This window comes from Pristiophorus japonicus, chromosome 8 (genome assembly GCF_044704955.1).
Source record: "Pristiophorus japonicus isolate sPriJap1 chromosome 8, sPriJap1.hap1, whole genome shotgun sequence".
NCBI lineage: Eukaryota > Metazoa > Chordata > Chondrichthyes > Pristiophoridae > Pristiophorus > Pristiophorus japonicus.
In genome coordinates this window covers 3,276,173-3,347,201 of record NC_091984.1, presented here as the reverse complement: position 1 = coordinate 3,347,201, position 71,029 = coordinate 3,276,173, and the positions used below count along the sequence as shown (strand labels likewise).

Here is a 71,029-nt window from a genome sequence, read left to right as displayed (position 1 = left end):
CCATTATCCCAGGGTCTGTGTCCCTATAAACCCCATTATCCCAGGGTCTGACACTATATACTCCATTATCCCAGGGTCTGACACTATATACTCCATTATCCCAGGGTCCGTGTCACTATATACCCCATTATCCCAGGGTCTGTGTCCCTGTAAACCCCATTATCCCAGGGTCTGACACTATATACCCCATTATCCCAGGGTCCGTGTCACTATATACCCCATTATCCCAGGGTCCGTGTCCCTGTAAACCCCATTATCCCAGGGTCTGACACTATATACTCCATTATCCCAGGGTCTGACACTATATACTCCATTATCCCAGGGTCCGTGTCACTATATACCCCATTATCCCAGGGTCTGTGTCCCTATAAACCCCATTATCCCAGGGTCCATGTCACTATATACCCCATTATCCCAGGGTCCGTGTCACTGTCAAATGCTTCAGTATTTGTCCCTTGTGATTAATGTTGGTGTAAAGCCTTCAACACACTGAAATCACAGCTCAGCTGTGGGCCCCAGTGACCTGGACCCTCCTTCAATTGCTTTATATTGGGTTTGTGTGACATTTAAGTTTCCAGAGGGCAACGGCCAGGTCCCAAAATAAAATTGAAGTGTCCTTTCTTTCACCTGTGATTGAAGTGTCCTTTCTTTCACCTGTGATTGAAGGAAGAATAAATGAACACGCTTCATCAAATTCAGTTTGTCAACCCTGGTGTTAAACTGTGTTTTGAACTTGCTGTGTGTGAAAAATTAATAAACATTCTTCCCCAACCTGTCATCGGAAAGGCCCTTAAACAATAATGTAGAATGTTAGAATAACACAACTTCTCTCCCAACTACTTTTGACCATGTTCTTGTGTGGGACTGCTCCTAAAATGAACCATTGCCTTGACCATGGCCCGTTTATTGTATATCAAAAGAAGCCTCTATTCAAGATGGCGTAGGACTTGGGAGCAACATTTCATAACCGTGCCTCACGGCACCAACCAGTGGCCAGAGTCTGCAGCTACATTGTGACAGCAGGCACAGCAACATTTAATGTTAAATGTTGACAAATAAAGAAAGAACTTGCATTCGTATAGCACCTTTTACGACATCAGGCTGTCCCAAAGCGCTTTACTGCCAATGAAGTACTTTTGAAGCGTAGTCACTGTTGTATTGGAGGGAACGCAGCCACCAGTTTGCACACAGCAAGATCCCACACACAGCACTGTGGTAATGACCAGATTTATTTTAATTATGTTAGTTGAGGGATAGATATTAGTCCAGGACACCAGGGGGAACTCCCCCTGCTCTTCAAACTAGTGCCTTGGGATCTTTTACATTGAGAGAGCAGACGGGACCTCAGTTTAACATCTCATCCGAAAGATGGCACTTCTGACAGTGCAGCACTCCCTCAGTACTGCCCCTCCGACAGTGTAGCACTTCCTCAGTACTGCCCCTCCGACAGTGTAGCACTCCCTCAGTACTGCCCCTCCGACAGTGCAGCACTCCCTCAGTACTGCCCCTCCGACAGTGCAGCACTCCCTCAGTACTGCCCCTCCGACAGTGCAGCACTCCCTCAGTACTGCCCCTCCGACAGTGCAGCACTCCCTCAGTACTGCCCCTCCGACAGTGCAGCACTCCCTCAGTACTGCCCCTCCGACAGTGCAGCACTCCCTCAGTACTGCCCCTCCGACAGTGCAGCACTCCCTCAGTACTGCCCCTCCGACAGTGCAGCACTCCCTCAGTACTGCCCCTCCGACAGTGTAGCACTCCCTCAGTACTGCCCCTCCGACAGTGCAGCACTCCCTCAGTACTGCCCCTCCGACAGTGCAGCACTCCCTCAGTACTGCCCCTCCGACAGTGTAGCACTCCCTCAGTACTGCCCCTCCGACAGTGTAGCACTCCCTCAGTACTGCCCCTCCGACAGTGTAGCACTCCCTCAGTACTGCCCCTCCGACAGTGTAGCACTCCCTCAGTACTGCCCCTCCGACAGTATAGCACTCCCTCAGTACTGCCCCTCCGACAGTGTAGCACTCCCTCAGTACTGCCCCTCCGACAGTGTAGCACTTCCTCAGTACTGCCCCTCCGACAGTGCGGCGCTCCCTCCGACAGTGCATCACTCTGTTACAACGTAAAATGTTGACAGAAACGTGAGCATAAATTGTGACAACAGGAAGTGCAAGTCTTGTTAATAATTATGTCCATATTGTTGCACTAGGAGATGAACCTGGGTCAGCGCTGCTCAGACACCAGAGGTATTGTGTTTGAAGATGTTCGAGTTCCGAAGGAGAATGTCCTCGTTGGCGAGGGAGCTGGCTTCAAAATTGCCATGGGCGCCTTTGATAAAACCCGCCCACCGGTGAGTGGCGTTTACTGCTGATTGATGTTTTGGGGAGGGGCGACCGTTTAGTGCTTTAACCAAAACTCTGTCTGTTGAGTCAGAGATACAGTTGGAGCAAACTGCCCTTTTCTGACGAGCAGCAGGAATATCGGCCTAATTCTGAAGCAATATGATTAGCAGTTTGTCCATTTTAAATGCAGAAAAATATTTTGGATGATTTGCCCACCTACCCTTGGGGAGAACTCCCCTGCTCTTCTTTGAAATAGTGGCTGAAGTATCTATTACGTCCACCTGAGAACAGATGAGACTTCAGATTAACCACTCATCCAAAAGACAGCACCTCCGACCGTGCGGCGCTCCCTCAGTACCACCCCTCCGACAGTGCGGCGCTCCCTCAGTGCTGCCCCTCCGACCGTGTGGCGCTCCCTCGGTGCTGCCCCTCCGACAGTGCGGCACTCCTTCGGTGCTGCCCCTCCGACAGTGCGGCACTCCCTCGGTGCCGCCCCTTCGACAGTGCAGCATTCCCTCAGTACTGCCCCTCCAACAGTGCAGCATTCCCTCAGTACTGCCCCTCCAACAGTGCAGCATTCCCTCAGTACCGCCCCTTCGACAGTGCAGCATTCCCTCAGTACTGCCCCTCCGACAGTGCAGCACTCCCTCAGTACTGCCCCTCCGACAGTGCAGCACTCCCTCAGTACTGCCCCTCCGACAGTGCAGCACTCCCTCAGTACTGCCCCTCCGACAATGCAGCACTCCCTCAGTACTGCCCCTCCGACAGTGCAGCACACCCTCAGTACTGCCCCTCCGACAGTGCAGCACTCCCTCAGTACCGCCCCTCCGACAGTGCAGTGCTACTGTAGTGAAAGAGGAGGTAGTGGAGACACTTGATGGGATAAAAAATGATAAAGAGGAGATATTAGAAAGGCTGGCTGTAATTAAAGTAGATAAATCACTGGACCAAATGCGATGCATGCTCGGATGCTGAGGGAATTGGGAGCGGAAATTGCGGAGGTACTGATCATAATATTCCAATCCTCCATAGATAGGGGGCGGTGCCAGAGCACTGGAGAATTGCAAGTGTCACACCCTGGTTCAAAAAAGGGTGCAAGGATAAATCCAGCAACTACAGGCCCCACGGTCGTTGGGAAGATTTGAGAAACAGTAATTAGAGACAAAATTAACAGTCACTTGGACACGTGTGGATTAATTAAGGAAAGCCAGCACGGATTTGTTAATGGCAAATCGTGTTTAACCAACTTGATCGAGTTTTTTGCTGAGGTAACAGAGAGGGTTGATGAGGGAAATGTGGTTATCGTGGTGTACATGGATTTCCAAAAGGTGCTCGATAAAGTGCCACACAATAGGCTTGCAGCAAAGTGGAAGGCCATGGAATAAAAGGGACAGTGGCAGCATGGATACAGGATTGTCTCAGTGACAGGGAACAGAGAGAGTGGTGAGCGGTTGTTTCTGGGCCTGGAGGAAGGTATACAGTGGTGTTCCCCAGGGGTCGGGACTGGGACCACGGCTTTTCTTGGGTGTATATTAATGACTTGGACTTGGGTGTACAGGGCACAATTTGCAGATGACACAAAACTTGGAAGTCTGGTGAACAGTGAGGAGGTTAGTGATAGACTTCAAGAGAACATAGACAGGCTGGTGGGATGGGCAGACATGTGGCAGATGAAGTTTAACGCAGAAAATTTGGTTTGAACGTGTTCCTGAACTCTGCCTCTGAGTAACGCGAGTGTAATTGCAGGTTGCAGCTGGGGCCGTGGGTTTAGGCCAGCGAGCTGTGGATGAGGCTACCAAGTATGCTTTGGAAAGGAAAACATTTGGAAAGTTACTTGCAGAGGTAAGGTCAAGGATCACAGCAATCCCTCCATGGCCTCCCCCCTCCCTATCTCTGTAATCTCCTCCAGCCCCACAACACCCCCCCCCCCCCCCACCTGTCCCTCCCCAAGATCTCTGCACTCCTCTAATTCTGCCCTCTCGAACATCCCTGATTTTTATCACTCAACCATCGGTGGCCGTGCCTTCAGCTGCCTGGGCCCCAAGCTCTGGAACTCCCTCCCTAAACCTCTCCGCCTCTCTACCTCTCTCTCCTGCTCCTTTAAGACGCTCCTTAAGACCGACTTCTTTGACCAAGCTTTTGTCCTAAAATCGCCTTGTGTGACTCCGTGTCACATTTTGTCCGATAACCCTCCCGTGAAGCGCCTTGGGATGTTTTTACTGCGTTAACGGCGCTATATAAATGCAAATTGTCATAATTAACGCCACAGCAGCCAATGAACATCTACCCTTGCTCAGTACTGGGATGTCCCATAAAGTCCTGGAGGCAGGAATGATGCCTGTAACTAATCGCTTGCCGTAATTATAACCCCAAACCCGCGACGCCGTTGTCGGTTTCTGTGACCATGGCGGGGGAGAGCCGCACCTGTCTCAGCCGTGCCCTGTTTCTCTCTCTCTCTCTCTCTCTCTCTCTCTCTGCGTGCAGCACCAAGCGGTTTCCTTCCTGCTGGCGGAGATGGCCATGAAGGTGGAACTGGCGCGCCTGGGTTACCAGCGAGCAGCCTGGGAGGTGGACCAGGGGCGGAGGAACACGTACTACGCCTCCATCGCCAAGGCCTTTGCGGGCGACATCGCCAATCAGGTCGCCAGCGATGCCGTCCAGGTCTTCGGGGGCAATGGCTTCAACTGTGACTATCCCGTGGAGAAACTGATGAGGGACGCAAAAATCTACCAGGCAAGTCCGACTGAAGTCGCACACATACTTCCGACCAATGTGTGCCCTCTGCTTGCTTTCTCTCGGGTGCACAGCCCCTGTAACGCGCTGCACGGCCCACTCGTGCTTCCGTACACGCGCGGTTTGTCGCCCCTGCGCCGGGACCTTCAGACCCACTGCACAGACGCGTGGCTTAACGGGAACATCGCTTCAAAGACTGTTGAAGTACAAAAGAAATACCTTGCATTTCTGCCGTATCTTTCACACACCTCGGGACGTCCCAAAGCGCTTTACAGCCAATGAAGTCCTTTTTTTTTTTTGAAGTGTAGTCCCTGTTGTAATGTGGGAAACGCGGCAGTCAATTTTGTGCACAGCAAGCTCCCACAAACAGCAATGTGATAATAACCGGATAATTTGTGTTTTGCTTTCCTGATGTTGGTTGAAGGATAAATATTGGCCAGCTCACCGGGGAGAATTCCCCCGCTCCTCGGTGGCAACACTCTCGCCACTGAGTCGGAAGGTTGTGGGTTCAAGTCCCACTCCAGAGGCTTGAGCATAAAATCCAGGCCAACAGTCCCAATGCAGTACTGAGGGAGCGCCGCACTGTCAGAGGGGCAGTACTGAGGGAGCGCCGCACTGTCGGAGGGACGGTACTGAGGGAGCGCCGCACTGTCGGGGGGGCAGTACTGAGGGAGCGCCGCACTGTCGGAGGGGCAGTACTGAGGGAGCGCCGCACTGTCGGAGGGGCAGTACTGAGGGAGCGCCGCACTATCGGAGGGGCAGTACTGAGGGAGCGCCGCACTGTCGGAGGGGCAGGACTGAGGGAGCGCCGCACTGTCGGAGGGGCAGTACTGAGGGAGCGCCGCACTGTCAGAGGGACAGTTCTGAGGGAGCGCCGCACTGTCGGAGGGGCAGTACTGAGGGAGTGCCGCACTGTCGGAGGGACAGTACTGAGGGAGTGCTGCACTGTCGGAGGGGCAGTACTGAGGGAGTGCTGCACTGTCGGAGGGACAGTTCTGAGGGAGTGCTGCACTGTCGGAGGGACAGTTCTGAGGGAGTGCCGCACTGTCGGAGGGACAGTGCTGAGGGAGTGCCGCACTGTCGGAGGGGCAGCACCGCATTATCGGATGTTCCTTCTTTTGCATGAGATGTTAAACCGAGACCCCAGCTTCTGTCACAGCTGAACGTAAAAGATCCCACGGTGATCCTGAGGTAGTGAAAGGCACTCTATAAATGCAAGTTCTTTCCTCCTTAAACTACAATAGCTATGTTGATACGAACTATGAACAAGGTTATCCTTAAAATCTAACCCTGAGCATTTTAGGAATGTTTAATGGAAAGATTAGATCCCGTTTATAAATATGGGTCGTACATCCTTCTGTCATAATGACAAAAGTGCAGGATTGTGTTGACAAATTGTATGCTAATTGCTTCACACCAACATTCCCCGAGGAGTGTGGGTGTGGGGCCGTGCTTCTGTCAGGAGGTCCCGCACAGCGTGCTCACCAGCTGGGAGGGAGAGGGACCGTGCACAGAAACAAAATTAGACTGAGCGTTGCCTCGCACATTGTTGCATCCTTGAAATATGCAAAACATCATTGACTCATAAAATGATACACACAGCAGGAGGCCATTCGGCCCATCGTTCCTGTGCCGGCTCGGTGACAGAGCGATCCAATCAGTCCCACAGCCCGGCACATCTTTTCCCTTCGAGTATTTATCCAACTCCCATTTGAAAGTTACTATTGAATCTGCTCCCACCGCCCTTTCAGGCAGCGCGTTCCCGATCACAACAACTCGCTGCGTAAATTTACAAAAAAGAATGTTTCCTCAGTGTCAGCTGTGGCTCAGTGGGCAGCACTCTCGTTTCTGAGGTCAGAAGGTCTTGGGTTCAAGTCCCAAGTAGCACAAATATCTCAGCTGACACCCCAGTGCAGTGCTGAGGGAGCGCTGCACTGTCGGAGGTGTCGTCTTTCGGATGAGACGTTAAACCGAGGCCCCATCTGCCCTCTCAAGAGCCGGGTAGTTGTCCCCGGGGTCCTGGACCAATATTTATCCCTCAGTCAACATAACAAAAAACAGACTATCTAGCCATTATCGCATTGCTGTGTGTGGGAGCTTGCTGTGCGCAAATTAGCTGCCGCGTTTCCTACATTGCAACAGTGACTACACTCCAAAAATACTTCATTGGCTGTAAAGCGCTTTGGGACGTCCGGTGGTCATGAAAGGCGCTATAGAAATGTAAATCTTTCTTCCTTTTTCCCCTCTGGTTCTATTTCCAATCACCTTCAATCTGTGTCCGTCTGGTTACCGACCCTCCTGCCCCTGGAAACAGTGTCTCCTTCGTTACTCTATCCAAACCATTCATGATTTTGAACGCCTCTATTGAATAAATCTTCTCTGCTCTAAGGAGAACAATCCCAGTTTCTCCAGTCTCTCCACATAATTGATGTCCCTCATCTGGTAAATCCCCTTTGCCCCCTCTCCAGGGCCGTGACACCCTTCCTAAAGTGCGGTGCCCAGAATTGGACACACTACTCCAGCTGGGACCGAACCAGTGTATTATCTCGCTGCTGTTTGTGGGAGCTTGCTGTGCGCAGATTGGCCAGTCGTGTTTCCCTACATTACAGCAGGTGACTACACCTCAAAGACTTCTTCATTGGCTGGAGAGCATTTTGAGGTTGTGTACAGCGATGCAGAATTGCAAGTTTCCCTCTCTCTCTCTCTCTCTCTCTCTGCTCCTTTTAAGCAGTGATTCTCCAGTGTTGCAGTTTGAGCTGTGATCGGGATTGTGGGGCTATCTCGCGCACCATTCTATGCTGACAGTTCCTTTGTCGTCCGCCTGCCCGCTGTCGGGCTCTTGTCCCGATTGAATGCTTCAGTGACTGAACACTGATGTGCGTGTCTCCCTCACCAAAGTCCCAGCAACTTAGAGATAAATGAGTATGCAGTGATTCAGTGAGCACGAGAATGGTATTGTTACGCCAGAGCAGTTATTAATCACATAACCAGACAGCATGTAATAATGGAGCCTGAAATACATGATAGAAATTGTTCTTCACCTCTGCTGGTTTCAGTTTCGTTTTATTTCAATGCAAGTTCTTTTTTAAAAACTCTGCTGCCCGTGTCCTAACTCGTAGCAAGTCCCGCTCACCCCCTGTGCTCGCTGAACCTACACTGGCTCCCGGTCCGGCAACAACTCGATTTTTAAAATTCTCATCCTCGTTTACAAATCCCTCCATGGGCCTCGCCCCCCCTCTCCCCATCTCTGTAACCTTCTCCAGCCCTACAAACCTCCGAGATATCTACGCTCCTCCAATTCTGCCCTCTTGCGCATCCCTGATTTCCCATTGGCGGCTGCCTGGTCGCTCAGCTCTGGAACGCCCTCCCTGAACCTCTCCGCCTCTCCATCTCTCTCTCCTCCTTTATGATGCTCCTTAAAACCGACCTCTTTGGCCAAGCTTTTGGTCACCTGTCCTAATATCTCCTTACGTAGCTCGGTATCAAATTTTGTTTGTTAATCGCTCCCGTAAAGCACTTTGGGACGTTTTACTACGTTAAAGGTATTACATAAATACAAGCTGATTTGGATGAAAGCGACTCCTTTTCTCTTTAGTATTCAAGCGAACATATGAAAAAGTAGCAGGAGTCGGCCATATGGCCCCTCGAGCCTGCTCCGCCATTTAATAAGATCATGGCTGATCTGATCGTGGACTCAGCTCCACTTCCCTGCTCTCTCCCCATAATCCCTTATTCCCTTATCGGTTAAGAAACTGTCCATTTCTGTCTTAAATTTATTCATTGTCCCAGCTTCCACAGCTCTCTGAGACAGAGAATTCCACAGATTTACAACCCTCTGAGAGAAGAAATTTCTCCTCATCTCAGTTTTAAATGGGCGGCCCCTTATTCTAAGACCATGCCCTCTAGTTCTAGTCTCCCCCATCAGTGGAAACATCCTCACTGCATCCACCTTGTCAAGCCCCCTCATAATCTTATATGTTTCGATAAGATCACCTCTCATTCTTCTGAATTCCAATGAGTAGAGACCCAACCTACTCAACCTTTCCTCATAAGTTAACCCCTTCATCTCCGGAATCAACCTAGTGAACCTTGGTGCGTTGCTATTTCTTCAGTAAGTTATACAGGTTACGATTAATTACTTGCGGAGCAAGTTTTGTTGGTCATTATTGTTACTGTTGTTTGGACAAAGTGCGTTAACTTGCTGCAATTTCTGGTCATTTTATTTTAAATTTCTTTTCCAGATCTATGAAGGCACGGCTCAGATCCAAAGAATGATCATTGCACGGGAACTCATCGAGAAATACAAGCAGTGAGGTTTCCGTGTGTGTTCGCGGTCCGAAGGCAGGGCCTGTAATCTCATTTTACATATCGTTAAATGCTTATCAATGCAATGCCGATTCCCTCCCCTCCCCTCCCCCGCCCCACGCCCACACTCTGCTTTCCGTGCAATGGGGAAAGGGGCTAAAGCGGTAAACCCATTGCACGCCTGATTGACATTTACTTTTCACGAGAACAAAACCTTTTTTGGTACCGACAAACATTATCTGCAAGTGCCTCAGTTTGGACGGTGTACCGAGATAGGGCACTCGGAGGGTTTTCTGGAACCGGGTGAAGTTTGGGGGTGGGCTGCAATCAAATGCAATAAAAGACGAATAAATAATTACTTTGAAAAATAAACTAACTTCAGCAAAATGTGTGGTTGGAGTTTTAATTTCTCTCTCGCTGCTTTTTTCTGCCATTCTCCCCTGCCTGGCTCCCTGTCCAATGGGGAAACGGGCTCACCGTCGCCACCTGGTGCCTTGGCTGTGTGCGAGCATCAACTTTACAGAGAATTACATTACATCGTATTTACAGCCCAGGAACAGGCCATTGGGCCCACCGCTCCGTGCCAGGGTTTATGCCCCACCGCTCCGTGCCGGGGTTTATGCCCCACCGCTCCGTGCCGGGGTTTATGCCCCACCGCTCCGTGCCGGGGTTTATGCCCCACCGCTCCGTGCCGGGGTTTATGTCCCACCGCTCCGTGCCGGGGTTTTTGTCCCACCGCTCCGTGCCGGGGTTTATGTCCCACCGCTCCGTGCCGGGGTTTATGCCCCACCGCTCCGTGCCGGGGTTTATGCTCCACACCAGCCCCCTCCCACCCCTCTCCATCTCACCCTATCCCCATATCCTTCTATTCCTTTCTCCCCCATGTGTTTATCCAGCTTCCCCTTAAATACATCGATACTATTCGCCTCAACCCCTCCCTGTGGCAGCGAGTTCCACATTCTCACCGCTCTCTGGGTAAAGAGGTTTCTCCTGAATTCCCCATTGGGTTTATTAGCGACTATCTTATATTGATGGCCCCCTGGTTCTCGTATCTCCCACAAGTGGAAACATTTTCTCTACATCTACGCTATCGAACCCCTTCATAATCTTAAAGTAAATACCTTCACTTTTCTGGAGAAAAGAACTCCAGGCTGTTCAGTTCTTCCTGGTAAGTATATCCTCTCAGTTCTGGTATCATCCTTGTGAATGTTTTTGTATCTTCTCCAGTGCCTCTCTATCCTTTATACAATAAGGAGACTAGCTTACTGAGATGAGGAAATTGTCGTATGAGGAACAATTAAGTAGAATGGGCCTATATTCTGGAGTTTAGAAGAATGATGGGTGATCTTATTGAAATGTACAACATTCTTAGAGTACTTGACAGGGTAGATGCAGGGAGGATGTTTTCCCGGGGCTGGGGAGTCTAGAACCAGGGGTCACCGTCTCAGAATAAGGGGTCGGCCATTTAGGACTGAGATGAGGAGAACTTTCTTCACTCAGACATAGAAAGTAGGTGCAGGAGTAGGCCATTCGGCCCTTCGAGCCTGCACCACCATTCAGTAAGATCATGGCTGATCATTCCCTCAGTTACCCCTTTCCTGCTTTCTAAAGATGCTGGTGAATCTTTGGAATTCTCTGCTCCAGAGGGCTATGGATGCTGACTGAGTATATTCAAGACTGACATCGAAAGATTTTTGGGATCTCGGGGGATCAAGGTGGGGAAAGTGGAGTTGAGGTAGAAGATCAGCCATGATTGTACTGAATGGCGGTGCAGGCTCGAGGGGCCGAATGGCCTACTCCTGCTCCCATTTCTTATGTTCTTATGCAACTCTCGGCTATTCATTCTCCGCCCCCTTCATTTTGGTCAGTCTTCTAAAGAGGCTCATTCATCTGCCACCTTGTACTCAAACTGTTAAACCATTGTTTCCCTTACCGAAAATACAGCACTGCTGTTTCCCCATTTAAATATCCCGTCCTGGTTAGACCACACCCGGAGCACTGTGAGCAGTTCTGGACAACACATCTTGGGAAGGATATATTGGCCTTGGAGGGAGCGCAGCGTAGATATACCAGGATGATATCCAAGGATTACATTACGAGAGATTACACAAATTAGGGTTATATTCCTTATAATTTAGGTTGAGGGGTGATTTGATCGAAGTTTCAGGGTATTAAGGAGAACAGATAGAGAGTAACTATTCCCGCTAGTTGGCGATTCTAGGACTAGGGGGCGATAGTCTCAACAATTAGAGCCAGACCTTTCCTGAGTGAAATTGGGGAATATTTCTACACACAAAGGGTGAGAGAAATTTGGAACTCTTCTGGAAATGGCAATTGATGCTAGATCCATTGTCGATTTTAAATCGGAGATTGATAGATTTTTGTTAGAACATAATAGGAGCAGGAGTCGGCCATTTGGCCCCTCGAGCCTGCTCCACCATTCAATAAGATCATGGCTGATCTGAACATGGACTCAGCTCCACTTCCCTGCCCGCTCCCCATAACCCCTTATCCCCTTATCGTTTAAGAAACTGTCTATTTCTGTTTTAAATTTATTCAATGTCCCAGCTTCCACAGCTCTCTGAGGCAGCGAATTCCACAGATTTACAACCCTCTGAGAGAAGAAATTTCTCCTCATCTGTGTTTTAAATGGGCGGCCCCTTATTCTAAGATCGTGCCCTCTAGTTCTAGTCTCCCCCACCAGTGGAAACATCCTCTCTGCATCCACCTTGTCAAGCCCCCTCATAATCTTATACGTTTCGATAAGATCACCTCTCATTCTTCTGAATTCCAATGAGTAGAGGCCCAACCTCCTCAACCTTTCCTCATAAGTCAACCCCTTCATCTCCGTAATCAACCTAGTGAACCTTCTCTGAACTGCCTCCAAAGCAAGTATATCCTTTCGTAAATATAGAAACCAAAACTGCACGCAGTATTCCAGGTGTGGCCTTACCAATACCCTGTATAACTGTAGCAAGACTTCCCTGCTTTTGCAATAAATGCCAAGATTCCATTGGCCTTCCTGATCACGTGCTGTACCTGCATACTAACCTTTTGTGTTTCATGCACAAGTACCCCCAGGTCCCGCTGTACTGCAGCACTTTGCAATCTTTCTCCATTTAAATAATAACTTGCTCTTTGGCAGAAAAAATAAAAGTGCATGACCTCACACTTTCCAACATTATACTCCATCTGCCAAATCTTTGCCCACTCACTTAGCCTGTCTATGTCCTTTTGCAGATTTTTTGTGTCTTCCTCACACATTGCTTTTCCTCCCATCTTTGTATCGTCAGTAAACTTGGTTACATTACACTCAGTCCTTTCTTCCAAGTCATTAATATAGATTGTAAGTAGTTGGTGACCCAGCACTGATCCCTGCGGCACCCCACTCTTAACTGATTGCCAACCCGAGAATGAACCATTTATCCCGGCTTTCTGTTTGTCAGCCAATCCTCTATCCATGCTAATATATTACCCCCAACCTCGTGAACTTTTATCTTGTGCAGTAACCTTTTATGTGGCACCTTGGGGGGGGGAAAAAATTCAGTGATGAGCGAAAAGAGCAGGGAGAGTGGATCTAACTGGATCGGTCTTCAAAAGAGCCAGCGCAGACTCAATGGGACGAATGGTTGTGCTATTCTATGATTCCATGGAGGCCACAGATCACTCATAATCTCATTGAATGGAGAAACCGGCTCGAGGGGCTGAATGGCCTCTTTCTGTTCCTATGTTCCTACTTCGTTCCCTGCTTACTGCAACTCTCGGCAACCTTCTGTATGGGCAGACTATTCCACCAACATCCTGGGGGTCAGCATTGACCAGAAACTTCACTGGACCAGCCACATAAATCATCATCATAGGTGGTCCCTCGAACGAGAATAACTTGCTTCCACATAAATACTGTGGCTACAAGAGCAGGTCAGAGGCTGGGTATTCTGCGGTGAGTGTCTCACCTCCTGACTCCCCAAAGCCTTTCCACCATCTACAAGGCACAAGTCAGGGGTGTGATGGAACACTCTCCACTTGCCTGGATGAGTGCAGCTCCAGCAACACTCGAGAAGCTCGACATCATCCAGGACAAAGCAACCGCTTGATCGACACCCCATCCACCACCTTCAACACTCACTCCCTCCACCACCTTCAACATTCACTCCCTCCACCACCGGCGCACCGTGGCTGCAGTGTGTACCATCTACAAGATGCACTGCAGCAACTCGCCAAGGCTTCTTCGGCAGCACCTCCCAAACCCCCGACCTCTACCACCTAGAAGGACAAGGGCAGCAGGCGCATGGGAACACCACCACCTCCACGTTCCCCTCCCAGTCACACACACATCCCGACTGGGAAATATATCGGCCGTTCCTTCATCGTCGCTGGGTCACAATCCTGGAACTCCCTCCCTAACAGCACTGTGGGAGCACCTTCACCACACGGACTGCAGCGGTTCAAGAAGGCGGCTCACCACCACCTTCTCAAGGGGCAATTGATGCTGCTGCCCCACCACGAAGCCCAGCCCCCTCCTCACTAACCCTGAGAATTATTTACATAATGCAAACGGGTGCAGGTAGTCGAACTGTTCCTTCACCCTGTCTGGGTCAACAACTTGATGCATTAACCAACCAAACCATTAGGGGGCATAGCTTTACTCTCAGATTGCCATGAGCCATTGATCCACTAGAAGTGCACAAGTCATGTAAGTAGTTAACTTCAGCAAAAAAGCCATTAAATAAAAAGCAAACCAAGCATTAGGATTTATTTCTTGAGGGATTAAATTGAAAAGTAGGTGAGTTATGCTAAACTTGTATAGAACCTTGATTAGACCACACAGAGTACTGCGCGCAGTTCTGGTCGCCATATTATAAAAAGGATATAGAACCACTGGAGAAGTTGCAGAGAAGATTTTACAAGGATGATATCGGAAATGCGAGGGTATACATATCAGGAAAGGATGAACAGCCTGGGTCCCATTTCTCTTAAATTCAAGATATTCCAGACAGAGATCGATAGATTTTTGGATATTAAGGGAATCCAGGGATATGAGGATTGGCGGGAAAGTGGAGCTGAGTCCATGATTAGATCAGCCATGATTTTATTAAATGGCGGAGCAGGCTCGAGGGGCCAAATGGCCGGCTCCTGCTCCTATTTCTTGAGTCTTTTAACACTGGAGAGAACAGGAATGGTCAATTTGCAAGCTTTACTGAGATAGTTAACACTCAAAGCAGATACTTATTGTGTCCCAGGCAGATTTTCCACACGACATCTGAACTGCCCGTTAAAGTGATGGAAGAGGTGCAGGAAAGGGTGTCTCAGTATGAAATATAAATAGGCTTACTGGTTTTCACTGAAAACTGGAATGTGCAAAACATCACAAATTCCGATGCGGTCAAAAGAGAATTTTAACTTAATCAGTCCCCATTAAACATGTGTCCTGATTAAAGGGAACAGCAGCCCCTTTGTATTTTTTTTATTTAATTCGTTCACTGGATGTGGCGTCGCTGGCAAGGCCGGCATTTATTGCCCATCCCTAATTGCCCCTTGAGAAGGTGGTGGTGAGCCGCCTTCTTGAACCGCTGCAGTCCGTGTGGTGAGGGTCTCCCACAGTGCTGTTAGGGAGGGAGTTCCAGGATTGTGACCCAGCGACGATGAAGGAACGGCCGATATATTTCCAAGTCAGGATGGTGTGTGACTGGGAGGGGAACGTGGAGGTGGTGGTGTTCCCATGCGCCTGCTGCCCTTGTCCTTCTAGGTGGTAGAGGTCACGGGTTTGGGAGGTGCTGCCGAAGAAGCCTTGGCGAGTTGCTGCAGTGCATCTTGTAGATGGTACACACTGCAGCCAGGGGGCGCCGGTGGTGGAGGGGGTGAGTGTTGAAGGTGGTGGATGGGGTGTCGATCAAGTGGCTGCTTTGTCCTGGATGGTGTCGAGCTTCTTGAGTGTCCCCACTTCTGACCTTATGATGGAGGGAAGGTCATTGATGAAGCAGCTGAAGATGGTTGGGCCGAGGACACTGCCCTGAGGAACTCCTGCAGTGATGTCCTGGGGCTGTGATGATTGGCCTCCAACAACCAGAACCATCTTCCTTTGTGCTGGGTATATGACTCCAGCCAGTGGAGAGTTTTCCCCCTGATTCCCATTGACTTCAGTTTTACTCGGGCACCTTGATGCCACACTCTGTCAAATGCTGCGCTGATGTCAAGGGCAGTCACTCTCACCTCACCTCTGGAATTCAGCTCTTTTGTCCATGTTTGGACCGAGGCTGTAATGAGGTCTGGAGCCGAGTGGTCCTGGCGGTACCCAAGCTGGGCATCAGTGAGCAGGTTATTGGTGAGTAGATGCCGCTTGATAGCACTGTCGACAACACCGTCCTTACTTTGCTGATGATTGAGAGTAGATTGATGGGAGGAGTGCAGATATTTCAGGGCTTGTGGGGCTGAAAGAGATTACATAAATAGGATAGGATGAGAGCATGGAGGGATTTGAAAACAAGGATCAGAATTTTGAAATCGAGGCATTGCTTAACTGGGAGCCAATGTAGGTGAGCGGGACTGGGTGTGAGTTAGGACACAGGGCAGTGAGCACAGGGGGTGATGGGTGAGCGGGACTGGGTGTGAGTTAGGACACAGGTCAGTGAGCACAGGGGGTGATGGGTGAGCGGGACTGGGTGTGAGTTAGGACACGGGGCAGTGAGCACAGGGGGTGATGGGTGAGTGGGACTGGGTGTGAGTTGGGACACGGAGCAGTGAGCACAGGGGGTGATGGGTCAATGGGACTGGGTACGAGTTAGGACACAGGTCAGTGAGCACAGGGGGTGATGGGTGAGCGGGACTGGGTGTGAGTTAGGACACGGGTCAGTGAGCACAGGGGGTGATGGGTGAGTGGGACTGGGTGTGAGTTAGGACACAGGTCAGTGAGCACAGGGGGTGATGGGTGAGCGGGACTGGGTGTGAGTTAGGACACAGGTCAGTGAGCACAGGGAGTGATGGGTGAGTGGGACTTGGTGCAGGATAGGACACGGGCAGCCGAGTTTTGGACGACCTCAAGTTTACGTAGGGTAGAATGTGGGAGGCCGGACAGGAGTGTGTTGGAATAGTCAAGTCTAGAGGTAACAAAGGTATGGCTGAGTGTTTCAGCAAAAGATGAGCTGAGGCAGGGGCGGAGACGGGCGATGTCACTCGGGTGGAAATAGGCCGTCTTAGTTATGCTACGGATATGTGGTCGAAAGCTTATTTCTGGGTCAAATATGACACCAAGGTTGCGAACAGTCTGGCTCAGCCTCAGACAGAAGTTGGGGAGAGGGATGGAGTCAGTGGCTCGGTAACGCAGTTTGTGGTGGGGACTGAAAACAATGGCTTCGGTCTTCCCAATATTTAATTGGAGAAAATTTCTTCTCATCCAGAACTGGATGTCGGACAAGCAGTCTGACAATTTAGAGACTGTGGAGAGGTCGAGAGAAATGGGGGTGAGGTAGAGCTGGGTGTCATCAGCGTACATGTGGAAACTGACTCCGTGTTTCCAGATGATGTCACCAACGGGCAACATGTAGATGAGAAATAGGAGGGGGCCAAGGACAGATCCTTGGGGGGACACCAGAGGTAACGATGCGGGGGCGGGAAGAGAAGCCATTGCAGGTGATTCTCTGGTTACGATTAGATAGATAAGAATGGAACCAGGCGAGTGCAGTCCCACCCAGCTGGACGGTGGTGCAGAGATGTTGGAGGAGGATGGAGTGGTCGACCATGTCAAAGGCAGCAGACATGTCCAGGAGGGATAGTTTACCTTTGTCACAGTCACACAGGATGTCATTTGTGACTTTGATGAGAGCCGTTTCAGTACTGTGGCAGGGGCGGAAACCGGATTGGATAGCCCCTTTAACGTAGTAAAACCTCCCAAGATGCTTCATAGGCAATGTTGCCTCTGATTTTTGGGACTGTGTGCAGCCCATTCACAGTTGTGCCACGTGCACAAAACTTCACATTGTAAAAGCCGTTCCCTGGCTGCGCGGGACCTTATAGCGAATAAAGCATTGACACTGAGCCACATAGGGAAATATTAGGATAGGTGACCCAAAGCTTGGTCAAAGAGGTGGGTTTTAAGGAGCATTCCTGAGGTTTGTAGGAGGGTCTGAAAGGAGGAAATAGAGAGGTAGAGAAGCGGCGAGGTTTAGGGAGGGAGTTCCAGAACTTAGGGCCCAGGCAGCCAAAAGAAAAAAGGAAGACTTGCATTTCTATAGCACCCTTCATGACCTTAGGATGTCCCTTGTGCTTGCTAGCCAATAAAGTACTTTAGAAGTGTAGTCACTGTTGTAATGTAGGAAGGCATGGCCACCAATGGTGGAGCGATTGAAATTGGGCAGAATTAGAGGAGTGCAGAGATCTTGGAGGGCTGGAGGAGATTTTTTTTAATTCATTCTCAGGATGTGGACGTTGCTTGCAAGGACCGCATTTATTGCCCATCCCTAATTTCCCTTTGAGAATTCCCTTAAAGAGCAAGAGGATAACTAAGTAAAGAGTAAGGCGGAGGATGTGGGTGAGGTACTTAACGAATACATTGCGGCTGTCTTCACAGAAGAAGAGGACAATGCTGACATTGAAGTTAAGGAGGAAGTGAGTGAAATATTGGATGGGATAAACATAGTAAGAGAGGCAATATTAATGGGTTTAGCATCTTTGAAAGTAGATAAATCACCAGAATCGGATGAAATATATCCGAGGTTATTGAAAGAAGCAAGGGAGGAAATTGCAGAGGCTCTGACCATCATTTTCCAATCCTCCCTGGGCACAGGAGTTGTGCCAGAGGTTTGGAGAACTGCTAATGTAGCACCATTGTTTAAAAAGGGAGGAAGGAATAAACCTCAGTGGTGGGCAAATTACTGCAATCAATTCTGAGGGACAGTATAAACCTTCATTTAGAAAGACACGGATTGATCAAGGACAGTCAGCATAGATTTGTTAAGGGACAGTCGTGTCTGACTAACTCGATTGATTTTTTGAGGAGGTAACCAGGAGGGTCGATGAGGGCAGTACATTTGATGTAGTCTGTATGGATCTTAGCAAGGCTCTTGACAAGGTCCCACAGGGCAGGCTGATAAAAAGTAAAAGCCCATGGGATCCAGGGCAAAGTGGCAAATTGGATCCAAAATTGGCTCAGTGGCAGGAAGCAAAGGTTGCTGGGTGTTTTTGCGACTGGAAGGATGTTTCCAGTGGGGTTCCGCAGGGCTCAGTGCTGGGTCCCTTGCTTTTTGTGGTATATATAAGTCAATGACTTAAATGTAAAGACATTGCAGATTATACAAAAATTGGTCATGTGGTTGACAGTGAGAAGGAAAGCTGCAGACTGCAGGAAAATATCGATGAACTGATCAGGTGGGTAGATACATGGCAAATGGAATTCAATCCGGAGAAGTGTGAGGTGATGCATTTGGGGAGGGGCAACAAGGCAAGGGAATACACAATAGTCTGATAGTCTGCATCCCAGAGTGCTCAAGGAAGTGGCCCTAGAAATAGTGGATGCATTGGTGATCATTTTCTAACAGTCTATCGACTCTGGATCAGTTCCCATGGACTGGAGGGTAGCTAATGTAACACCACTTTTTAAAAAAGGAGGGAGAGAAAACGGGTAATTATAGACCGGTTAGCCTGACATCGGTAGTGGGTAAAATGTTGGAATCAATTATTAAAGATGAAATAGCAGCGCATTTGGAAAGCAGTGATAGGATCGGACAAGTCAGCATGGATTTATGAAAGGGAAATCATGCTTGATGAATCTTCTGGAATTTTTTGAGGATGTAAATAACAGAGTGGACAAGGGAGAACCAGTGGATGTGGTGTATTTGGACTTTCAGAAGGCTTTTGACAAGGTCCCACACAGGAGATTGGTGTGCAAAATTAAAGCACATGGTATTGGGGGTAATGTACTGACGTGGATAGAGAACTGGTTGGCAGACAGGAAGCAGAGAGTTGGGATAAACGGGTCCTTTTCAGAATGGCAGGCAGTGACTAGTGGAGTGCCGCAGGGCTCAGTGCTGGGACCCCAGCTCTTTACAATATACATTAACAATTTGGATGAAGGAATAGAGTGTATTATCTCCAAGTTTGCAGATGACACTAAACTGGGTGGCAGTGTGAGCTGTGAGGAGGACGCTAAGAGGCTGCAGGGTGACTTGGACAGGTTAGGTGAGTGGGCAAATGCATGGCAGATGCAGTATAATGTGGATAAATGTGAGGTTATCCATTTTGGGGGCAAAAACACGAAGGCAGAATATTATCTGAATGGCGGCAGACTAGGAAAAGGGGAGGTGCAAAGAGACCTGGGTGTCATGGTTCATCAGTCACTGAAAGTTGGCATGCAGGTACAGCAGGCGGTGAAGAAGGCAAAAGGTATGTTGGCCTTCATAGCTAGAGGATTTGAATATAGAAGCAAGGAGGTCTTACTGCAGTTGTACAGGGCCTTAGTGAGGCCTCACCTGGAATATTGTGTTCAGTTTTGGTCTCCTAGTCTGAGGAAGGACGTTCTTGCTATTGAGGGAGTGCAGCGAAGGTTCACCAGACTGATTCCAGGGATGGCTGGGCTGTCATCTGAGGAGAGACTGGATCAACTGGGCCTTTATTCACTGGCGTTTAGAAGGATGAGAGGGGATCTCATAGAAACGTATAAGATTCTGACTGGACTGGACAGGTTAGATGCGGGAAGAATGTTCCCGATGTTGGGGAAGTCCAGAACCAGGGGACACAGTCTTAGGATAAGGGGTGGGCCATTTAGGACCGAGATGAGGATAAACTTCTTCACTCAGACAGTTGTTAACCTGTGGAATTCCCTGCCGCAGAGAGTTGTTGATGCCAGTTCACTGGATATATTCAAGAGGGAGTTAGATATGGCTCTTACGGTTAAGGGGATCAAGGGGCATGGAGAGAAAGCAGGAAAGGGGTACTGAAGGAATGATCAGCCATGATCTTATTGAATGGCGGTGCAGGCTCAAAGGGCCGAATGGCCTACTCCTGCACCTATTTTCTATGTTTATAATAAATGGCAGGATACTGAGTGGTGTGGAGGAACAGAAGGGACCTTGGAGTGCATGTCCACAGATCCTTAAAGGTAGCAGGACAGGTAGATAAGGTGGTTAAAAAGGCATACGGGATACTTTCCTTTATTAGCTGAGGCATAGAATATAAGAGCAGGGAGGTTATGCTAGAACTGTATACAACACTTGTTATGCCACAGCTGGAATACTGCATGCAGTTCTTGTCATGTATGTAGACCCATGTATACTAACTGTATAGTCACATAAGGTGTGCCACCAGAGGGCACTGCGGTGGGAGACCTGAGGGTCACCTGATAGGTGTATCGGGCCCAGTATAAAAGGCTGCCCACCGTGCTTGTGCCTCACTCTGGAGTTACAATAAATGGGATTAAGGTCACAACAGCTCAAGTACAATACTAGACCTCGTGGAGTCATTCATAAGAGTATTAAAGACATAACAACTGGTCACTGGAGAGGGTGCAGAGGAGATTTACCAGGGTGTTGCCTGGACTGGAGAATTTTGGCTATGAGGAAAGATTGGATAGGCTGGGGTTGTTTTCTTTGGAACAGAGGAGGTTGAGGGGAGGTTTAATTGAGGTGTATTAAATTATGAGGGGCTTAGATAGAGAGGATAGGAAGGACCTGTTTCCCTTGGCAGAGGGGTCAACAACCAGGCGGCATAGATTTAAAGTAATTAGGGGAAGGATTAGACATTTCATTTCACCCAGAGGATGGTGGGGGTCTGGAACTCACGGCCTGAAAGGGTGGTAGAGGCAGAAACCCTCACCACATTTAAAAAGTACCTGGATGTGCACCTGAAGTGCTGTAACCTACAGGGCTACGGACCCAGAGCTGGAAAGTGGGATTAGGATGAACAACTCTTTTTTGACTGACATGGACACGATGGGCCGAATGGCCTCCTTCTGTGCCGTAACTTTCTATGATGGTAAGCCACTGCCTTGAGAACTGAGGGGCTCACTCGGCCATTTCAGAGGGCTGTTAAGAGTCAACCACATCGCTGTGGGTCAGGAGTCATGTATAAGTGCAGATGAGTTACATGGTCACTATTAGTGATACGAGCTTTTTTAAAATTCCAGATTTATTTATCTGAATTTAAATTCCCCAGCTGCCATGGTGGGAATTGAACTCTTGTCTCCGGGTCATCTGCCAGAGATAGGGAGGGTGCGAGACCATGGAGGGATTTGAAAACAAGATTGCCGGACCGGGGGCCAATGTAGGTCAGTGAGCAGAGAGGGTGATGGGCGAGCGGGACTTTGTGTGAGTTAGGACATGGTCAGCGAGCACAGGGGGTGATGGGTGAGTGGGACTGGGTGCGAGTTAGGACACGGGGCAGTGAGCACAGGGGGTGATGGGTGAGTGGGACTGGGTGTGAGTTAGGACACGGGGCAGTGCGCACAGGGGTTGATGGGTCAGCGGGACTGGGTGAGAGTTAGGACACGGTCAGCAAGCACAGGGGGTGATGGGTGAGCGGGACTGGGTGTAAGTTAGGACACGGGGCAGCGAGCACGGGGTGATAGGTGAGCGGGACTGGGTGTGAGTTAGGACACGGTCAGTGAGCATAGGGGGTGATGGGTGAGCGGGACTGGGTGTGAGTTAGGTCACGGGGCAGTGAGCACAGGGGGTGATGGGTCAATGGGACTGGGTGTGAGTTAGGACACGGCCAGTGAGCACAGGGGGTGATAGGTGAGCGGGACTGGGTGCGCGTTAGGACACATCTGTCTTTTTTCTTTCTCTCTTTTCTTGATAAATCTCTCTCTGGCATTTCCCCTGATGTTGCCAGCTGTGCTCTGCATTATTATTTTTGCAGCAGCTTGACACGACCTGGCCAGGCTGGGTGCAGAGGGTCGATGTTATCTGGCCAGGCTGGGTGCAGAGGGTCGATGTTACCTGGCCAGGCTGGGTGCAGGAGGTAGATGTTACCTGGCCAGGCTGGGTGCAGGAGGTAGATGTTACCTGGCCAGGCTGGGTGCAGGAGGTAGATGTTACCTGGCCAGGCTGGGTGCAGAGGGTCGATGTTACCTGGCCAGGCTGGGTGCAGAGGGTCGATGTTACCTGGCCAGGCTGGATGCAGGAGGTCGATGTTACCTGGCCAGGCTGGGTGCAGAGGGTCGATGTTACCTGGCCAGGCTGGGTGCTGGAGGTCGATGTTACCTGGCCAGGCTGGGTGCAGGAGGTCGATGTTACCTGGCCAGGCTGGGTGCAGGAGGTAGATGTTACCTGGCCAGGCTGGGTGCAGGAGGTAGATGTTACCTGGCCAGGCTGGGTGCAGAGGGTCGATGTTACCTGGCCAGGCTGGGAGCAGAGGGTCGATGTTACCTGGCCAGGCTGGGAGCAGAGGGTCGATGTTACCTGGCCAGGCTGGGTGCAGGAGGTTGATGTTACCTGGCCAGGCTGGGAGCAGAGGGTCGATGTTACCTGGCCAGGCTGGGTGCAGAGGGTCGATGTTACCTGGCCAGGCTGGGTGCAGGAGGTCGATGTTACCTGGCCAGGCTGGGAGCAGAGGGTCGATGTTACCTGGCCAGGCTGGGTGCAGGAGGTCGATGTTACCTGGCCAGGCTGGGAGCAGAGGGTCGATGTTACCTGGCCAGGCTGGGAGCAGAGGGTCGATGTTACCTGGCCAGGCTGGGTGCAGGAGGTTGATGTTACCTGGCCAGGCTGGGAGCAGAGGGTCGATGTTACCTGGCCAGGCTGGGTGCAGGAGGTTGATGTTACCTGGCCAGGCTGGGTGCAGAGGGTCGATGTTACCTGGCCAGGCTGGGTGCTGGAGGTCGATGTTACCTGGCCAGGCTGGGTGCAGAGGGTCGATGTTACCTGGCCAGGCTGGGTGCAGGAGGTCGATGTTACCTGGCCAGGCTGGGTGCAGGAGGTCGATGTTACCTGGCCAGGCTGGGTGCAGGAGGTAGATGTTACCTGGCCAGGCTGGGTGCAGGAGGTCGATGTTACCTGGCCAGGCTGGGAGCAGAGGGTCGATGTTACCTGGCCAGGCTGGGTGCAGGAGGTCGATGTTACCTGGCCAGGCTGGGTGCAGGAGGTCGATGTTACCTGGCCAGGCTGGGTGCAGAGGGTCGATGTTACCTGGCCAGGCTGGGTGCAGGAGGTAGATGTTACCTGGCCAGGCTGGGTGCAGGAGGTCGATGTTACCTGGCCAGGCTGGGTGCAGAGGGTCGATGTTACCTGGCCAGGCTGGGTGCAGGAGGTCGATGTTACCTGGCCAGGATGGGTGCAGGAGGTAGATGTTACCTGGCCAGGCTGGGTGCAGGAGGTAGATGTTACCTGGCCAGGCTGGGTGCAGGAGGTAGATGTTACCTGGCCAGGCTGGGTGCAGGAGGTCGATGTTACCTGGCCAGGGTGGGTGCAGAGGGTCGATGTTACCTGGCCAGGGTGGGTGCAGGAGGTAGATGTTACCTGGCCAGGCTGGGTGCAGAGGGTCGATGTTACCTGGCCAGGGTGGGTGCAGGAGGTAGATGTTACCTGGCCAGGCTGGGTGCAGGAGGTCGATGTTACCTGGCCAGGCTGGGTGCAGAGGGTCGATGTTACCTGGCCAGGCTGGGTGCAGGAGGTCGATGTTACCTGGCCAGGCTGGGTGCAGAGGGTCGATGTTACCTGGCCAGGCTGGGTGCAGGAGGTAGATGTTACCTGGCCAGGGTGGGTGCAGGAGGTAGATGTTACCTGGCCAGGCTGGGTGCAGAGGGTCGATGTTACCTGGCCAGGCTGGGTGCAGAGGGTCGATGTTACCTGGCCAGGGTGGGTGCAGGAGGTAGATGTTACCTGGCCAGGCTGGGTGCAGAGGGTCGATGTTACCTGGCCAGGCTGGGTGCAGAGGGTCGATGTTACCTGGCCAGGGTGGGTGCAGGAGGTAGATGTTACCTGGCCAGGCTGGGTGCAGAGGGTCGATGTTACCTGGCCAGGCTGGGTGCAGGAGGTCGATGTTACCTGGCCAGGGTGGGTGCAGGAGGTCGATGTTACCTGGCCAGGGTGGGTGCAGGAGGTCGATGTTACCTGGCCAGGCTGGGAGCTGGAGGTAGATGTTACCTGGCCAGGCTGGGTGCAGAGGGTCGATGTTACCTGGCCAGGCTGGGTGCAGGAGGTAGATGTTACCTGGCCAGGCTGGGTGCAGAGGGTCGATGTTACCTGGCCAGGCTGGGTGCAGGAGGTCGACGTTACCTGGCCAGGCTGGGTGCAGAGGGTAGATGTTACCTGGCCAGGCTGGGTGCAGAGGGTAGATGTTACCTGGCCAGGCTGGGTGCAGGAGGTCGATGTTACCTGGCCAGGCTGGGTGCAGGAGGTCGATGTTACCTGGCCAGGCTGGGTGCAGAGGGTAGATGTTACCTGGCCAGGCTGGGTGCAGAGGGTAGATGTTACCTGGCCAGGCTGGGAGCTGGAGGTAGATGTTACCTGGCCAGGCTGGGTGCAGAGGGTAGATGTTACCTGGCCAGGCTGGGTGCAGAGGGTAGATGTTACCTGGCCAGGCTGGGTGCAGGAGGTCGACGTTACCTGGCCAGGCTGGGTGCAGAGGGTAGATGTTACCTGGCCAGGCTGGGTGCAGAGGGTAGATGTTACCTGGCCAGGCTGGGTGCAGGAGGTCGATGTTACCTGGCCAGGCTGGGTGCAGGAGGTCGATGTTACCTGGCCAGGCTGGGTGCAGAGGGTAGATGTTACCTGGCCAGGCTGGGTGCAGGAGCAGGGATTGCAGACACAGCCAGTCGCCTTGCAGTGCCCTCGCTCCCCCACTGGGGGCGGTGCTGGCGTTGCGCAAAGTAATTCAGGCAGCGGGCTGGCCCGGGCGGGGTCCTCGCTGCGGGGCAAGTGGCGGCGCAGGCCGGCTGTGGGCGGGCCAGGGTCCTCCGTGCGGGGCAAGTGGCGGCCGGAGCGGAGCGGGAGCGGGAGCGGAGCGGAGAGGGAGAGCCGGGATGGTAATGGGCGCTCGCTGGGCGGGGGGCACGGGGCCTGGGGCCTGACTGACCCCGGAGAGAGGGGAGAGGGGAGAGGGGGAGTGGGGAGGGGATTGATGGGATAGGGGGATAATGGGGGGGTTAGGAGAGGGGGGATAATTCATGGGGAATGTGGGGAGAAGATGGGGAAAGAGGCGGGGGAGGGGGAGCAGAGGATGGGGTGAAGGGGAGGAGGGGAGGAGAGGATGGGGTGAAGGGGAGGAGAGGATGGGGTGAAGGGGAGGAGGGGATGGGGTGAAGGGGAGGAGGGGATGGGGAGGAGGGGATGGGGTGAAGGGGAGGAGAGGATGGGGTGAAGGGGAGGAGAGGATGGGGTGAAGGGGAGGAGAGGATGGGGTGAAGGGGAGGAGGGGATGGGGTGAAGGGGAGGAGAGGATGGGGTGAAGGGGAGGAGGGGATGGGGTGAAGGGGATGGGGTGAAGGGGATGGGGTGAAGGGGAGGAGGGGATGGGGTGAAGGGGAGGAGAGGATGGGGTGAAGGGGGAGGAGGGGATGGGGTGAAGGGGAGGAGGGGATGGGGTGAAGGGGTGGAGAGGATGGGGTGAAGGGGAGGAGGGGATGGGGTGAAGGGGAGGAGGGGATGGGGTGAAGGGGAGGAGGGGATGGGGTGAAGGGGAGGAGAGGATGGGGTGAAGGGGAGGAGGGGATGGGGTGAAGGGGAGGAGGGGATGGGGTGAAGGGGAGGAGGGGATGGGGTGAAGGGGATGGGGTGAAGGGGAGGAGGGGATGGGGAAGGGGAGGAGGGGATGGGGGTGAAGGGGAGGAGGGGATGGGGTGACGGGGAGGAGGGGATGGGGTGAAGGGGAGGAGGGGATGGGGTGAAGGGGAGGAGGGGATGGGGTGAAGGGGAGGAGGGGATGGGGTGAAGGGGATGGGGTGAAGGGGAGGGGGATGGGGTGAAGGGGAGGAGGGGATGGGGTGAAGGGGAGGAGGGGATGGGGTGAAGGGGATGGGGTGAAGGGGAGGAGGAGGGGTGTGACGGGGATGTGGGGAGGAGGGGATGTGGGGAGGCTGCAGACAAGGGAGGAGAGGAGGGGAGTTGGGAGGTTGCGGTGTTTTCTGGTTTTGACCCCGGGGTTAGCTTGTGTTTCACTATTTGTTTTGCAGGGGACGCCAGTGAAAGATGTGGTTATCAAACCTGACGCCCTCACAGTTCTGTTACTGGACAAGCATTCCGATTACATCGCTTCGTATGGATCAAAGAAGGATGATTATGTAGGTACCCTCTTCCCCCACTTTCTCTCCCCTCCCCCTGGGGGCAGTGGGCTCTCTTCCCCCACTCTCTCCCCCTGAAGCAGTGGGCTCTCTTCCCCCACTCTCTCCCCCTGGGGGCAGTGGGCTCTCTTCCCCCACTCTCTCCCCCTGAAGCAGTGGGCTCTCTTCCCCCACTCTCTCCCCCTGGGGGCAGTGGGCTCTCTCCCCCCACTCTCTTCCCCCTGGGGCAGTGGCCTCTCTCCCCCGGGGCAGTGGACCCCACTCCCCCACTCTCTCCTCCCGGGGCAGTGGGCTCTCTTCCCCCACTCTCTCCCCTGGGGCAGTGGGCTCTCTTCCCCCACTCTCTCCCCCGGGGCAGTGGACCCCACTTGTGTTCAGCCCCTCGAGCCTGTTCTGCCGTTCAGTGTGATTGATCATGGCTGATCTGTAGCTGGGCTCCATTTACCCACCTTGGCTCCATATCCCTTGATGCCCTGGCTGAACAAAAACTTAGCCATCTCAGTTTTGACATTTTCAATTGACTCTCTCCCCCTCCCCCGGCAGCTTTTTGGAGGTGGGGGGGGGGGGTGAGTTCCATGTTTACACCACACTTTACTTGAAGATGTGCTTCCTGACATCATCTGAATGGGCTTGCTGTAATTTTGAAGTTATTTTGATCCTGAAATGAGCTTCCGGCCACACATACACGGCATAACTAAGACCGACTATTTCCACCTCTAACATCGCCCATCTCCACCCCTGCCTCAGCTCATCTGCTGAAACCCTCATCCGTGCCTTTGTTACCTCTAGACTTGACTATTCCAACACACTCCTGGCTGGCCTCCCACATTCTACCCGACGTAAACTTGAGCTCATCCAAAACTCGGCAGCCCGTGTCCTAACTCGCACCCAGTCCCGCTCACTCATCACCCGCTGTGCTCGCTGACCGTGTCCTAACTCGCACCCAGTCCCGCTCACCCATCACCCCCTGTGCTCACTGACCCGTGTCCTAACTCGCACCCAGTCCCGCTCACCCATCACCCCCTGTGCTCACTGCCCTGTGTCCTAACTCGCACCCAGTCCCGCTCACTCATCACCTCCTGTGCTCACCGCCCTGTGTCCTAACTCACACCCAGTCCCACTCACCCATCACCCCCTGTGCTCACTGCCCTGTGTCCTAACTCACACCCAGTCCCGCTCACCCATCACCCCCTGTGCTCGCTGACCGTGTCCTAACTCGCACCCAGTCCCGCTCACCCATCACCCGCTGTGCTCGCTGACCGTGTCCTAACTCGCACCCAGTCCCGCTCACCCATCACCCGCTGTGCTCACTGCCCCGTGTCCTAACTCGCACCCAGTCCCGCTCACTCATCACCCGCTGTGCTCGCTGACCGTGTCCTAACTCGCACCCAGTCCCTCACCCATCACCCCCTGTGCTCACTGACCCGTGTCCTAACTCGCACCCAGTCCCGCTCACCCATCACCCCCTGTGCTCACTGCCCCGTGTCCTAACTCACACCCAGTCTCACTCACCCATCACCCCCTGTGCTCACTGCCCCGTGTCCTAACTCACACCCAGTCCCGCTCACCCATCACCCCCTGTGCTCGCTGACCGTGTCCTAACTCACACCCAGTCCCACTCACCCATCACCCCCTGTGCTCGCTGACCGTGTCCTAACTCACACCCAGTCCCGCTCACCCATCACCCCCTGTGCTCACTGCCCCGTGTCCTAACTCACACCCAGTCCCATCACCCATCACCCCCTGTGCTCACTGCCCCGTGTCCTAACTCACACCCAGTCCCACTCACCCATCACCCCCTGTGCTCACTGCCCCATGTCCTAACTCACACCCAGTCCCGCTCACCCATCACCCCCTGTGCTCGCTGACCGTGTCCTAACTCACACCCAGTCCCACTCACCCATCACCCCCTGTGCTCGCTGACCGTGTCCTAACTCACACCCAGTCCCACTCCCCCATCACCCCCTGTGCTCGCTGACCGTGTCCTAACTCACACCCAGTCCCGCTCACTCATCACCCGCTGTGCTCACTGACTTACATCGGCTTCCAGTTAAGCACCGCCTCGATTTCAAAATTTTCATCCTTGTTTTCAAATCCCTCCATGGCCCTCGCCCCTCCCTATCTCTGTAATCTCCTCCAGCCCCACAACCCCCCCCGAGATCGCTGCACTCCTCTAATTCTGCCCTCCTGAGCATCCCTGATTATAATCGCTTTACAATTGGTGGCCGTGCCCTCTGCTTCCTGGGCCCCAAGCCCTACCTAAACCTCTCCTCCTCTCTACCTCTCTTTCCTGCTTTAAGACGCTCCTTAAAACCGACCTCTTTGATCAGGCTTTTGCTCATTTGCGCTAATTCCTTGTGTGCCGCGGTGTCAGTTTTTTGTCTTAACGCTCCTGTGAAGCGCCTTGGGACGTTTTACTACGTTAAAGGCGCTATATGAATGTAAGTTGTTGCTGTTGAATCATAAACCCCTCGATTAGATCAGCCATTGATCTTTTGTTCTTGGGCGGAAGTCGGCAACTTGATGAGTGAATCGTGCATTCCACTTACGGTGAATTGACCAGTAAATAAATATCTGTTAAATGATGCTTTGCAGGAGTCTGTTGCAAAATTCAAGGAGGTCACAATGTGCTAGATAATCAGCATATAATTGGTGAATATAATCCAGCAATGTTGTCATTATTACAGAAGGGTGTATGCCCCATATTTATGAATAGGATGTAACCTTTTCTTTCAACATTACTACAATGCACGTGGTTAGATTTTGAGGATATCCACATCCACAGGTCACATCAATGTAGTTATTGTACTTCTTGTATTTATATAGCGCCTTTCGCTACCTCAGTACAAAAACGCTTTATAGCCAATGAAGTACTTGTGTAGTGTAGTCACTGTTGTGATGTGGGAAACGCGGCAGCCAATTTGCACACAGCAAGCTCCCACAAACAGCAATAAGATAATAGCCCAGATAATCTGTTTCAGTGATGTTAATTGAGGGATAAATATTGGCCCCAGGACGCCGGGCAGAACACTCCGGGGAAGTCAGACGGCACCTCGGGTTAACGTCTGAAAGATAGCACCTTTGACAGAGCAGCGCTTCCTCAGTACTGCCCCTCCGACAGTGCAGCACTCCCTCAGTACTGCCCCTCCCACAGTGCAGCACTCCCTCAGTACTGCCCCTCCGACAGTGCAGCACTCCCTCAGTACTGCCCCTCCCACAGTGCAGCACTCCCTCAGTACTGCCCCCTCCGACAGTGCGGCGCTCCCTCAGTACTGCCCCCTCCGACAGTGCGGCGCTCCCTCAGTACTGCCCCTCCGACAGTGCGGCGCTCCCTCAGTACTGCCCCCTCCGACAGTGCGGCGCTCCCTCAGTACTGCCCCCTCCGACAGTGCGGCGCTCCCTCAGTACTGCCCCCTCCGACAGTGCGGCGCTCCCTCAGTACTGCCCTAATGTGTCAGCCTGGATCAAGTCTCTTCAGTATGTTGAAACAACTTTTGGCTTCTGACTCACTGTCGAGAACACTGGCTGATAAAGGGTTGCATCACCATTCCAAGAAAATCATTTGTATAAATTAGCTGTAGTGAGGCCACACCTGGAGTACTGCGAACAGTTTTGGTCTCCGTATTTAAGGAAGGATATACTTGCATTGGAGGCTGTTCAGAGAAGGTTCACTTGATTGATTCCGGAGATGAGGGGGTTGACCTATGAAGATAGGTTGAGGAGATTGGGCCTGTACACATTGTAGTTCAAAAAAATGAGAGGTGATCTTATCGAAACATATAAGGAGGCTTGACAAGGTGGATGCAGAGAGGATATTTCCACTCATGGGGAAACTAAAACTAGGGGGCATAGTCTCAATAAGGGGCTGCCCATTTAAAACTGAGATGAGGAGGAATTTCTTCTCTCAGAGGGTTGTAAATCTGTGGAATTCTCTGCCCCAGAGAGCTGTGGAGGCTGGGTCATTGAATATATTTAAGGCAGAGATGGACAGATTTTTGCGCGATTAAGGGAGTGAAGGGTTATGGAGAGCGGGCAGGGAAGTGGAGCTGAGTCCATGGTCAGATCAGCCACGATCTTATTAAATGGCGGAGTGGGCTCGAGGGGCCGTATGGCCTACTGCTCCTATTTCTGATGTTTGTCAGTTAATAGCATGCAATTGAGCACATCTTGCACTTTACCTCTGCTGGCTGTCAAAATTCAGGTTGTTTTTTTTGGTTCTGAATTATTCAGGTTGCTCTTGGCACTTTGCGAGCTAGACCATGTTCCAGTATCCCTTGTGACTATTCGTTGAACTTGGTTCTGAGTCACAAATAAGGTGTCAAACTTTATTTGCTAACAGCTTGCATTTATAAGAAGTGTATAAAGTGCTTTACAGCCAATTAAGTATTTTTGTAGTGTATGTATCAATGAAATGTAGGAAAGCAGGCCCTCTAACGGGCTATCAAGACGGAGGTTAAAGTGGTAGGTTTTAAGCATTCCTGTGAAGCCACCGGGGACATTTTACTATGTTAAAGGCGCTATATAAATGCAAATTGTTGACTAGTTTTCTTTCAGTGGCAAACACGTGGGTTACAAGTTCCATCAGCTGTCTCTCATGTACTTTCTCTGCAGAAAATATCACGTTACTGATTACTGTGGTTTGGACATCTTGAGATGAATTGTGATCCGGGCCATTGGTTTAGTGAATGAAGAAACCAGATTCTGTTTGTGTTACATTGGATTCCAGGATTAATACCAGAGTTTTAGGGATCCCATTGCATGAATGGGTTTCATTTACACAGAACAAAAATGGAACGGCCTTACTTATAACCCACTCCCTCCACCACCTAGAACATCAAGGGCAGCAGGCGCATGGGACCACCACCACCTCCACGTTCCCCTCCCAGTCACACACCACCCTGACTTGGAAATATATCGGCCGTTCCTTCATCGTTGCTGGGTCACAATCCTGGAACTCCCTCCCTAACAGCACTGTGGGAGCACCTTCACCACATGGACTGCAGCGGTTCAAGAAGGCGGCTCACCACCACCTTCTCAAGGGGCAATTAGGGATGGGCAATAAATGCCGGCCTTGCCAGCGATGCCCACATCCCAGGAACGGATTAAACAAAAAAAATATACAAAGGGGCTGCTGTTCCCTTTAATCAGGCCACTTGTTTAATGGGGACTGATTAAGTCAAAATTCTCTTTTGACCGCATCGGAATTTGTGATGTTTTGCACATTCAAGTTTTCAGTGAAAACCAGTAAGCCTATTTATATTTCATACTGAGACACCCTTTCCTGCACCTCTTCCATCACTTTAACGGGCAGTTCAGATGACGTGTGAAACACATTAAGTATCTGTTTTGAGTGTTAACTGTCTCTCAGTAAAGCTTGCAAATTGTCCATTAATGTCCTCTCCGGTGTTGCTGTTAGGAGTACTGCATGTCCGAGTATTTGCGGATGAGTGGAATCTACTGGGGCTTGACGGTTATGGACCTTATGAGGCAACTACATCGCATGAACAAAGAGGAAATTCTACAGTTCGTCAAGTCGTGTCAGCATGACTGTGGGGGAGTCGGAGCCAGTATAGGCCATGACCCTCACCTGCTCTATACCCTTAGCGCTGTACAGGTACGTCTGAATACTCAGAGAAATGTAACCTCTCACCCAATTTGCATCCCATCTTACTTGGTTGCAGCATTGTGGGCTATAGTGATCAATTCAGCCCGTCACCCAGTTGACTACTGTTACTGCAGTATCGCTGAAATCTTGCTTTCCTTGTGATCTTTGTTGTGTTGCTGTAGGGATCGAATTTAATTGCAAAGGATTTGTAGTTTTTTTTCTTCAATGAAACTATATATATAATATGTGATTCTTTCTCGTGTCATTCACTTACATACACTTGCCTTTATTGGCCGAGGCATAGAATACAAGAACAGGGAGGTTATGCTTAAATTGTATAATACTCTGGTTAGGCCACAACTGGAATGCTGCGTGCAGTTCTGGTCGCCGTATTATAGGAAGGACGTGATTGCACTAGAGAGGGTGCCGAGGAGATTTACGAGGATGCTGACTGGAATGGAGAATCTTAGCTATGAGGACAGATTGGATAGGCTGGGTTTGTTCTCCTTGGAACAGAGGAGACTGAGAGGAGACCTCATTTGAAGTGAATAACATTCTGAGGGGCCTGAAACATAGAAACATAGAAAATAGGTGCAGGAGTAGGCCATTCGGCCCTTCTAGCCTGCACCGCCATTCAATGAGTTCATGGCTGAACATAGTGGATAGTAAGGGTCTATTTCCCTTGATGGGAATTATGAAAGGGAATACTTTTAAGGTGGTTGGTGGAAGATTCAGAGGGGATTTGAGGAGAAGCTTCTTCATGTGGGGATCTGAAACTCACTGCCTGGAAGGGTGGTAGAGGCAGAAACCCTCATCACTTTTAAAAGATGCTTGGATGGGCACTTGAAGTGCCGTTCCCTGCAGGGTTATGGACCTAGAGCTAGTAAGTGGAATTAGACTGGAGAACCTCTTGTTGGCTGGTGCAGATATAATGGTAAGTACTGAAAGGAATCGAATACGGCCAGGGTGATCTCCTGGATTAGTTTCGATCGCCTGGATGGGTTGGAGAGGAATTTTCCCCGATTTTTTTCGCCCCCAATTGGCCTGGGTTTTTATCTGGTTTTTGCCTCTCCCAGGAGATCACATGGCTCCGGTTGGGGTGGTATGCAGAATGTTTCAGTGTAAGGGGTGTCGCAGTTGTGTGAGGCGGACTGGTTGGGCCGGGTGCTCTTTACCTTTCCGCCATTGTTCATAGGTTTATATGTAACCTTCAGGGCTGCTGACCGAGGGCCGTGCGGCTCTTTGTCGGCCGGCGCGGACTCGATGGGCCGGAATGGCCTCCTTCTGCCCTGTAAATTTCTATGGTTCTATAAACAAGCAATTCAGCCCAACTGGTCCATTCTGGTGTTTGTGCTATAAATGAGCCTCCTCACACCCATCTTCATCTCACCCCATCAGTATATCCCTCTATTTATAGAAACATAGAAAATAAGTGCAGGAGTAGGCCATTCGGCCCTTCGAGCCTGCACCACCATTCAATAAGATCATGGCCGATCATGCAACTTCAGTACCCCATTCCTGCTTTCTCTCCATACCCCTTGATCCCTTTAGCCGTAAGGGCCATATCTAACTCCCTTTTGAATATATTCAACGAACTGGCCTCAACAACTTTCTGTGGCAGAGAATTCCACAGGTTCACAATTCTCTGAGTGAAGAAGTTTCTCCTCATCTCTGTCCTAAATGGCCTACCCCTTATCCTTAGACTGTGACCCCTGGTTCTGGACTTCCCCAACATCGGGACCATTCTTCCTGCATCTAACCTGTCCAGTCCCGTCAGAAGTTTCTATGTTTCTATGAGATCCCCTCTCATTCTTCTAAACTCCAGTGAATACAGGCCCAGTCGATCCGGTCTTTCTTCATATGTCAGTCCCACCGTCCCGGGAATCAGTCTGGTGAACCTTCGCTGCACTCCCTCAATAGCAAGAATGTCCTTCCTCAGATTAGGAGACCAAAACTGTACACAATATTCAAGGTGTGGCCTCACCAAGTTCCCGTACAACTGTAGTAACACCTCCCTGCTCCTATACTCAAATCCTTTCGCTATGAAGGCCAACATGCCATTTGCCGCCTTCACCACCTGCTGTACCTGCATGCCAACCTTCAATGACTGATGTACCATGACACCCAGGTCTCGTTGCACCTCCCCTTTTCCTATTCTGTCACCATTCAGATACTATTCTGCCTTCCTGTTTTTGCCACCAAAGTGGATAACCTCACATTTATCCACATTATACTGCATCTGCCACACATTTGCCCACTCACCTAACCTGTCCAAGTCACACTGCAACCTCTCAGCGTCCTCCTCACAGCTCACACTGCCACCCAGCTTAGTGCCATCTGCAAACTTGGAGATATTACATTCAATTCCTTCGTCTAAATCATTAATGAATGTTGTAAATAGCTGGGGTCCCAGCACTGAGCCCTGCGGCACCCCACTAGTCACTGCCTGCCATTCTGAAAAGGACCCGTTTATCCCGACTCTCTGCTTCCTGTCTGCCAACCAGTTCTCTATCCACGTCAGTACACTACCACCAATACCATGTGCTTTAATTTTGCACACCAATCTCTTGTGTGGGACCTTGTCAAAAGCCTTTTGAAAGTCCAAATACACCACATCCATTTGGTTCTCCCTTGTCCACTCTGCTAGTTACATCCTCAAAAAATTCCAGAAGATTTGTCAAGCATGATTTCCCTTTCATAAATCCATGCTGACTTGGACCGATCCTGTCACTGCTTTCCAAATGTGTTTCTTCTCCCTCATGTGTTTATCTAGGCTCCCCTTAAATGCATCGATACTATTCATCTCAACCATTTCCTGTGGTGGCGAGTTCCACATTCTCTGACTGAAGCAGTTTCTGCTGAATTCCCTATTGAATTTATTGATGATTATCCTAGTTTTGGGATTTCATCTTCTCTACGTCTACCCTATCATAAACTTAAAGACTTTTTAAAGTGTAAATGTCACACTTATGTAGTGCTGTTCTGTCACGCCTGTCGGTATCACATTTAAACTAACTTGTATCTGTTCTATATACTTGGCTGCCATCATATCCTCCCAGCTCTGACTAAAGGAAGGTGGTGTTCTTCGCTGTCACCCACGCAAGTCTGTAACCGTCCCGTCCTTGCTGATGCTCACCCCGAGCTCCCTTCCCGCTGGCATGGGCCAGCATTCCCCTCTCCTGCTGTCACATTCCTACCCTGCCACCACCACCCCACAAACACACGCAAACGAGAAAAGCTATTAGTAGCAAGTAGCTTTAAGTTATTTCAAGTACTTGCTGTGGGGAGGCAAGATGTCTTTAAATGGCAGAACTGTCGATGCTGACAAATTTGACTTGCGATCAAAGCGTCCTAAAATCAGCGGAGCAATGGTTCCGTGCACCGGGCCGAGTTTAAATGTTGCCGGTGTGCTGTGGTGCCTTGCCTCCTCGTAAACTAGGTTGGGTTGGGGGGGGGGGGAGGTTGAACTAGATTGATCCCTAGGATGAGAGTGCTGTCCTATGAGGAGAGATTGAGTAGAATGGGTCCATTACACTCTGGAGTTTAGAAGAATGAGGTGATCTCATTGAAATATATAAGATTCTGAGGGGGATTGACAGGGTAGATGCAGGGAGGATGTTTCCCCCGGGCTGGGGAGTCTAGAACCAGGGGGTCACAGTCTCAGGATAAGGGGTCGGCCATTTAGGACGGAGATGAGGAGAAATGTCTTCACTCGGAGGGTGGTGAATCTTTGGAATTCTCTGCCCCAGAGGGCTGTGGAGGCTGGGTCTCTGAGTATATTCAAGGCTGAGATCCATAGATTTTTGAACTCCAAGGCAAACGAGGGATACGGGGATCGGGCAGGAAAGTGGAGTTGAGGCTGATGATCAGCCATGCTCCCAGTTCTTATGTTCTTATGTTTTTAAGTAGGCCCAGTAGGAGCACTCTTGCTTTTGGTCCCAAAGCTGATAACTGGAGCGCATAAGTATAAGATAATCACGAATAAATCCAATGGGGAATTCAGGAGAAACTTCTTTACCCAGAGAGGGGTGAGAATGTGGAACTCGCTGCCACAGGGAGGGGTTGAGGTGAATAGTATCGATGCATTTAAGGGGAAGCTGGATAAACACATGAGGGAGAAAGGAATAGAAGGATATGGGGATAGGGTGAGATGGAGAGGGGTGGGAGGGGGCTGGTGTGGAGCATAAACCCCGGCACGGAGCGGTGGGGCATAAACCCCGGCACGGAGCGGTGGGGCATAAACCCCGGCACGGAGCGGTGGGGCATAAACCCCGGCACGGAGCGGTGGGGCATAAACCCCGGCACGGAGCGCTGGGCCCAATGGCCTGTTCCTGGGCTGTACACTCTCTGTAATTTCTCGGCTGTTTTTTGCGATCCCTTGACGGATAATGGGTTCGGTCACTCCATGTCTAGATGGAGCCTCCATTTCTACCTGAATTGCGTGTTCATAGGAATAGGAGGGGTCCATTCAGCCCTCGAGCCTGTTCCACAGTCCAATGAGATCCTGGCTGATCTGTATCTTAACTCCAGCTACCTGCCTTGGTTCCACAACCCTTAATACCCTCGCCTAACAAAATTCTATCAATCTCAGTTTTTAAATTTTCAATTAACCTCCCAGTAGCAACAGCTTTTTGGGGGAGAGAGTTTTAGATTCCCACTGCCTTTTGTGTGAAGAAGTGCTTCCTATCATCACCCCTGAATGGCCTGGCTCTTATTTTAAGGTTATGCCCCCTCGTTCTGGACTCCCCCCACCAGAGGAAATAGTTTCTCTCTACCTGTCACTCGGGATCGTACAACCTGCGCAGGACCCAGATTGTCATAGTTACGGCACGCAATGCCTATTGTAGGCGGGTGCCCTGGACAACAAAAAATTGCTCGAGCCAATATGTCATCGGGCTTAATTCTTTAAATATTCATTCTTGCGATGTGGGCGTCGCTGGCAAGGCCGGCATTTATTGCCCATCCCTAATTGCCCCTTGAGAAGGTGGTGGTGAGCCGCCTTCTTGAACCGCTGCAGTCCGTGTGGTGAAGATGCTCCCACAGTGCTGTTAGGGAGGGAGTTCCAGGATTGTGACCCAGCGACGATGAAGGAACGGCCGATATATTTCCCAGTCAGGATGGTGTGTGACTGGGAGGGGAACGTGGAGGTGGTGGTGTTCCCGTGAACTTGCTGCCCTTGTCCTTCTAGGTGGTAGAGGTCGTGGGTTTGGGAGGTGCTGCCGAAGAAGCCTTGGCGAGTTGCTGCAGTGCATCTTGTAGATGCCGGTGACATTTTGGAGGTTGAATGCTGGAAAAATGGAAGGCAGAGAGTTGAAGTTCCGCACCAATTCCTAAAAAGGAGGCAGACAGAAAGAAGTTAGCCTAACATCTGCCATTGGGTAAAATGCTGGAGTCCATTATTAAGGAAGCAGTAGCGGAACATTTGGAAAAGCATAATTCAATCAAGCAGAGTCAGCATGGTTTTCTGAAAAGGAAACCATGTTTGACAAATTTGCTGGAGTTCTTTGAGGATGTAACGAGCAGGATGGATAAGGGGGAACCAGTGGATGTGATGTATTTGGATTTCCAGAAGGCATTCGATAAGGTGCCACATAAAAGGTTACTGCACAAGATAAAAATGCACGGGGTTGGGGGTAATATATTAGCATGGATAGAGGATTGGCTAACTCACAGAAAACAGAGAGTCGGGATAAATGGGTCATTTCCCGGTTGGCAAACAGTAACTAGTGGGGTGCCGCAGAGATCAATGTTGGGGCCTCAACTATTTACAATCTATATCAATGACTTGGATGAAGGGACCGAGTGTAATGTAGCCAAGTTTGCTGATGATACAAAGATGGGTGGGAAAGCAAGTTGTGAGGAGATCACACAAAATCTGCAAAGGGATATTTTCAGGCTCAGTGAGTGGGAAAAGCTTTGGCAGATGGAGTATAATGTGGGAAAATGTGAGGTTATCCACTATTGGCAGAAAAAATAGAAAAGCAAATTATAATTTAAGTGGAGAAACATTGCAGAGTGCTGCAGTAGAGAGGGACCTGGGGGTCCTTGTGCATGAAACACGAAAAGTTAGAATGCAGGTATGGGAACGTAAAAGCTGACTGCAAAAGCTTCTATAGATATGTGAAGAGAAAAAGATTAGTGAAGACAAACATAGGTCCCTTGCAGTCAGAATCAGGTGAATTTATAATGGGGAACAAATAAATGGCAGACCAGTTCACGAAGGAAGACACAAATAACCTTCCGGAAATACTAGGGGACCGAGGGTCTAGCGAGAAGGAGGAACTGAAGGAAATCCTTATTAGTGAGGAAATTGTGTAAGGGAAATTGATGGGATTGAAGGCTGATAAATCCCCAGGGCCTAATAGTCGCATCCCAGAGTACTTAAGGAAGTGGCCCTAGAAATAGTGGATGCATTGGTGATCATTTTCCAACAGTCTATCAACTCTGGATCAGTTCCTATGGAGTGGAGGGTAGCTAATGTAACCCCGCTTTTTAAAAAAGGAGGGAGAGAGAAAACAGGGAATTATAGACCGGTTAGCCTGACATTGGTAGTGGGGAAAATGTTGGAATCAATTATTAAAGATGAAATAGCAGCGCATTTGGAAAGCAGTGACAGAATCGGTCCAAGTCAGCATGGATTTATGAAAGGGAAATCATGCTTGACAAATCTTCTAGAATTTTTTGAGGATGTAACTAGTAGAGTGGACAAGAGAGAACCAGTGGATGTGGTGTATTTGGACTTTCAAAATACTTTTGACAAGGTCCCACACAAGAGATTGGTGTGCAAAATTAAAGCACATGGTATTGGGGGTAATTTATTGACGTGGATAGAGAACTGGTTGGCAGACAGGAAGCAGAGAGTACGGATAAATGGGTCCTTTTCAGAATGGCAGGCAGTGACTAGTGGGGTACCGCACAGGGTTCAGTGCTGGGACCCCAGCTATTTACAATATACATCAATGATTTAGATGAAGGAATTGAGTGTAATATCTCCAAGTTTGCAGGTGACACTAAGCTGTGTGGCGGTGTGAGCTGTGAGGAGGATGCTAAGAGGCTGCAGGGTGACTTGGTTAGGTGAGTGGGCAAATGCATGACAGATGCAGTATAATGTGGATAAATGTGAGGTTATCCACTTTGGTGGCCAAAACAGGAAGGCAGAATATTATCTGAATGGCGACAGATTAGGAAAAGGGGAGGTGCAACGAGACCTGGGTGTCATGGTACATCAGTCAATGAAAGTTGGCATGCAGGTACAGCAGGCAGTGAAGAAGGCAAATGGCATGATGGCCTTCATAGCGAGGGGATTTGAGTATAGGAGCAGGGAGGTCTTACTGCAGTTGTACAGGGCCTTGGTGAGGCCTCACCTGGGATATTGTGTTCAGTTTTGATCTAATCTGAGAAAGGACGTTCTTGCTATTGAGGGAGTGCAGCGAAGGTTCACCAGACTGATTCCCGGGATGGCAGGACTGACATATGAGAAGAGACTGGATCGACTAGGGCCTGTATTCACTGGAGTTTGGAAGAATGAGATGGGATCTCATAGAAACATAAAATTTTGACGGGACTGGACAGGTTAGAGGCAGGAAGAATGTTTCCGATACTGGGGAAGTCCAGAACCAGGGGTCACAGTGTAAGGATAAGGGGTAAGCCATTTAGGACAGAGATGAGGAGAAACTTCTTCACTCAGTTGTTAACCTGTGGAATTCTCTACCGCAGAACGTTGTGGATGCCAGTTCGTTAGATATATTCAAGAGGAAGTTAGATATGGCCCTTACGGCTAAAGGGATCAAGGGGTATGGGGCGAAAGCAGGAAAGAGGTACTGAGGGAATGATCAGCCATGATCTTATTGAATGGTGATGCAGGCTCGAAGGGCCGAATGGCCTGCTCCTGCACCTATTTTCTATGTTTCTATGTATAACAAGTAATCAGGAAGGCAAATATAATGTTGGCCTTTATTGCAAGGGGGATAGAGTATAAAAGCAGAGAAGTCCTGCTGCAACTGTACAGGATATCGGTGAGGCCACACCTGGAGTACTGCGTGCAGTTTTGGTCTCCATATTTAAGGAAGGATATACTTGCATTGGAGGCTGTTCAGAGAAGGTTCACTGGGTTGATTCCGGAGATGAGGGGGTTGACTTATGAAGATAGATTGGACCTATACTCATTGGAGTTCAGAAAAATGAGAGGTGATCTTATCGAAACATATAAGATAATAAGGGGGCTGGATAAGGTGGATGCAGAGAGGATATTTCCACTCATAGGGGAAACTAAAACTAGGGGACATAGTCTCAGAATAAGGGGCCGCCCATTTAAAACTGAGATGAGGAGGAATTTCTTCTCTCAAAGGGTTGTAAATCTGGAATTCTCTGCCCCAGAGAGCTGTGGAGGCTGGGTCATTGAGAATATTTAAGGCGGAGATGGACAGATTTTTGAGCGATAAGGGAGTAAAGGGTTATGGGGAGTGGGCGGGGAAGTGGAGCTGAGTCCGTGATCAGATCAGCCATGATCTTATTAAATGGCGGAACAGACTCGAGGGGCAAGGTGGCCTATTCCTGCTCCTATTTCTTATGTTCATACCCTCACCCCAGCTCCAAGCATCTTATTTAAAGTCTTCATCTCATCTACAATTCTCCCCAAAGCCTCCCCCACCCATTTACTTAACCTCTACATCCCCCTCCAGCCTTTTCTCCCCTCCCATGCCCTCTGGCTTTCTACGCATCACCTCCCTCTGCTCCACTTCTGGTGACAGGGCCATTAGCCATCTAGACCCTTACGCACCCTCCCACACCCCCACGTCAGCCTCTCCACTGCTCTACTGGTCACTCTACCTTTTAAAGGCCTGCTGGAAACCTACCTCTTTGACGAGCTGCGAGACCGCTGTCTTAATGTCAAAAAGGTGGAACCCATGTTCCTTCTTTTTACAAAGCACCTTCAGCTGCCTGGGCCCTAAACTCTGGAACTTCCTCCCTAAACCTCTCTGCCTCTCTTTACTCCTTCAAGACACTGCTTTATACCTACCTCTTTGACAAATCTTTTGGTCACCTGCCCTAATATCGCTTGATGTGGCTTGGCATCAACTATTTGTCTGATTAAGCTGCTGTGCAGCGTCTTGGGATGTTTTACTGCATTAAAAGGCGCTATATAAATGCAAGCTGTTGTTAGTTGTGTGTGTGTATATGATGTACAGTAGACACCTCAAGGTGGGCAGAGGTAACGTTGCAAGGACATCCTCAAAGCCTCCCTGATAAAGTGCAACATCCCCACTGACACCTGGGAGTCCCTGGCCAAAGACCGCCCTAAGTAGAGGATGTGCATCCGGGAGGGCGCTGAGCACTTCGAGTCTCATTGCCGAGAGCATGCAGAAATCAAGCGCAGGCAGTGGAAGGAGCGTGCGGCAAACTTGTCCCAGCCACCCCTTCCCTCAACCATTGTCTGTCCCACCTGTGACAGGGACTGTGGTTCCTGTTCAGCCACCTAAGGACTCATTTTTAGAGTGGAAGCAAGTCTTCCTCGATTCCGAGGGACTGCCTAAGATGATGATGATGTATATGATGTGCTTCTTTTTGCCTAGATCCTTTCTCTCTATGACAGTCTTCATGTCATTGATGTCGATAAAGTTGTTGAATATGTTAAAAGCTTGCAACAAGAAGACGGTTCCTTTGCCGGTGACAAGTGGGGTAAGTTTCTCCTTGCACGTCCATTTTATATAGAGTGTAATATTGTTGTAAACCTGGGCTGCGTTTCAGGGTGTTTTGGGGTAGTTGCCAGTTATCAGGAGTAATGGGGTAACCTGGGGGAACTAATCAACCTGCTGAGTCTTTCCAGCATAGAAACGGGACATTTGCCCCAACAGGTCCATGCCGTAACTTGCTATGTGATCACGTGATAACAGCTGATTTCTTCAATTCCCTGCAGCCTGTGCCCCTTGTGAACGTTTGCATCAATAAGGCCCTTGAGCATTGAAGGAATGCTTGAATGTCTGAGTTCTGTTGCCAGAAGCACTCAATAACTGCTTGCATATTTGCCAGTAACCATCTCTTAGACAGTGGTTTTCACACACAGCTAGTGACAACGCAAGTGTTGCACAGTGTTCAGTTCCATTCGCAACTCCTCAGATAATGGAGCAGTCCGTGCCCACATGCAGCAAGACCTGGACAACATTCAGGCTTGGGCTGATCAGTGGCAAGTAACATTCGCACCACACAAGTGCCAGGCAATGACCATCTCTTAACAAGAGAGTCTAACATCTGGTCCTTGTCATTCAACGGCATTACCATCACCATCACCGAATCCCCCACCATCAACATCCTGGGGGTCACCATTGACCAGAAACTTAACTGGACCAGCCACATAAATACTGTGGCTACAAGAGCAGGTCAGAGGTTGGGTATTCTGTGGTGAGTGTCTCACCTCCTGACTCCCCAAAGCCTCCCCACCATCTACAAGGCACAAGTCAGGAGTGTGACTTTAAAAAAAAAAATAGTTCCTAGGATGTGGGCGTCGCTGGCAAGGCCGGCATTTATTGCCCATCCCTAATTGCCCCTTGAGAAGGTGGTGGTGAGCCGTCTTCTTGAACCGCTGCAGTCCGTGTGGTGAAGGTGCTCCCACAGTGCTGTTAGGGAGGGAGTTCCAGGATTGTGACCCAGCGGCGATGAAGGAACGGCGATATATTTCCAAGTCAGGATGGTGTGTGACTGGGAGGGGAACGTGGAGGTGCTGGTGTTCCCATGCACCTGCTGCCCTTGTTCTAGGCGGTAGTTTGCGGGTTATAAGTAAGGCCATTCCATTTTTGTTCTGTGTTAATCAAACCGATTCATGGAATGGAATCCCTAAAACTCTGGTATTAATCCTGGAATCCAATGTAACACAAACAGAATTTGGTTTCTTCATTCACTAAACCAGTGGCCCTGATCACAATTCATCTCAAGATGTCCAAAGTACAGTAATCAGTAACGTGATATTTTCTGCCAAGAAAGTATACGAGAGACAGTTGATGGAATTTGCACCCCCATGTATTTGCCACTTAAGAAAAACTAAACAACTGCATTAACATAGTGAAATGTCCCAAGGGGATTCACGGGCAATTAAAACCTACCTCTGACCAAGTTTAAGAACATAAGAAATAGGAGCTGGAGTAGGCCATACGGCCCCTTGAGCCTGCTCCGCCATTTAATACGATCATGGCTGATCCGATCATGGACTCGGGTCCACTTCCCTGCCCGCTCCCCATATTCCCTTTATCGGTTAAGAAACTGTTTGAGGGTAACGTGGAGGTGCTGGTGTTCCCATGCGCCTGCTGCCCGTCCTTCTAGGTGGTAGAGGTCGTGGGTTTGGGAGGTGCTGCCGAAGAAGCCTTGGCGAGTTGCTGCAGTGCATCTTGTAGATGGTACACACTGCAGCCAGGGGGCGCCGGTGGTGGAGGGAGTGAATGTTGAAGGTGGTGGATGGGGGGCTGATCAAGCGGCTGCTTTGTCCTGGATGGTGTCGAGCTTCTCGAGTGTTGTTACATACTCGGGCATCGTAGTGTAGTGGTTATGTTACTGGTCGAACAATCCATTTTCGTGGACTAATGATCCAAAGAGCGTAACTTCAAATCCGACCATGGCAGTTTGAGGATTTAAATTCAACATAAGCTGGAATGAAAGTCTGGAATCAGTAAAAGTGACCATGAAGCTGTTGGATTGTCGTTAAAAACCCAACTGGTTCACCGATGTCCTTTCGGGAAGGAAACCTGCCGTCCTTACCCGGTCTGGGTCTATATGTGACTCCAGTCCCACACCAATGTGATTGACTCTTAACTGCTCTCTGAAGGTGTTATAAGAACAGAAGAAATAGGAGCAGGAGTAGTCCATATGGCCCCTCAGGCTTGCTCCACCCTTTAATAAGATCATGGCTGATCTGATCATGGACTCAGCTCCACTTCCCTGCCCGTTCCCCATAACCCCTTATCCCCTTATCGTTTAAGAAACTGTCTATTTCTGTCAAATTTATTCAATGTCCCAGCTTCCACAGCTCTCTGAGGCAGTCAATTCCACAGATTTACAACCCTCAGAGAGAAGAAATTTCTCCTCATCTCAGTTTTAAATGGGCGGCCCCTTATTTTAAGATCGTGCCCTCTAGTTCTAGTCTCCCCCATCAGTGGAAACATCCTCTCTGCATCCACCTTGTCAAGCCCCCTCATAATCTTATATGTTTCGATAAGATCACCTCTCATTCTTCTGAGCTCCAATGAGTAGAGGCCCAACCTACTCAACCTTTCCTCATAAGTCAACCCCCTCATCCCCGGAATCAACTGAGTGAACCTTCCCTGAACTGTCTCCAAAGCAAGTATATCCTTTCGTATATATGGAAACCAAAACTGCACGCAGTATTCCAGGTGTGGCCTCACCAATACCCTGTATAACTGTAGCAAGACTTCCCTGCTTTTATACTCCCATTGTCTTTGCAATAAAAGCCAAGATACCATTGGTCTTCCTGATCACGTGCTGTACCTGCATACTATCCTTTTGTATTTCATGCACAAGTACCCCCAGGTCCCGCTGTACTGCAGCACTTTGCAATCTTTCTCCATTTAAATAATAACTTGCTCTTTGATTGTTTTTCTGCCAAAATGCATGACCTCACACTTTCCAACATTATACTCCATCTGCCAAATTTTTGCCCACTCACTTAGAAACATAGAAAATAGGTGCAGGAGTAGGCTATTCGGCCCTTCTAGCCTGCACCACCATTCAATGAGTTCATGGCTGAACATGCAACTTCAGTACCCCATTCCTGCTTTCTCAACATACCCCTTGATTCCCCTAGTAGTAAGGACTTCATCTAACTCCTTTTTGAATATATTTAGTGAATTGGCCTCAACAACTTTCTGTGGTAGAGAATTCCACAGGTTCACCACTCTCTGGGTAAAGAAATTCCTCCTCTGTCTATGTCCTTTTGCAGATATTTTGTGTCCTCCTCACACATTTCTTTTCCTCCCATCTTTGTATCGTCTTGGCTACGTTACACTCAGTCCCTTCTTCTAAGTCATTAATATAGATTGTAAATAGTTGGGGTCCCAGCACTGATCCCTGCGGCACCCCACTGGTTACTGGTTTCCAACCAGAGCATGAACCATTTATCCCGACCCTCTGTTCTCTGTGAGTTAGTCAATCCTCTACCCATGCTAATATATTACCCCCAACCCCGTAAACTTTTATCTTGTGCAGTAACCTTTTATGTGGCACCTTGTCAAATGCCTTCTGGAAGTCCAAATACACCACATCCACTGGTTCCCCTTTATCCACCCTGTTCGTTACATCCTCAAAGAACTCCAGCAAATTTGTCAAACATGACTTCCCCTTCATAAAACCATGCTGACTCTGCCTGACCGAATTTTGCTTTTCCAAATGTCCTGTTATTGCTTCTTTAATAATGGACTCCAACATTTTCCCAACCACAGATGTTAGGCTAACTGGTCTATATTTCCTGCTTTTTGTCTGCCTCCTTTTTTAAATACGGGCGTTACATTTGCAGTTTTCCAACTGTTTCTCCCGGAACAGTGGAGGACTTTTAAGGAGCTCTTTCTTAGTGCTCAACAAAAATATATTCCAGTGAAAAAGAAGAGTGGTAAGAGAAGGGATAACCAGCCGTGGATAACCAAGGAAATAAAGGAGAGTATCAAATTAAAAACCAATGCGTATAAGGTGGCTAAGGTTAGTGGGAAACTAGAAGATTGGGAAAATTTTAAACGACCGCAAAGAATGACTAAGAAAGCAATAAAGAAAGGAAAGATAGATTACGAAAGTAAACTTGCGCAAAACATAAAAACAGATAGTAAAAGCTTTTACCGATATATAAAACGGAAAAGAGTGACTAAAGTAAATGTTGATCCCTTAGAAGATGAGAAGGGGGATTTAATAATGGGAAATGTGGAAATGGCTGAGACCTTAAACAATTATTTTGCTTCGGTCTTCACAGTGGAAGACACAAAAACCATGCCAAAAATTGCTGGTCACGGGAATGTGGGAAGAGAGGACCTTGAGATAATCACTATCACTAGGGGGGTAGTGCTGGACAGGCTAATGGGACTCAAGGTAGACAAGTCCCCTGGTCCTGATGAAATGCATCCCAGGGTATTAAAAGAGATGGCGGAAGTTATAGCAGATGCATTCGTTATAATCTACCAAAACTCTCTGGACTCTGGGGAGGTACCAGCGGATTGGAAAGCAGCTAATGTAACGCCTCTGTTTAAAAAAAGGGGGCAGACAAAAGGCAGGTAACTATAGGCCGGTTAGTTTAACATCTGTGGTGGGGAAAATGCTTGAAACTATCATTAAGGAAGAAATAGCGGGACATCTAGATAGGAATAGTGCAATCAAGCAGACGCAGCATGGATTCATGAAGGGGAAATCATGTTTAACTAATTTACTGGAATTCTTTGAGAATATAACGAGTATGGTGGATAGCGGTGTACCGATGGATGTGGTGTATTTAGATTTCCAAAAGACATTCGATAAGGTGCCACACAAAAGGTTACTGCAGAAGATAAAGGTACGCAGAGTCAGAGGAAATGTATTCGCATGAATAGAGAATTGCCTGGCTAACAGAAAGCAGAGAGTCGGGATAAATGGGTCCTTTTCGGGTTGGAAATCGGTGGTTAGTGGTGTGCCACAGGGATCAGTGCTGGGACCACAACTGTTTACAATATACATAGATGACCTGGAAGAGGGGACAGAGTGTAGTGTAACAAAATTTGCAGATGACACAAAGATTAGTGGGAAAGTGGGTTGTGTAGAGGACACAGAGAGGCTGCAAAGAGATTTAGATAGGTTAAGCGAATGGGCTAAGGTTTGGCAGATGGAATACAATGTCGGAAAATGTGAGGTCATCCACCTTGGGGAAAAAAACAGTAAAAGGGAATATTATTTGAATGGGGAGAAATTACAACATGCTGCGGTGCAGAGGGACCTGGGGGTCCTTGTGCATGAATCCCAAAAAGTTAGTTTGCAGGTGCAGCAGGTAATAAGGAAGGCGAATGGAATGTTGGCCTTCATTGCGAGAGGGATGGAGTACAAAAGCAGGGAGGTCCTGCTGCAACTGTACAGGGTATTTGTGAGGCCGCACCTGGAGTACTGCGTGCAGTTTTGGTCACCTTACTTAAGGAAGGATATACTAGCTTTGGAAGGGGTGCAGAGACGATTCACTAGGCTGATTCCGGAGATGAGGGGGTTACCTTATGATGATAGATTGAGTAGACTGGGTCTTTACTCGTTGGAGTTCAGAAGGATGAGGGGTGATCTTATAGAAACATTTAAAATAATGAAAGGGATAGACAAGATTGAGGCAGAGAGGTTGTTTCCACTGGTCGGGGAGACTAGAACTAGGGGGCACAGCTTCAAAACACAGGGGAGCCAATTTAAAACCGAGTTGAGAAGGAATTTCTTCTCCCAGAGGGTTGTGAATCTGTGGCATTCTCTGCCCAAGGAAGCAGTTGAGGCTAACTCATTGAATATATTCAAGTCACAGATAGATAGATTTTTAACCAATAAGGGAATTAAGGGTTACGGGGAGCAGGCGGGTAAGTGGAGCTGAGTCCACGGCCAGATCAGCCATGATCTTGTTGAATGGCGGAGCAGGCTCGAGGGGCTAATGGCCTACTTCTGTTCTAATCTGCTGGGATCTCCCCAGAATCCAGGGAATTTTGGTAAATTACAACCAATGCATCCACAATCTCTGCCGCTACTTCTCAAGACCCTAGAAACATAGAAAATAGGTGCAGGAGTAGGCCATTCGGCCCTTCGAGCCTGCACCGCTCTTCAATGAGTTCATGGCTGAACATGTAACCTCAGTACCCCATTCCTGCTTTCTCGCCATACCCCTTGATTCCCCTTAGTAGTAAGGACTACATCTAACTCCTTTTTGAATATAATTAGTGAATTGGCCTCAACAACTTTCTGTGATAGAGAATTCCACAGGTTCACCACTCTCTGGGTGAAGAAGTTTCTCCTCATCTCGGTCCTAAATGGCTTACCCCTTATCCTTAGACTGTGATCCCTGGTTCTGGACTTCCCCAACATTGGGAACATTCTTCCTGCATCTAACCTGTCTAAACCCGTCAGAATTTTAAACGTTTCTATGAGATCCCCTCTCATTCTTCTGAACTCCAGTGAATACAAGCCCAGTTGATCCAGTCTTTCTTGATATGTCAGTCCTGCCATCCCAGGAATCAGTGAAGGTTCACCAGACTGATTCCAGGGATGGCTGGACTGACATATGAGGAGAGACTGGATCAACTGGGCCTTCATACACTGGAGTTTAGAAGGATGAGAGGGGATCTCATAGAAACGTATAAGATTCTGACGGGATGGGACAGGTTCGATGCGGGAAGAATGTTCCCGATGTTGGGGAAGTCCAGAACCAAGGGGACACAGTCTTAGGATAAAGGGTAGGCCATTTAGGATTGAGATGAGGAGAAACTTCTTCACTCAGAGAGTTGTTAACCTGTGGAATTCCCTGCCGCAGAGAGTTGTTGATGCCAGTTCATTGGATATATTCAAGAGGGAGTTAGATATGGCCCTTACGGCTAAGGGGATCAAGGGGTATGGAGAGAAAGCAGGAAAGGGGTACTGAAGGAATGATCAGCCATGATCCTGCACCTATTTTCTATGTTTCTATGTTTTAAGGCTGAGATCGATAGATTTTGGAGTCTAGGGGAATCAAGGGATATGGGGATTGGGTGGGAAAGTGGAGTTGAGTTTGAAGATCAGTCACGATCTTATTGAATGGCGGAGCAGGCTCGAGGGGCCGAATGGCCGACTCCTCCTAATTCTTTGGTTTTTATATCCCAGTCACCAGTACTTTAAATATTTACATTTGTGCGGCCAGCTGATGTATTCATGCGGCTCCGCTGCAAATTTTGATTTTTGGCTAGAAGTTTTAAGAGAATTTATATTTATATAAAAAATAAAATTTTTACTTGCTGCTGATGGGAAAGAAGGTAATAGCTCTGATAATGAAACTGTGGAGACCGCTGATTTCAATGAGTGTCCTGTTTGTATGCAGTTGGGTCAATAATAGTTACCGGCACAGCTGACATTTGTTGGCCATCTCTAATTGCCCTTGAGAGGGTGGTGGTGAGCCGCCTTCTAACTGAGTGTCTCGCTGGGCCATTTCAGGGGGCAGTTAAGAGTCAACCACAGTGGGTCTGGAGTCACATATCGGCCAGATCGGGTAAGGGTGGCACGTTCCCTTCCCTAAAGGACAATAATGAACCAAGTGGGTTTTTATGGTCACCATTACTGACGCTAGCCTTTTATTCCAGATTTATTTAATGAACCGAATTTAAATTCCCCCGCTGCCGTGGTGGGATTTGAACTCCCGTCTCCAGATCATGAGTCTAGGCCTCTGGATTACTGGCCCAGTAGCATTGTCACTGTGTTTGCGTGCAGTGGCTAATGAGCATATGTTTCTGTTCATCATAGCGATTGGTATCCGTTAACCGATAAGGGAATAAGGTGTTTATGGGGAGCGGGCAGGGAAGTGGACCTGAGTCCATGATCGGATCAGCCATGACTTTAATAGACTGAACTGGCTCGAGGGGCTGAATGGCCTTCTCCTGCTCCTATTTCTTATGTGCTTATGTAGTTACGATATAATTTCTTCTATGATTTTTAAGCAACTGTATAATGTCGACAGTGAGCAGCCGTTCCATCTTGTGCAGAGCAGGAGTCCCAGAGGGCACGGCCCATACTTCAAGGAGAAATTCTAAACTAATCTAAGGAAACAATATTTCAGCGAGCGAGTGGTGCAGGCTCAATACAACAGCTAAATACTGCGGATGCTGGAACTGGCTCCCTTGGGAGATGGTGGGAACAGTTGGTATTGATTCATTCAAATGCAAATTAAATAGATTTCTTTCAGAAAATACCATTTTGTGCTCCAGTATCTCAGCAATTTGAGACATGATGTGCAGTGAGCTCAGGAGGAACAGGGGACTTTGGAGCTGTGGTTCCTAAAGCTCTCCCCCCACTGGGGGTTTTCCTCGCCCCGTGTCTCGGTCTGTGGCACACTCCACGATTGAGACCGATCGCTGGGATTGGTCAATAACCCCATTATCGTATCCTGTGACTAACAGAATGGTAGAAGGCGAGCTAGGTTGACTTTGCTCTGGCAATTCCTATCTTTCTAATTTAACGCCGCATTCACTTGTAGCCGCTTCCAGATTTAGTTTGAATTCCTGGCATTGGTGAGCTTCTGTCCGAGACACAATTAACCAGATACAGCCCTAATATCCCAATGATAGAACTTAGAACTGGATCAGTAATTCTGGTACCGGGGTGGAGGGGGAGGTGGTGTTTGACTGTAGGGTGGGGGAGGTTGGCTGTAGGCGGGCCACATTGTTCGTATGCCTGACATAAGACTCCCAAAGCAAGCGCTCTACTCGGAACTCCTACACGGCAAGTGAGCCCCAGGTGGGCAGAGGAAACGTTTCAAGGGCACCCTCAAAGCCTCCTTGATAAAATGCGACATCCCCACTGACACCTGGGTGTCCCTGGCCAAAGACCGCCCTAAGTGGAGGAAATGCATCTCAGAGGGCGCTGAGCACCTCGAGTCTCGTCGCCGAGAGCATGCAGAAAGCAAGCGCAGGCAGCGGAAGGAGCGTGCGGCAAACCAGTCCCACCCTCCCTATCTGTCCCACCTGCGACAGGGACTGTGGCTCCCATATTGGACTGTTCAGCCAGCAAAAAACTCACTTCAGGAGTGGAAGCAAGTCTTCCTCGATTCCAAGGAACTGCCTATGATGATGGTAAGGGGAGTTTTGGGGGGGGGGTGGTGTTGGCAGTGTGGTGCAAGGGGTGTTGGGGGAGGGAGGTGTGTGGTTGGCAGTGTGGTAAGGGGCGTTGACTGTAGGGTGAAAAATTTAGATGGGAATATAGCCTCCTGATCAGTGTTGATCTTGTCAACTTGTATAACACCTTTACTGTAACGCTTGCCTACCTAAAGCTGTGGTGTCCAATGAGCAAAGTGTTGCTAATCTCCTGGCATACGCACTCGAGAAATACAAATTAAACTCTTCTCGCTGTGTACAAACGATTTGAAGTGGCTATTGACCCTTTCGGCGCTGACCCCTTCAGATTTCACCGTTTAATCCTAATCTTCTGCCTCCTGCAAGGGCCGATTGTGAGCTTGTTGAAATGTGGAGCGTGTGCGGGAGAACTGGGCAAACTAGGGCCTTTTATATTTCTTCTTGCATTTCTCAGAATGCCCAGCGCTAAGCTCGGAGTTTGAATGCATTGCTTTGTTCCACTGAAAAATCTCGCTCTCGTTCTAGGTGAGATAGACACCAGGTTCTCCTTCTGTGCTGTAGCAACACTGGCACTTTTGGTAAGAATATTATCTGTCTCGGTGCCTGATTTATAGTGTGACTGTGTAATTGTAGAATTAACTGAGATACAGGCAGTATCATTATAAAGTCTGTGAACAGCCACTGTATGCACAGTGTTTTGCGAGTATTTAACAGGGCAAGCAGTGACGAGGTGTTGTGCTATCTAAATAAGAATGTCGCTATGGCTGTTTGGTGTGTACATGTGCTGCGTGGTGCAGTACTGTGCCAATCTGAAGGTTCCTGGTGTGCCCTGCAGCAATCTCCTCCCCAGTACCTCTGGGCTACTGATGGAACAGGAAGAGGCCCTTTCCACCCCCGGAGCTTGTTCCGCCTTTCACTTGGATCGTGGCTCATCTACACCTCCACTCCATTCACACCTGCCCTTACTGCACAATCCCTGTGTACCTTTGCCCAACACGCCCGCTGGGTCCCGACTGCTACACGAGCTCCACTGGAAATCGCCATGTGCAGATGTTGAGCTAGGGTAAATTGGGCCTATTGGCGATGCAATTTCACTCTTTAATGAAGAAAATGACAGACTTGCATTTATATAGCGCCTTTCACGACCTCAGGACATCCCAAAGCGCTTTACAGCCAATCAAGTACTTTTTTGAAGTGTAGTCACTGTTATAATGTATGAAACGCAGCAGCCAATTTGTGCACAGCAAGCTCCCACACACAGCAATGTGGTGATCTATTTTCTTTAGTGATGCTGAGGGATGTTGTTGGCCAGCACAGCGGGGGATTAGTGCTGTGGGATCTTTTACATCCACCCGAGAGGGCAGATGGGGCTTCGGTTTAATGTCTCATCCAAAGGACAGCCCTCCAGTGGTGCAGCTCTCCCTCAGTACAGCCCCTCCGACAGTGCGGCGCTCCCTCAGTACTGCCCCTCTGACAGTGCAGCGCTCCCTCAGTACTGCCCCTCCGGTGGTGCAGCTCTCCCTCAGTACTGCCCCTCCGACAGTGCGGTGCTCCCTCAGTACTGCCTCTCTGACAGTGCAGCACTCCCTCAGTACTGCCCCTCTGACAGTGCAGCGCTCCCTCAGTACTGCCCCTCCGACAGTGCAGCGCTCCCTCAGTACTGCCCCTCCGACAGTGCAGCGCTCCCTCAGTACTGCCCCTCCGACAGTGCAGCACTCCCTCTGTACTGCCCCTCTGACAGTGCAGCGCTCCCTCAGTACTGCCCCTCCGACAGTGCAGCTCTCCCTCAGTATTGCCCCTCTGACAGTGCGGCGCTCCCTCAGTACTGCCCCTCTGACAGTGCAGCACTCCCTCAGTACTGCCCCTCTGACAGTGCAGCACTCCCTCAGTACTGCCCCTCTGACAGTGCGGCACTCCCTCAGTACTGCTCCTCCAACAGTGCAACACTCTGTCAGCTCTATTAAATGCTTAAATATCCGGAGTGGGACTTCTGACTCCGAGGCAAGATTGCTGCCCACTGAGCCATAACTGACGCTGTTTAAGCTCCAAGAAGAATGGCCACTCATTCACTCATTCAATCATTCATTCATTCATTCATTCATAGGCAGTCCCTCGGAATCGAGGAAGACTTGCTTCCACTCTAAAAGTGAGTTCTCAGGTGACTGAACAGTCCAATACGAGAGCCACAGTCCCTGTCACAGGTGGGACAGACAGTGGTTGAGGGAAGGGGTGGGTGGGACTGGTTTGCCGCACGCTCCTTCCGCTGCCTGCGCTTGCTTTCTGCATGCTCTCGGTGACGAGACTCAAGGTGCTCAGCGCCCTCCCGGATGCACTTCCTCCACTTAGGGCGGTCTTTGGCCAGGGACTCCCAGGTGTCGGTGGGGATGTTGCACTTTATCAGGGAGGCTTTGAGGGTGTCCCTGTAACGTTTCCTCTGCCCACCTGGGGCTCACTTGCCGTGCAGGAGTTCCTGGCGGTGCAGATGGTCATGAAATTGTATCCCACCATCAGTAAGTGCCTCCGGGAGAGATGGGGAGAAGGGTAAACCTTGTACAGAGGTGACGAGTGAGTAGGGAAGTGTACAACAGGTTTGGGCAGATTCAGCGGCTTATCTTTGATCAACATAGCTTTTGTACCGCTGGTTGGTAATACCAGTGTGGGTTGTGTTCCAGGGAAGATTGGATGCCATCAATCTAGATTCAGCAGCAGAATTTGTTTTATCCTGCATGAACTTCGATGGAGGATTTGGTTGCAGACCAGGCTCTGAATCTCACGCGGGACAGGCAAGTCAGCATTTGTTTGCAATCTAAAGGATTTAGCGTTCATTCATTGAAACTTGGCTCTGGAGCGTTAATAGATTTTAAGCTGCTCAGTGCATGAAACCTGATATGGAAAACAAAATGCTGGAAATACACAGTAAAGAAAGAACCTTAACTTTAATCACTAACCTCAGCGCAAATCTCTGCACTTGGGCAAAGTGGATTTTCCAACTTTGCTCGCTAATGTTATAAAGAAAGGTCTTGCATTTATGCAGTGTTTTTCATCACCTCAGGTCGTCCCAAAGCGCTTTACAGCCAATGAAGTACTTCTGAGGTGTAGTCACTGTTGTAATGTAGGAAACGCGGCAGCCAATTTGCGTACAGCAAGCTCCCGCGGACAGCAAAGATTTAATAAGCAGATACTCTGTTCTAATGATGTTAGTAGGATAAATATTGACCAGGAAAACCGTCCAACGCTCTTCTTCAAAATAATGCAATAGGAGAGAGCCGACGAGGCTTTGGTTTAACGTCTCTTCCGAAAGACAGATCCTCCAACAGTGCAGAGCACCCTCATTACTGCCACCCCCACCCCCTCCGACAGTGCAGCGCTCCCTCAGTACTGCCCCTCCGCCTGTGCATCATTCCCTCAGTACTGCCCCTCCGACAGTGCAGCGCTCCCTCAGTACTGCCCCTCCGCCTGTGCATCATTCCCTCAGTACTGCCCCTCCGACAGTGCAGCACTCCCTCAGTACTGCCCCTCCGCCTGTGCATCATTCCCTCAGTACTGCCCCTCCGACAGTGCAGCACTCCCTCAGTACTGCCCCTCCGACAGTGCAGCACTCCCTCAGTACTGCCCCTCCGACAGTGCAGCACTCCCTGATTACTGCCCCTCCGACAGTGCAGCGCTCCCTCAGTACTGCCCCTCCGACAGTGCAGCACTCCCTCAGTACTGCCCCTCCGACAGTGCAGCACTCCCTGATTACTGCCCCTCCGACAGTGCAGCGCTCCCTCAATCATCATCATAGGCAGTCCCTCGGAATCGAGGAAGATTTGCTTCCACTCCCAAAGTGAGTTCTCAGGTGGCTGAACAGTCCAATACAAGAGCCACAGTTCCTGTCACAGGTGGGACAGACATTCGTCGAGGGAAGGGATGGGTGGGGCTGGTTTGCCGCACGCTCCTTCCGCTGTCTGCGATTGACCTCTTCACGCTCTTTTCCTCAACGCCTTCTCGGATGCACTTTTTCCACCTCGGGCGGTCTTCGGCCAGGGTCTCCCAGGTGTCAGAAACATAGAAAATAGGTACATGAGCAGGCTATTCGGCCCTTTGAGTCTGCACCGCCATTCAATATGATCATGGATGATCATTCCCTCAGTACCCCTTTCCTGCTTTCTCTCCATACTCCTTGATCCCTTTAGCCGTAAGGGCCATATCTAACTCCCTTTTGAATATATCTAACAAACTGACCTCAACAACTTTCTGCGGTAGAGAATTCCACAGGTTAACCACTCTCTGAGTTAAGAAGTTTCTCCTCATCTCGGTCCTAAATGGCTTTCCCCTCATTCTTAGACTGTGTACCCTGGTTCTGGAACTCCCCAACATCGGGAACGTTCTTCCTGCCTCTAACCTGTCCAATCCCGTCAGAATTTTATATGTTTCTATGAGATCCCCCCTCATTCTTCTAAATTCCAGTGGATACAAGCCCAGTTGATCCAGTCTCTCCTCATATGTCAGTCCTGCCATCCCGGGAATCAGTCTGGTGAACCTTCACTGCACTCCCTCAATAGCAAGAACATCCTTCCTCAGATTAGGAGACCAAAACGGAACACAATATTCCAGGTGAGGCCTCACCAAGGCCCTGTACAACTGCAGTAAGATCTCCCTGCTCCTATACTCAAATCCCCTCGCTATGAAGGCCAGCATGCCATTTGCCGCCTTCACCACCTGCTGTACCTGCATGCCAAACTTCAATGACTGATGTACCATGACACCCAGGTCTCGTTGCACCTCCCCTTTTCCTTATCTGTCACTATTCAGATAATCATCTTGTTTTTGCCCCCAAAGTGGATAACCTCACATTTATCCACATTATACTGCATCTGCCATGCATTTGCCCACTCACCTAACCTGTCCAAGTCACCCTGCAGTCGCTTAGCGTCCTCCTCACAGCTCACACTGCCACCCAGCTTAGTGTCATCCGCAAACTTGGAGATATTACATTCAATTCCTTCATCTAAATCATTGATGTATATTGTAAATAGCTGGGGTCCCAGCACTGAACCCTGCGGCACCCCACTGGTCACTGCCTGCCATTCTGGCAGTGGTGATGTCGCACTTTACCAGGGCGGCCTTGAGGGTGTCCTTGTAACGCTTCCACTGCCCACCTTTGGCTCGTTTAACATGACAGAGCTCCGCATAAAGCATTTGCTTCGGGAGTCTCAAATCTGGCATATGTGGCCTGCCCAGTGAAGCTGATCGAGTGTGGTCAGTGCTTCAATACTGGAGATGTTAGCCTGGACGAGGATGCCGATGTTGGTGCACTTGTCCTCCCAGGGGATCGGCAGGAGTTTGCGGAGACATCGTTGGTGATATATCTCCAGCGACTTGAGATGCCTTCTATACAGCGTCCATGTCTCGGATCCATGCAGGAGGGTGGGTATTACTACAGCCCTGTAGACCATGAGCTTGGTGGTAGATTTGAGGGCCATGTCTTCAAACACTCTCTTCCTCAGTACTGCCCCTCCGACAGTGCAGCGCTCCCTCAGTACTGCCCCTCCGACAGTGCAGCGCTCCCTCAGTACTGCCCTTCCGACAGTGCAGCGCTCCCTCAGTACTGCCCCTCCTTCAGTACTGCACTCAGAGAGTCGGCCTCGATTTTAGTGCTCAAGTCTCTGGAGTGGGGCCTTGAGCCCACGGTCTTCTGACTCGGGCGTGAGCCACAGCTGACACCAGTTGTGCCAACAGCCTCCGAAATGGAAATTTGCTTAGAGAACCCAGTTCTGATGAAAGACCTGTACCCGAAATAATCTGCCTTTACGAATGATGGTTTACTGTTTATTCGCAGCATTTTTTGCTTCCACTCAAAACTGCCTGTACATTGTGATCTTTGCTTTTAGAATTAAAAGGGACATTTGCCATTGAAGTGCGTGTATAAAATATATGTTTGTGACTATAGTCTCCACTAAATTGCCCTCTAATCCCAGGCGTTAAAATGGAAATAGAGCATGCACTGGCGGTGCACTCTTTCTGTGGGAATTGGGGAACCGGCTTCTCCAAGACGTGAGATGGTGGTGAGAGTTTTAACACACATGTTGTTCTCTCCTTTCTAGATATATTGCTGCACGGGATTTCTGGCGATAACAGGCCAGTTGCACCAAGTGAATGCCGACCTGCTGGGCTGGTGGCTGTGTGAGCGCCAGTTACCATCTGGGGGACTTAATGGACGACCTGAGAAGGTATCCAGCAAAAAAGACAAACTCTTTATTTTTTTAAAAGGTGATTCACACCTACTCAAAATAGATTTTTCTTCCAAGACAAGAAAACTCCCCGATTGGTTATTGTATGCAAGTCACTCGCCCCTTCATTTATTAAATAGAGGACTTGCATTTCTATAGCGCCTGTCACAACCTTGGGACGTCACAAAGCCAATGAATTACTTTTTGAAGTGTTGTAATGTCGGAATCGCAGCAGCCAAGTTGTGCACAGCAAGCTCCCACAAACAGCAATGCAGTAATGCATCAGATAATCTGCTTCTCTGCATTTTACTAGTGTAAAGACGTCTTACTGCAATTATATAGGGCCCTGGTGAGACCGCACCTGGAGTATTGTGTACAGTTTTCATCTCATACGCAAGGAAGGATACACTTGCCATAGATGGAGTGCAACGAAGGTTCACCAGACTGATTCCTGGGATGGGCGGAGATTGAACTATTAGGAGAGATTGAGTAGGATAGGCCTATATTCTCTAGAGTTTAGAAGAATAAGAGGTGATCTCGTTGAAAAGACAGATAAGCAGTTTCTTAACCGAAAAGGGGATAAGGGGTTATGGGGAGCGGACGGGGAAGTGGAGCTGAGTCCATGATCAGACCAGCCATGATCGTATTGAATGGCTGAGCAGGCTTGAGGGGCCATATGGCCTACTCCTGCTCCTATTTCTTATGTTCTTATGAAACATACAAAATTCTTACAGGGCTTGTCAGGGTAGATGCAGGGAGGATGTTTCCCCCGGGCTGGGGAGTCTAGAACCAGGGGTCACAGTCTCAGGATAAGGGGTCGGCCATTTAGGACTGAGATGAGGAGGAATTTCTTCACTCAGAGGGTGGTGAATCGCTGGAATTCTCTGCCCCAGAGGGCTGTGGAGGCTCAGTCGTTGAGTATATTCAAGGCTGAGATCGATTAGTTTTTTGGGCACTAAGGGAATCAAGGGATATGGGGATCGGGCGGGAAAGTGGAGTTGAGGTCAAAGATCAGCCGTGATCTTATTGAATGGCGGAGCAGGCTCGAGGGGCCGAATAGCCGACTCCTGCTTCTATTTCTTAAGTGCGTTACTAGCTAACATGTAAATTTCTTTGCCTGTTGTGTACGGTGGCGTAGACTAGGGAACTGGGAACTAATACACGCAAGTTTGAATCCTGCCCTGGTGGTTTCAGAATTTGAATTCCCGTTATAAAATCTGGAAATAAAAAGTTGGTCTCGGTAAAAGTGACCATGAAGCTGTCCGATTGTTGTTTTTAAAGACCCAACTGGTTGACTGTCCTTCCCCGGTCTGGGCCTATATGTGACTTCAGTCTCCACAGCAAATGGAAAGCCACTCGGTTGTACCAGTGGTTCAAGGCGAATGCAGCCCCTCACCACCATCTCGGGGATACTAGAGATGGGCACTAAATGCCGGCCTTACTGGTGAAAACCATCCCGATAGAGTTCCTGTAGCTGTTCGAAACTTTTCCAATTTTACGTTCTTCAGATTTTTAATTTGCAGTTGAATCTCCATTAAATAAACTTCAATTGTCTGCTTTCCTGATTGTGTGATGAAAAATACGCACAATATCTTATTAGATAAGGTATGCCTTTATGCCTGACATATTCAGTAGGTGTTCCCTGCCTTGTACTTGGGTGTCGGCTGCACCATGTACATAAGCCATCTACAATTTAAGGATTCTTGATGATCTGCCTGTTATCAACTGGGGTATCATGCTTCATTAATGATGGAGTTTAGTAGGTGCATGTATCAGAGGATAGCGTACACTGCAGCAACTCACCACGACTATTTCGACAGCACCTCCCAAACCCGCGACCTCCAACACCTAGAAGGACAAGAGTAGCAGGCACATGGCAAGTCCATTAGAATCATAGAATAATACCGCACGTTCGGCCCATTAAGTCTGTGCTGGCTCCTCTAAAGTGCAATCTAGTTAGTCCCACTCCCCCCTCCCCCCTGCTCTTTCCCCATATTCCTGCAATTTTTTTCTCCAAGTATTTATCCCATTTCCTTTTGAAGGCCACTATTAAATCTGTATCCACCGCCCTTTCAGACCATGCGTTCAAAATCCCTAACGCTCATTGAGTGAAAAATATATTCCCTCATATTGCCTCTGGTTCTTTTGCCAGTCACCTTAAACCTGATCCCTCTGGTTATTGATCTCCAGCCATTGGAAACAATTTCTCTTTACTTTATCTAAACCCTCCATTATTTTAAACACCTCAATCAAATCTCCTCTTAGCCTTCTCTGCTCCAAAGAGAACACTCCCAGCTTCTGCAGTCTCTCCACGTAACTCTAATCCCTCATCCCTGGAATCTCTGCTGTACCCTCTCTAAACCTTCACATCCTTCCGAAAGCGTGGTCCCTAAAAGGAAACCTCCCAAGTTCCCCTCCAAGCCATGCATGCAATCCTGACTTGGACATATGTTGGCTGTTCCTTCAGCGTTGCTGGGTCAAAATCCTGGAACTCCCAGATTTGGCCGCCTATTTTTTTTAAACAAGCTTTTGATGTCTGCGTTAAATATTTGAGGAATTTCTGATCCGTGCTCAAAAACAGGATGCTTTCAGTAGAGTTGGCGACAATAGTTGCGAGTGTTTTGTTTGCCGCTGCGACTGTTGCCACAGATCCCTTGTATTATTGCCCTCGGGTTATCTATCTCCACCTTACTCCCCCTCCCGCCCAGCCAACACCCCCTCGAAAAGCTATTGCTCACTGCTTTAAAAAAAAATTGTCTCTCAAAGTGTTCAATCAAAAGAGCTGAGATGAGCGGGTGTCATAAAATGACATAGAATGTACAGCACGGAAACAGGCCATTCGGCCCAACTAGTCTGATGCTGGTGTTTATAGTCCGCGTGTCTATGTAATCTTTAACCTTAGTTTTGGTTATTGGGCCATGGGAAGACCACATCTGGAGGACTGTGTACAGTTTTGGTCTCCAAACCCAAAGAAGGATATACTTGCCTTAGAGGGGATACAGCAAAGGTTCACTAAACACAAGAAATAGGAGCAGGCGTAGGCCATTTGACCCCTCGAGCCTGCTCCGCCATTTAATACGATCGTGGCTGATCTGATCATGGACTCAGCTCCACTTCCCTGCCCGCTCCCCATAACCCTTTACTCCCTTATCGCTCAAACATCTGTCTATCTCCGCCTTAAATATATTCAATCACCCAGCCTCCACATCTCTCCAGGGCAGAGAATTCCACAGATTTACAACCCTCTGAGAGAAGAAATTCCTCCTCATCTCAGTTTTAAATTGGTGGCCCCTTTATTCTGAGACTATGTACCCTAGTTTTATTTCCCCTATGAGTGGAAATATCCTCTCTGCATCCAACTTGTCAAGCCCCATCATTATCTTACATGTTTCAATAAGATCACCTCTCATTCTTCTGAACTCCAATGAGTACAGGCTCAACCTAGCCTCAAGTCAACCCCCTCATCTCCAGAGTCAACCCAGTGAACCTTCTCTGAACAGCCTCCAATGCAAGTATATCCCTCCTTAAATACGGAGATCATAACTGCACGCAGTACTCCAGGTGTGGCCTCACCAATACCCTGTACAGTTGTAGCAGGACTTCTCTGCTTTTATACTCTATCCCCCTTTGCAATAAAGGCCAACATTCCATTTGCCTTCCTGATCACTTGCTGTACCTGCATCCTAACTTTTTGTGTTTCATACACAAGGACCCCCAGGTCCCTCTGTACTGCAGCACTTTGCAATCTTTCTCCATTTAAATTACAATTTGCTTTTCTATTATTTCTGCCGAAGTGGATAACCTCTCATTTAGGACTGATATGTCACTCAGAGGGTTGTGAATCTTTGGAAATATCTGCCCCAGAGGGCTGTGGATGCTCAGTCGTTGAGTTTATTCAAGGCTGAGATCAATAGATTCTTACTAAGGGAATCCAGGGATATGGGGATAGGGCGGGAAAATGGAGTTGATGCAGCAGATCAGCTCGAGGGGCCGTTTGGCCGACTCCTGCTTCTATTTCTTATGTAAGCTGATGGGAAACAGCTGTGTGTTTGCATTCCTTCATGTCAGCACCTTCCTGCCTCCTCACAGTTGCCAGATGTTTGCTACTCCTGGTGGGTGCTGGCCTCGCTGAAGATTATTGGCCGACTGCACTGGATCGACAAGAATAAGTTGAGCTGTTTTATCTTGGCCTGTCAGGACGAGGAGACTGGTGGGTTTGCAGACCGGCCTGGAGACGTAGTAAGTATAATTGTGGGGGGGCGGGGGAGGGGAAACGGGGACTTTTAGTTGCGTGCCATGGAACCGTGTATTGTATTTGGAAGTCTGCATGTTGCCACTGTATCCAGAACCAGAGAGCTCAGTTACAAATCCAGTAAGGCACACAAATCACAGAATCTCACAGCACAGAAGGAGGCCATTCGGCCCATCGTACCTGTGCCGGCTCTGTGACAGAGCGATCCAATTAGTCCCACTCCCCGCTCTTTCCCCACAGCCCGGTAAATCTTTCCCCTTCAAGTATTTATCCAATTCCCTGTTTGAAAGTTACTATTGAATCTGCTCCCACCGCCCTTTCAGACAGCGCGTTCCCGATCACAACAACTCGCTGCGTAATAAAGAAAATTATCATCTCCCCTCTGATTCTTTCGAAAATGATCTTCAATCTGTGTCCTCTGGTTACCAACCCTCCCGCCACTAGATACAGTTTCTCCTTAATTGCTCTTATCAAAACCCTTCATGATTGTGACATTCCTCCCTCTGCTATTTAACACAAGTGTTGGCACCTTCTTGATAAAGTGCGACATCCCCACCGACACCTGGGAGTCCCTGGCCAAAGACTGCCCTAAATGGAGGAAGTGCATCCGGGAGGGCGCTGAGCACCTCGAGTCTCGTCGCCAAGAGCATTCAGAAATCAAGCGCAGGCAGCGGAAGGAGCATGCGGCAAACCAGACTCCCTGCCCACTCTTTCCTTCAACCACTGTCTGTCCCACCTGTGACAGGGACTGTGGTTCCCGTATTGGACTGTTCAGCCACCTAAGGACTCATTTTTAGAGTGGAAGCAAGTCTTCCTCGATTCCGAGGAACTGCCTATGATGAAAATGGCATGTTGGCCTTCATAGCGAGAGGATTTGAGTATAGGCGCAGGGAGGTCTTACTACAGGGCCTTGGTGAGGCCTCACCTGGAATATTGTGTGCAGTTTTGGTCTGCTAATCTGAGGAAGGACATTCTTGCTATTGAGGGAGTGCAGCGAAGGTTCACCAGACTGATTCCTGGGATGTCAGTACTGACATATGAAGAAAGACTGGATCGACTAGGCTTATATTCACTGGAATTTAGAAGAATGAGAGGGGATCTCATACAAACGCACAAAATTCTGATGGGATTGGACAGGTTAGATGCAGGAAGAATGTTCCCGATGCTGGAGAAGTCCAGAACCAGGGGTCACAGTCTAAGGATAAGGGGTAAGCCATCTAGGACTGAGATGAGGAGAAACTTCTTCACTCAGAGAGTTGTGAACCTGTGGAATTCTCTACCACAGAAAGTTATTGAGTCTAGTTCGTTGGATATATTCGAAAGGGAGTTAGATGTGGCCCTTACGGCTAAAGGGGTCTGGAGAGAAAGCAGGAATGGGGTACTGAAGTTGCATGACCTTATTGAATGGTGGTGCAGGCTCGAAGGGCCTACTCCTGCACCTACTTTCTATGTTTCTATGATGATGATGATAGTGCATCTATTTATCATAATGTATTGTTAATGCCTCCAGTGATTTGTGTTTGGGTTGAAGAACACAATGATTTATTGGTAACTTTACATGGAAGGATAATTATTAGACAATAGTTTGGTTACTAGAACGATGTCTCGATTCTGAAATGTAGTTTTTTTTTTTGTGACCAGGTTGATCCCTTCCACACCTTGTTTGGGGTGGCAGGCCTCTCCCTCCTGGGAGACCAGCAGATTAAGCCGGTAAACCCGGTGTTCTGCATGCCAGAGGATACCTTGCGAAGGATAGGCATCCAACCGGAGCTGCTGAGCTAAAGGGACTTGTCTGGGTGCCGTTTGGAATGGACAGAACTTCCATCAACGTGACACTTAACAAAGGCTACTTCAACATCCACCATCTCACTTGGGGTTTGGCAATAATTTGTGGGTTATTATAACTGGTACATGCAAGCAGTTCGTCAAGGTATGGTCTCTTCTATGTATCACTGCTGGAGGCGGGGGAGGGGAGGAAAGCCGTGTACTGATGACATGCTTTCTGTCATGGCAACCAAACGCATTTCCAGGTCAACCAATTCCAGGTGGTCTTATTGTGGCGTACTTGCTGTATTACACATCCTTTTTGCTGTTATAAATTGTTTTGTGAGATATATATATATATATAATATATACATTAATCTATAAAGAAGGGATGACTACTTAACTATGTAAAGTTTGGGTTGAGCTGCAGTGATGTGTAAATCGCTGTTGAATTTCACGGCCTCTTAATGCAAAACGAAAGCCTAAATGCAGCATTGTGGAACCAAATTACAGATTATTTTTCGAGTGCATCCTGTTTTTATTGTGAACCAAGTTAGTTTTAATTTAAGCGTAGCGCTCTTGCCCCTGACGTTAGAGGCTCGAGAATTCAAGTCCCAGTCCAGAGACTTGAGCACGTGACCTCGGCCGGCATTCCAGTGAGGGAGTGCTGCACTGTCGGAGGCGCGGTCTTTCTGGTCTGCTCCCTCAGGTAGATGTAAAAGTTCCCACGGCAAGAGGTCGAAGAAGAACAGGGGAGCTCTCCTCCATGTCCTGGCCGATATTTACTCCTCAACCAGTTGTCACTAAAACTGATGATGTGGTCATTATCATGTTGCTGTTTATGGGACCTTGCTGTGCGCAAATTGGCTGCTGCGTTTCCCGGCAGTGACTACCCTTAATTGGCTGTAAAATGCATTGGGATAAGAGTTGCTAGATAAATCCATATTTGTTCATCCTGCAGTTTTGGTTGTACCCAGATTCAGATTAAAAACCCCAAACAACTTTATTTGCTGTCAAGCTGGTGATCCGAGCTTAGCTGCCAATCTGCATTTAACTTTGTGTTCTGGGAAGTAAGTGGGGGATGTTTCGTTCATATATTTTTTTTAAACTTTAAAAATCACTGCTTCACAGGAAAAGGTTGAAATGCATTTTTGGTTTGTTTCTACACTGGAGAGTTGCTTTATTCTACAACTCTGCCTAAATACTGACTACACAGATTGGCAGGGGGTGCGTAAGAAGATAAGAATTGGAGCAGGAGTTGGCCATTCGGCCCCTCGAGCCTGCTCCGCCATTCAATAAGATCACGGCTGATCTTCCACCTCAACTCCACTTTCCCGCCCTTGATGAGCCTCGAGTCCAAAAGACCTATCGATCTCAGCCTTGAATACACTCAACGATTCGCTGCACTTTATTTCAGGGTTGCAGTCATCCTGCATAGTATCGGGTAAAGCTTTAGTGCCCAGAAATCAGGTACAGCCTTTGTAATGAGAGTTAGTCTGTCAGGTACCGTACTGAGTTTACAGTGCTGCTTATTGAAATCTTCCGTTCCATTTTTTTTTTCTGCTCCTGCATTGTGAGACCAGGGTGCCAGTAAATGTTCTTGAATATTAAAAATAAATCTGAGAGTCTGAGAACGTGGCAGAGAGGTCTGACCGCCAGACAGATTCCCACACGCTTTCGGTGACTGTGAGGGAATTCTGGAGCAGCACATGATGATCCAAAGCTCTCGGTAGACGAGGATACGAAGTGCGGTGGTGGGTGATGGGGAGAAGAGATGGCGGGGGCAGTGCTTTGACTAGTCTAATTGGAAAGTGCAATACCGACAGTGTCGAAGCAGTGGCGGAAGTAGCTATAAGGTCGAGCTAAAAACAAAAGTGGGAAATGCGCTCTTGGCAGGAACTGAAAGTAGGAGAGTGCACGGCTCACTGAGACAAACCTGATCAACAGCCGGGATTGAGGTTTCAGACAGATCCTGCATTGTGGGACAGTTTAATAACTGCAGCCCACAGGCTGTTGTTTTTTCTGGAATGCGGAAGATGTTTTTACATCTTGAAGCAAATAAAATAACGCTAAGCTCGCCAATAAAAGTTCATATTTATTTTTTAAACAAATAACTCTTTTTAAGGTCCACATTCTCTTTGCAGCTTTGAACCTCGAATGGAGCAGCCCTTCTGTGTAAACTTTTGGAAAAACATATGCTGAATAATGCAAAGTGGAACTTGGACAGCATATGGGCTGCTGGATCGTCAATCAGCACATTAAACTTATGGCATCATTGTCTGTGTGTCCTACGCTGTAATACCACGTAACCATTATAAAGAATCACGCTTTTAGTTTAGTCTTATTTTTTTATCAACTTAACCCCAACTTTAGTTAAACATATTTATTTCAAAGGAAACACTGTGTCATGATTTAGGAATTGAAACTTGTAAATGTCTCATCGAAAGAGCATGTATGCTCATGTTAACCCCGGATGTTTAAATAAACACAGCTGTTCTGTACATGGGTATTCCTGTGTCATGTCGAAGTCTTTTTAAAATTAAATTGCAGTTTTTTTTGCTTCCCTGTCCTCCAAAGAAGAATCTGATTATTGAGCTTGTCTCTCTCTATCCTTCTCTGTACATCTCTCACTATCTTTTCTTTCTTTCCCTCCCACCCCTCTCTCTCTCCCTCCCCCCCTCTCTCTCTCCTTCCCCCCTCTCTCTCTCCTTCCCTTCCCTCTCTCTCCTCCCCCCTCTCTCTCTCCTCCCCCCTCTCTCTTCCTCCCCCCTCTCTCTCTCCTCCCCCCTCCTCGCTCCTCCCCCCCTCTCTCTCTCCTCCCCCCTCTCTCTCTCCTCCCCCCTCTCTCTCTCCTCCCCCCCTCTCTCTCTCCTCCCCCCCTCTCTCTCTCCTCCCCCCCTCTCTCTCTCCTCCCCCCTCTCTCTCTCCTCCCCCCTCTCTCTCTCCTCCCCCCCTCTCTCTCTCCACCCCCCTCTCTCCTCCCCCCTCTCTCCTCCCCCCCTCTCTCCCTCCCCCCCTCTCTCCTCCCCCCCTCTCTCCTCCCCCCTCTCTCTCTCCTCCCCCCTCTCTCTCTCCTCCCCCCCTCTCTCTCTCCTCCCCCCCTCTCTCTCTCCTCCCCCCTCTCTCTCTCCTCCCCCCTCTCTCTCTCCTCCCCCCCTCTCTCTCTCCTCCCCCCCCTCTCTCTCTCCTCCCCCCCTCTCTCTCTCCTCCCCCCCTCTCTCTCTCCTCCCCCCTCTCTCTCTCCTCCCCCCCTCTCTCTCTCCTCCCCCCCTCTCTCTCTCCTCCCCCCCTCTCTCTCTCCTCCCCCCCTCTCTCTCTCCTCCCCCCTCTCTCTCTCCTCCCCCCCTCTCTCTCTCCTCCCCCCCTCTCCTCCTCCTCCCCCCCTCTCTCTCTCCTCCCCCCCTCTCTCTCTCCTCCCCCCCTCTCTCTCTCCTCCCCCCCTCTCTCTCTCCTCCCCCCCTCTCTCTCTCCTCCCCCCTCTCTCTCTCCTCCCCCCCTCTCTCTCTCCTTCCCCCCTCTCTCTCTCCTCCCCCCCCTCTCTCTCTCCTCCCCCCTCTCTCTCTCTCCTCCCCTCCTCTCTCTCTCCTCCCCCCCCTCTCTCTCTCCTCCCCCCCCTCTCTCTCCTCCCCCCCCCTCTCTCTCTCTCCTCCCCCCTCTCTCTCTCTCCTCCCCCCCTCTCTCTCTCCTCCCCCCTCTCCTCTCTCCTCCCCCCTCTCCTCTCTCCTCCCCCCTCTCCTCTCTCCTCTCCTCTCTCGCTCCCTCCCGCCCCCCCCTCGCTCGCTCCCTCCCGCCCCCCCCTCGCTCTCTCCCTCCCGCCCCCCCCCTCGCTCTCTCCCTCCCGCCCCCCTCGCTCTCTCTCCCTCTCTCCCCCCCCTCGCTCTCTCTCCCTCTCCCCCCCCCTCGCTCTCTCTCCCTCTCTCCCCCCCCTCGCTCTCTCTCCCTCTCTCCCCCCCCTCGCTCTCTCTCCCTCTCTCCCCCCCCTCGCTCTCTCTCCCTCTCTTCCCCCCCCCTCGCTCTCTCTCCCTCTCTCCCCCCCCTCGCGCTTTCTCCCTCTTCCCCCCCCTCGCGCTCTCCCTCTTTCCCCCCCTCGCGCTCTCCCTCTTTCCCCCCCTCGCTCTCTCCCTCTTTCCCCCCCTCGCTCTCTCCCTCTTTCCCCCCTCGCTCTCTCCCTCTTTCCCCCCCTCGCTCTCTCCCTCTTTCCCCCCCTCGCTCTCTCCCTCTTTCCCCCCCTCGCTCTCTCCCTCTTTCCCCCCCCTCGCTCTCTCCCTCCCTCCCCCCCCTTCGCGCTCTCCCTCCCCCCCCCTCGCTCTCTCCCTCCCTCCCCCTTCGCGCTCTCCCTCCCCCCCCCTCGCTCTCTCCCTCCCTCCCCCCTCGCGCTCTCCCTCCCTCCCCCCTCGCGCTCTCCCTCCCTCCCCCCTCGCGCTCTCCCTCCCTCCCCCCTCGCGCTCTCCCTCCCTCCCCCCTCGCGCTCTCCCTCCCTCCCCCCTCGCTCTCTCCCTCCCTCCCCCCTCGCTCTCTCCCTCCCTCCCCCCTCGCTCTCTCCCTCCCTCCCCCCTCGCTCTCTCCCTCCCTCCCCCCTCGCTCTCTCCCTCCCTCCCCCCTCGCTCTCTCCCTCCCTCCCCCTCGCTCTCTCCCTCCCTCCCCCCTCGCTCTCTCCCTCCCTCCCCCTCGCTCTCTCCCTCCCTCCCCCCTCGCTCTCTCCCTCCCTCCCCCCTCGCTCTCTCCCTCCCTCCCCCCTCGCTCTCTCCCTCCCTCCCCCTCGCTCTCTCCCTCCCTCCCCCTCGCTCTCTCCCTCCCTCCCCCCTCGCTCTCTCCCTCCCTCCCCCCTCGCTCTCTCCCTCCCTCCCCCCTCGCTCTCTCCCTCCCTCCCCCCTCGCTCTCTCCCTCCCTCCCCCCTCGCTCTCTCCCTCCCTCCCCCCTCGCTCTCTCCCTCCCTCCCCCCTCGCTCTCTCCCTCCCTCCCCCCTCGCTCTCTCCCTCCCTCCCCCTCGCTCTCTCCCTCCCTCCCCCCTCGCTCTCTCCCTCCCTCCCCCCTCGCTCTCTCCCTCCCTCCCCCTCGCTCTCTCCCTCCCTCCCCCCTCGCTCTCTCCCTCCCTCCCCCCTCGCTCACTCCCTCCCTCCCCCCTCGCTCTCTCCCTCCCTCCCCCTCGCTCTCTCCCTCCCTCCCCCCTCGCTCTCTCCCACCCTCCCTCCCTCCTCCCTCGCTCTCTCCCTCCCTCCCCCCTCGCTCTCTCCTCCCCTCCCCCCTCGCTCTCTCCCTCCCTCCCCCCTCGCTCTCTCCCTCCCTCCCCCTCGCTCTCTCCCTCCCTCCCCCCTCGCTCTCTCCCTCCCTCCCTCCCCCCTCGCTCTCTCCCCTCCCCCCTCGCTCTCTCCCTCCCTCCCCCCTCGCTCTCTCCCTCCTCCCCCCTCGCTCTCTCCCTCCCTCCCCCCTCGCTCTCTCCCTCCCTCCCCCCTCGCTCTCTCCCTCCCTCCCCCCTCGCTCTCTCCCTCCCTCCCCCTTCGCTCTCTCCCTCCCTCCCCCCTTCGCTCTCTCCCTCCCTCTCCCCTTTGCTCTCTCCCTCCCTCCCCCCTTCGCTCTCTCCCTCCCTCCCCCCTCGCTCTCTCCCTCCCTCCCCCCTCGCTCTCTCCCTCCCTCCCCCTCGCGCTCTCCCTCCCTCCCCCCTCACTCTCTCCCTCCCCCTCTCTCCCTCCCTCCCCCTCGCTCTCTCCCTCCCTCCCCCCTCGCTCTCTCCCTCCCTCCCCCCTCGCTCTCTCCCTCCCTCCTCGCTCTCTCCCTCCCTCCCCCCTCGCTCTCTCCCTCCCTCCCCCCTCGCTCTCTCCCTCCCTCCCCCCTCGCTCTCTCCCTCCCTCCCCCCTCGCTCTCTCCCTCCCTCCCCCCTCGCTCTCTCCCTCCCTCCCCCCTCGCTCTCTCCCTCCCTCCCCCCTCGCTCTCTCCCTCCCTCCCCCCTCGCTCTCTCCCTCCCTCCCCCCTCGCTCTCTCCCTCCCTCCCCCCTCGCTCTCTCCCTCCCTCCCCCCTCGCTCTCTCCCTCCCTCCCCCCTCGCTCTCTCCCTCCCTCCCCCCTCGCTCTCTCCCTCCCTCCCCCCTCGCTCTCTCCCTCCCTCCCCCCTCGCTCTCTCCCTCCCTCCCCCCTCGCTCTCTCTCCTCCTTCCCCCCCCCCCCCCCCCCCCCCCTTTCGCCGTCTCTATACTGAGAAAATGCTGAAAGTACTCTGGTCAGACAGCATCTGTGGCGCGAGAAACAGGAGTTAATGTTTCAGCTCGGTGACCCTTCGTCAGAACTCTGATCCTATGTCTGCTAACACTTGCCTACACAGCAACATCTCTCTGTAATACAGCAGAGGAGGACAAAGGGTTTAATTAAGAGGTGGAAAATAGAGTACGAGGGGAAGCTTGCTGGGAACATAAAAACTGACTGCAAAAGCTTCTACAGATATGTGAAGAGAAAAAGATTAGTGAAGACAAACGTAGGTCCCTTGCAGTCAGATTCAGGTGAATTTATAATGGGGAACAAAGAAATGGCAGACCAATTGAACAAATACTTTTGTTCTGTCTTCACGAAGGAAGACACAAATAACCTGGAAATACTAGGGAACCGAGGGTCTAGTGAGAAGGAGGAGCTGAAGGAAATCCTTATAAAGCGGGAAATTGATGGGATTGAAGGCCGATAAATCCCCGGGGCCTGATAGTTTGCAGCCCAGAGTACTTAAGGAAGTGGCCCCAGAAATAGTGGATGCATTGGTGATCATTTTCCAACAGTCTTATCGACTCTGGATCAGTTCCTATGGACTGGAGGGTAGCTAATGTAACACCACGTTTTAAAAAAGGAGGGAGAGAGAAAACGGAATTATAGACCGGTTAGCCTGACATCAGTAGTGGGGAAAATGTTGGAATCAATTATTAAAGATGAAATTGCGCATTTGGAAAGCAGTGACGGGATTGGTCTAAGTCAGCATGGATTTATGAAAGGGAAATCATGCTTGACAAATCTGGAATTTTTTGAGGATGTAACTAGTAGAGTAGACAAGGGAGAACCAGTGGATGTGTATTTGGACTTTCAAAAGGCTTTTGACAAGGTCCCACACAAGAGATTGGTGTGCAAAATAAAAGCACATGGTATTGGGGGTAATGTACTGACGTGGATAGAGAACTGGTTGGCAGACAGGAAGCAGAGAGTCGGGATAAACGGGTCCTTTTCAGAATGGCAGGCAGTGACTAGTGGAGTGCCGCAGGGCTCAGTGCTGGGTGGCGGTGTGAGCTGTGAGGAGGACGCTAAGAGGCTGCAGGGTGACTTGGACAGGTTAGGTGAGTGGGCAAATGCATGGCAGATGCAGTATAATGTGGATAAATGTGAGGTTATCCACTTTGGGGGCAAAAACATGAAGGCAGAATATTACCTGAATGGCGGCAGATTAGGAAAGGGGGAGGTGCAACGAGACCTGGGTGTCATGGTTTATCAGTCATTGAAAGTTGGCATGCAGGTACAGCAGGCGGTGAAGAAGGCAAATGGTATGTTGGCCTTCATAGCTAGGGGATTTGAGTATAGGAGCAGGGAGGTGTTACTGCAGTTGTACAGGGCCTTGGTGAGGCCTCACCTGGAATATTGTGTTCAGTTTTGGTCTCCTAATCTGAGGAAGGACATTCTTGCTATTGAGGGAGTGCAGCGAAGGTTCACCAGACTGATTCCCGGGATGGCAGGACTGACATATGAGGAGAGACTGGATCAACTGGGCCTTTATACACTGGAGTTTAGAAGGATGAGAGGGGATCTCATAGAAACTTACAAGATTCTGACGGGACTGGACAGGTTAGATGCTAGAAGAATATTCCCGAT

The 71,029-nt window shown here is 50.4% G+C and overlaps 2 protein-coding genes across 2 annotated transcripts in view; both read left to right on the top strand.

Moving 5' to 3' along the window:
• acadm (acyl-CoA dehydrogenase medium chain) overlaps positions 1 to 9,761 on the top strand; it is a 63,485-nt gene extending 53,724 nt beyond the window's left edge. The window contains exons 9-12 of the mRNA XM_070886458.1: positions 2,204 to 2,344; positions 4,083 to 4,178; positions 4,821 to 5,069; positions 9,311 to 9,761. Coding sequence (XP_070742559.1) covers positions 2,204 to 2,344; positions 4,083 to 4,178; positions 4,821 to 5,069; positions 9,311 to 9,382 — 558 coding nt within the window. The 3' untranslated portion in view covers positions 9,383 to 9,761. The remainder of the gene's footprint in view (positions 1 to 2,203; positions 2,345 to 4,082; positions 4,179 to 4,820; positions 5,070 to 9,310) is intronic.
• Positions 9,762 to 25,271: 15,510 nt separating this feature from the next.
• rabggtb (Rab geranylgeranyltransferase subunit beta) lies at positions 25,272 to 65,700 on the top strand. The gene is made up of 9 exons (XM_070885960.1): positions 25,272 to 25,323; positions 26,470 to 26,577; positions 31,994 to 32,191; positions 41,755 to 41,860; positions 51,496 to 51,548; positions 53,643 to 53,753; positions 57,057 to 57,182; positions 61,272 to 61,421; positions 63,076 to 65,700. The coding sequence occupies exons 1-9, from the start codon at positions 25,321 to 25,323 to the stop codon at positions 63,214 to 63,216; spliced, it is 996 nt and encodes a 331-aa protein (XP_070742061.1). The 5' UTR covers positions 25,272 to 25,320; the 3' UTR covers positions 63,217 to 65,700.
• Positions 65,701 to 71,029: the final 5,329 nt, after the last annotated feature.

Bases quoted from the DNA above. Each gene is read 5' to 3' on its own strand.
- rabggtb (XM_070885960.1), top strand. The intron at 57,183-61,271 runs GTATCCAGCAAA...GCCTCCTCACAG, and splicing joins TTAATGGACGACCTGAGAAG to TTGCCAGATGTTTGCTACTC. The intron at 61,422-63,075 runs GTAAGTATAATT...TTTTGTGACCAG, and splicing joins CAGACCGGCCTGGAGACGTA to GTTGATCCCTTCCACACCTT.